Source organism: Oncorhynchus mykiss, chromosome 30, assembly GCF_057628025.1.
Source record: "Oncorhynchus mykiss isolate SJ-2025 chromosome 30, ASM5762802v1, whole genome shotgun sequence".
Lineage (NCBI taxonomy): Eukaryota > Metazoa > Chordata > Actinopteri > Salmoniformes > Salmonidae > Oncorhynchus > Oncorhynchus mykiss.
The window spans coordinates 18,232,633-18,304,721 of NC_143051.1; the positions used below are offsets into that span (position 1 = coordinate 18,232,633).

At 42.9% G+C, this 72,089-nt stretch overlaps 1 protein-coding gene across 7 annotated transcripts; it reads right to left on the reverse strand.

Annotated features, from left to right (window-relative positions):
* Positions 1–31,573: 31,573 nt before the first annotated feature.
* Positions 31,574–48,687, reverse strand: sla1a (Src like adaptor 1a). 7 transcript variants are annotated; one of them, XR_016493531.1, is made up of 9 exons: positions 48,470–48,687; positions 45,450–45,540; positions 45,065–45,164; positions 43,501–43,587; positions 43,238–43,341; positions 40,269–40,400; positions 34,179–34,311; positions 32,821–33,995; positions 31,574–32,314 (listed from the first exon to the last, which is right to left on the reverse strand). XR_016493531.1 is itself a non-coding variant. In XM_021559998.3 (8 exons), exons 2-8 carry the CDS (start codon positions 45,520–45,522, stop codon positions 33,779–33,781), a joined length of 846 nt encoding a protein of 281 aa, XP_021415673.1. In that variant the 5' UTR covers positions 45,523–45,540; positions 48,470–48,652; the 3' UTR covers positions 31,574–33,778. The 7 variants fall into 7 exon arrangements, 3 of the variants coding, with proteins under 3 accessions (XP_021415673.1, XP_090083812.1, XP_090083811.1); XR_016493532.1 differs by having other exon boundaries at positions 45,065–45,161; positions 48,470–48,685; XM_021559998.3 differs by having other exon boundaries at positions 31,574–33,995; positions 48,470–48,652.
* Between the last annotated feature and the right edge of the window lie 23,402 nt (positions 48,688–72,089).

Consider the following 72,089-nt stretch of genomic DNA (forward strand, 5'->3'; position numbering starts at 1 on the left):
CTGGGGAAGGGTACCAAAACATTTCTGCAGCATTGAAGGTCCCCAAGAACATAGTGGCCTCCATCATTCTTAAATGGAAGAAGTTTGGAACCACCAAGACTCTTCCTAGAGATGGCCACCCGGACAAACTGATCAATCAAGGGAAAGGGCCTTGGTCAGGGAGGTGACCAAGAACACGAGGGTCACTCTGACAGAGCTCTAGAGTTCCTCTGTGGACATGGTTGTCCTTCTGTAAGGTTTTCCCATCTCTGCAGCACTCCACCAATCAGGCCTTCATGGTAGAGGGGCCAGACGGAAGCCACTCCTCAGTAAAAGGCACATGAAAGCCCGCAGACCTGAGTAAACCAACATTCAACTCTTTGGCCTGAATGCCAAGAGTCACATCTGGAGGAAACCTGGCACCATCCCTACGGTGAAACATGGTGGTGTTTTTCAGCGGCAGGGACTGGGAGACTAGTTAGGATCTAAGGATAGATGAACGGAGCAAAGTACAGAGATATCCCTGATGAAAACCTGCTCCAGAGCGCTCAGGACCTCAGACTGGGGTGAAGGTTCACCTTCCAACAAGACAACAATCCTAAGCCAAGCCAATGCAGGAATGGCTTCGGGACAAGTCTCTGAATGTCCTGGAGTGGACCAGCCAGAGCCCGGACTTGAACCTGACCTAACATCTATGGAGAGACCTGAAAATGGCTATGCAGCAATGCTCCCCATCCAACCTGACCGAGCTTGAGAGGATCTGCAGGTCTGAATACTTATGTAAATGTGATATTTTAGTTTTTTATTTGTAATAAATTAGCAAAAATATATAAAAAAACCTGTTTTTGCTTTGTCATTATGGGGTATTGTCTGTAGATTAATGAGGTCAAAAAAAACAATTGCTCCCGAGTGGCGCTGCAGTCTAAGGCACTGCATCTCAGTGCTAGAGACGTCACTACCCTGACCTGTTCACTGGACGTGCTACCTTGTCCCGGACCTGCTGTTCTCGGATCTCTCTCTCTACCTATGCTATGTAAAGCCAACTGACACTTACTCATGAGGTGCTGACCTGTTGCACCCTCTACAACCACTGTGATTATTATTCTTTGACCCTGCTGGTCATCTATGAACATTTGAACATCTTGGCCATGTTCTGTAAAAATCTCAACCCAGCACAGTCAGAAGAGGACTGGCCACCCCTCAGAGCCTGGTTCCTCTCTAGGTTTCTTCCTAGGTTCCTGCCTTTCTAGGGAGTTTTTCCTAGCCACCGTGCTTAAATATCTGCATTGCTTGCTGTTTGGGGTTTTAGGCTGTGTTTCTGTACAGCACTTTGTGACATTGGCTGATGTAAAAAGGGCTTTATGAATACATTTGATTGATTGACTACAGACCCTAGTTAGATTCCAGGCTGTATCACAACAGGCCGTGATTGGGAGTCCCATAGTGCGGCGCACCATTGGCCCAGCGTCGTCCCGGGTTAGGGTTTGGCTGTGGTAGGCCGTCTTTGTAAATAACAATCTATCTTGCCTAGTTAAAAAAGGATAAACATTTCAAAAATAAATAAAGAATAAGGCTGTAACCTAACAAAATGTGGAAAAGGTAAAGTCAAAAGTTTGGACACACCTACTCATTCCAGGGTTTTTCTTTATTGTTACTATTTTCTACATTGTAGAATAATAGTGAAGACATCAAAACTATGAAATAACACATATGGAATCATGTACTGACCAAAAAAGTGTTAAACAAATCCAAATATATTTTATATTCTTCAAAGTAGCCACCCTTTGCCTGGATGGAAGCTTTGCACACTCTTGCCATTCTCTCAACCAGCTTCATGAATGCATTTCAATTAACAGATGTGCCTTGTTTAAAGTTAATTTGTGGAATTTCTTTCCCTCTTATTAATGTGTTTGAGCCAATCAGTTGAGTTGTGATAAAGTAGAGGTGGTATACAGAAGATAGGCCTATTTGGTAAAATACCATATTATGGCAAGAACAGCTCAAATAGGCATTGAGAAACGACAGTCCATCATTACTTTAAGACATAAATGTCAGTCAGTTCGTAAAATTTCACCAACTTTAAAAGTTTCTTCAAGTGCAGTCGCAAAACCATCAAGCGCTATGATGAAACTGACTCTCATGAAGACCGCCACAGGAAAGGAAGACCCAGAGTTACCTCTGCTGCAGAGGATAAGTTCATTAGAGTTACCAGCCTCAGAAATTGAAGCCCAAATAAATGCTTCACTGAGTTCAAGTAACAGACACATCTCAACATCAACTGTTCAAAGAAGACTGTGTGAATCAGGCCTTCATGGTCGATTTGCTGCAAAGAAACCACTACTAAAGGACACCAATAATAAGAAGAGACTTGCATGGGCCAAGAAACATGAGCAATGAACATTTGACCAGTGGAAATCTGTTTTGATTGATGAGTCCAAATTTTAAAAAATTGGTTCCAACCGCCACATCTTTGTGAGACGCAGAGTTGGTGAACAGATGATCTCCGCATGTGTGGTTCCCACGAGAAGCATGGAGGAAGAGGGGTTGCTTTGCTGGTGACACTGTCAGTGATTTATTTAGAATTCAAAGCACACTTAATAAGCATGGCTACCACAGCATTCTGCAGCCATACGCCATTCCATCTGGTTTACGCTTAGTGTGATTATCATTTGTTTTCAACAGGACAATGACCCAACACACCTCCAGGCTGTGTAAGGGCTATTTGACCAAGAAGGAGAGTGATGGAGTGCTGCATCAGATGACCTGGACTCCAGAATCACCTGACCTCAACCCAATTGACATGGTTTGGAATGAGTTGGACCGCAGAGTGAAGGAAAAGCAGCCAACAAGTGCTCAGCATTTGTGTGAACTCCTTCAAGACTGTTGGAAAAGCATTCCAGGTGAAGCTGGTTGAGAGAATACCAAGAGTGTGCAAAGCTGTCATTAAAGCAAAGGGTGGCTACTTTGAATAATTATATTTTGATTTTGATTTTAACACTTTTTTGGTTACTACATGATTCCATGTGTTATTTCATATTAAAAATAAAGAAAAACCCTTGAATGAGTACGTGTGTCCAAACTTTTGACTGGTACTGTAACGATTGTTTCTCTGACGAGGAGGAGTAGTAGGAAGGATCGGAGGACCAATGCGCAGCACGTGTTCATATTGCTTACTTTTAATAGAACATTGAAAAGTACAAAATAACAACGTGAACAAACGAAACAGTCCCGTGTGGCACAACCACTGACACGGAAAATAATCACCCACAACTCAAAAGTGAAACCAGGCTACCTAAGTATGGTTCTCAATCAGGGACAATGATTGACAGCTGCCTCTGATTGAGAACCATACAAGACCAAACACAGAAATCCCAAATTATAGAAAAAGGAACATAGACTGCCCACCCCAACTCACGCCCTGACCATACTAAAACAAAGATAAAACAAAGGAACTAAGGTCAAAACGTGACAGGTACTATATATATTTACACACACACCAATCACTCAAATGTGTAATCGACTGATGATAATGATGATGATGATGATGATGAGTTGACTCAAACCTCAAGCGGCTGCAGCTGCAGACTTGCAGCAGCCGGCAAGGCTTCTTCCTCCAGCTCCACGTCAGCTACTGTTGCAACATGGTTGTCTCCTTGTTTGCCTCGCTCCCTAGATGGAGTGATATTCCCTGGCTCTTCATAAGCCAGCCAGTACTCTAGTGTACATACCTCATACACCCAGCTAAACACTTGCCTGATAAGGGATCAGCAGAGCTTTATCATCAAGGGAACAGAGTACAGTTTCTGTGGTTGTCAAGTTTTAATGTAACGTGCACAAGTACAGTGAAATGCCTTTCTCGCAAGCTCTAAGTCCAACAATGTAGTAATCAATATGATGATCATAACCAGCTGGTCGCAGAGTCTTTTCACGGTCTGGTTAATTCAATAAAGCTGCTCAGTGGAAAACAATCCTTTCCTAATCTTAGTCAGTAATCATCTGAAATATGGTTTAGATCAGAAGTGTCTGAGGAGTTATTTGCGAGTAGAAGACCTGTCGCCCGGTCATCAGGCACTGATTTGATCAATGTATTATTATTGTTATTTTATTTATTTTTCTATTCTTTACCAGGAAAGGCAATTGAGAACTGCTGGAACATAAAGTCAATTGTTGGACTTCTAAGTGTTTGATATGGCCGGTCTGTTCCTACTTGTTGTACTATACATAAATAACAATCAGCATCTTGAAAGGTCAACATTCCCGAAGTTCTAGACCCCCAAACATTCTTTGAAACCTGAGAAAATAGATTTTTCGTCCTTCCAGAAGAACAACTCAGTTTTTTATTGACTTTTCTTGTTGGAAAAGAAAAGAGAGACGCCTGCATATAGACTCTATCAAAAGGACAATATAGTTACTATGCTAAGGTGTACATTCAAAGTTAAGAGACGCTTTATTCACTTGAATATTTCAGTTAAAGCTTTTGGATTATTTCATGTTGGCACCTGCACATCTCTGTGCATGTGGGAGCTTATTCCATTATGTAGAGTTATTCCATTACGTAGAGTTATTCCATTACGTAGAGTTATTCCATTATGTAGAGTTATTCCATTACGTAGAGTTATTCCATTACGTAGAGTTCTTCCATTACGTAGAGTTATTCCATTACGTAGAGTTATTCCATTACGTAGAGTTATTCCATTACGTAGAGTTATTCCATTACGTAGAGTTATTCCATTACATAGAGTTACGGGAAGACCTCATTTGATCACCAAAAGATTGTTATTCCCAGATGGGAAAATACACTATTGAGAGAATCCAGGATATTTCTTTCCTCTTTCAACAATATTTATACTATTAAATGCTCAAATTGATGTGGTGCCTGTATTATAAAATAATGCGTTAATACCGGTCTAGGCCGTTCAAGAACCACTCTCTCTTTCATGGGCCTTATTTCTGGATCCTCTCCAAAGGAACACCTGAAACAAGTTGCTACCAACCATGGTTGCCTGGGGCACCAAGAACAAGCATGGGGAATTGTCATGTTGTATTTGGGTTGATAGAAAGGAACACATTAAACATTCTCACTGCCAGCTAGAGGTTCCACTTTACATTCCACAAGTCAATATGTTATACTAAGTAGATTGATAGACCACTCATATCTCAGGAGTGGATTCAACCTCAGTTCTCACAACCTTAAGCACTTATGTGAATGATTGGGCACGTCTGTTTAGTCCAGTTCCCATGAAAACATACGGTATAAAATGAGAACGACTACAGTTGTGTGACGTCTGCTCACACAATGAAGTTGGAGATTGTCTCATATGATTGAGGTTGGTGGTTGGTTGTAGAGATGTGTCCGTGTCAATGTTGTATTGGCTCAGTGTGTGCTCAGACCATGTGGAAACATTATGGGGACATTAGGGTTCTGATCTCTGGGTTGATTATGCTCCAAACAAACCAGATCAAGAATGTCTCTCTCTGATGACATCACAGGAGGAAAGCACTACTGAAGTGTGAACAAACAAGCCACACTTCGCTCTTGTTCTGTTGTCAGTGTCACAAAAATACACTATATATACAACAGTATGTGGACACCCCTTCAAATGAGTGGATTCTTCAATTCCAGCCACAACTGTTGCTGACAGGTGTACAAAATTGAGCACACAGCCATGCAATCTCCATAGTCAAACATTGGCAGTAGAATGGCCTCACTGAAGAGCTCAGTGACTTTCAACATTGCACCTTCATGGGATGCCACCTTTCCAACAGATTTCTGCCCAGCTAGAGCTGCCCTGGTCAACTGGAAGTGCTGTTATTGTGAAGTGGAAAAGTCTAGGAGCAACAACGGCTCAGCCACGAAGTGGTAGGCCACACGAGCTCACAGAATGGCACCGCCGAGTGCTGAAGCGCAAGTTCCAAACTTCCTCCAGAAGCAACGACAGCACAATAACTTTTTGTCGGGAGCTTCTTGAAATGGGTTTCCATGGCCCGAGCAGCCGCACACAAGCCTAAGATCACCATGCGCACTGCCAAGCGTTGGCTGGAGTGATGTAAATCTCGCCGCCATTGGACTCTGGAGCAGTGGAAATGCATTCTCTGGAGTGACGAATTCCGCTTCACCATCTGGCAGTCCGACTGACAAATCTGGGTTTGGCGGATGCCAGGGAAACACTACCTGCCCCAATGCATAGTGGCAACTGTAAAGTTGGGTGGAGGAGGAATAATGGTCTGGGGCTGTTTTTCATGGTTTTGGCTAGGCCCCTTAGTTCCACTGAAGGGAAATCTTAATGCTCAAATCATGTCAAAGTTTATTTGTCACATGCGCCGCTACAGCATACAATGACATTCTAGATGATTCTGTGCTTCCAACTTTGTGGCAACAGTTTGGGGAAGGCCCTTTCCTGTTTCAGCATGGAAAAGCAAGGTCCATACAGAAATGGTTTGTTGAGATCGGTGTGGAAGAATTTGACTGGCCTGCACAGAGCCCTGACCTCAACCCCATCGAACAACTTTGGGATGAATTGGAATTCCGACTGCGAGCCAGGCCTAATCTCCAAACATCAGTGCCCGATCTCACTAATGCTCTTATGGTTGAATGGAATCAATTCCCCGCAGCAATGTTCCAACATCTAGTGGAAAGCCTTACCAGAAGAGCAGAGGCTGTCATAGCTGCAATGGGGGTGTCAGGACTTCTAGGAGTAGTGGGTGTGGAGTCAGGCGCAGAGAGCAGAGGGTTTAGGACAATCGTATTTATTCCGGCACAGAAACGGTCACGCCAAAAACACCAGGCGCAACAACTGACCGGCCCAAAAACAGGACCCAAACACTCCGGAGAAAATACGATAAAAATGCACATCCACAAAGCTAACAGAGGAACAATCCCGCACAAAAGCAGACGGGCATAACCGGCTTAAATAGCCCTAACCAAAACCCTAACAAGAAACAGGTGTAACCAATAAGACAAAACTAACAGAAAAGGAAAAGGGGATCGGTGGCAGCTAGTAGACCGGTGACGATGACCACCGAGTGCCGCCCGAACTGGAAGAGGAGCCACCTTCGGTGGGAGTCGTGACAGGGGGGACCAACTCCATATTATTGACACGATTTTGGACTGAGATGTGCAACGAGCAGGTGTCCACATACTTCTGGTCATGTAGTGTATGTTCCATTATCAAAAGTGCATTTTCCTGAAAATGACAGTGTGACTCGTTCACACATCAGACAGCAGCATGAGACAGCTGCCACATGTCTCTGATGACCAGAGCCATGTATCTAAATCTATGGCTCTGTTGATGACCTTAAAACAGATAATCACACATCTATTGTGACAGAAAAAGCCCAAAACCTAGTGCTTCTGTGTGTGATGCTACAAAAGCTCTAGTCATGTTAGTACTGATTTTAGAATCTAGAGCAGGGCTCTCCAACCCTGCATATTTTCACTCCAACCCCAATTGTAACTAACCTGATTAAGTTTATCAACCATCTATTATTAGAATCAGGAGCGCTAGATCAGGGTTGGAGCAAAAACCTACAGGACGGTTTCTTTCCAGGAACAGGATATGGGTTAACCTACAGGACGGCTTCTCTACAGAAACAGGGTTGGAGTTAACCTACAGGATGGTAGCTCTCTAGGAACAGGGTTGGAGTTAACCTACAGGATGGTAGCTCTCTAGGAACAGGGTTGGAGTTAAAACATACAGGACAGTAGCTCTCCAGGAACAGGGTGGAAAGCCCTGGTCTAAAGACTTCCTCTAAAGTTTGGTGGAAACCTGGTTACCAGTTTTTATAGAATGGGAACCCCAGTCTGATAGTTCAAGATAAACCATAAATTGTGGATTTTTCCTCTGTCCTGTTCTGTATCACCTCTATCCTCCTCTGTCCTGGTCTGTATCCCCTCTATCCTCCTCTGGTCTGTATCTCCTCTATCCTCCTTTGTCCTGGTCTGTGTCCCCTATAGCCTCCTCTGTCCTGGTCTGTATCTCCTATATCCTCCTCTGGTCTGTAGATCCTCTATCCTCCTCTGGTCTGTATCCCCTCTATCCTGCTCTGTCCTGGTCTGTATCCCCTCTATCCTCCTCTGTCCTGGTCTGTATCCCCTCTATCCTCCTCTGTCCTGGTCTGTAACCCCTCTACCCTCCTCTGTCCTGGTCTGTGTCCCCTCTATCCTCCTCTGTCCTGGTCTGTAACCCCTCTATCCTCCTCTGTCCTGGTCTGTGTCCCCTCTATCCTCCTCTGTCCTGGTCTGTAACCCCTCTATCCTCCTCTGGTCTGTATCTTCTCTATCCTCCTCTGTCCTGGACTGTGTCCCCTATATCCTCCTCTGTCCTGGACTGTGTCCCCTATATCCTCCTCTGTCCTGGTCTGTGTCCCCTATATCCTCCTCTGTCCTGGTCTGTAGATCCTCTATCCTCCTCTGGTCTGTATTCTATCTATCCTCCTCTGTCCTGGTCTGTATCCTCTCTATCCTCCTCTGGTCTGTATCCTCTCTATCCTCCTCTGGTCTGTATCCTCTCTATCCTCCTCTGGTCTGTATCCCCTCTATCCTCCTCTGTCCTGGTCTGTATCCCCTCTATCCTCCTCTGTCCTGGTCTGTATCCCCTCTATCCTCCTCTGTCCTGGTCTGTAACCCCTCTATCCTCCTCTGTCCTGGTCTGTGTCCCCTATATCCTCCTCTGTCCTGGTCTGTATCCCCTCTATCCTCCTCTGTCCTGGTCTGTATCCCCTCTATCCTCCTCTGTCCTGGTCTGTGTCCCCTCTATCCTCCTCTGTCCTGGTCTGTAACCCCTCTATCCTCCTCTGGTCTGTATCCTCTCTATCCTCCTCTGGTCTGTATCCTCTCTATCCTCCTCTGTCCTGGACTGTGTCCCCTATATCCTCCTCTGTCCTGGACTGTGTCCCCTATATCCTCCTCTGTCCTGGTCTGTGTCCCCTATATCCTCCTCTGTCCTGGTCTGTATCTCCTATATCCTCCTCTGTCCTGGTCTGTGTCCCCTAGATCCTCCTCTGTCCTGGTCTGTATCCCCTATATCCTCCTCTGTCCTGGTCTGTATCCCCTGTATCCTCCTCTGTCCTGGACTGTGTCCCCTATATCCTCCTAGGTCCTGGTCTGTGTCCCCTATATCCTCCTCTGTCCTGGTCTGTATCTCCTATATCCTCCTCTGTCCTGGTCTGTGTCCCCTAGATCCTCCTCTGTCCTGGTCTGTATCCCCTATATCCTCATCTGTCCTGGTCTGTATCCCCTGTATCCTCCTCTGTCCTGGTCTGTATCCCCTATATCCTCCTCTGTCCTTGTCTGTATCCTCTCTATCCTCCTCTAGTCTGTATCCCTCTATCCTCCTCTGGTCTGTGTCCCCTATATCCTCCTCTGTCCTGGTCTGTATCTCCTCTATCCTCCTCTGGTCTGTATCCTCTATCCTCATCTGGTCTGTATCCCCTCTCTCCTCCTCTGGTTTGTATCTCCTCTATCCTCTACTGGTCTGTATTCTCTCTATCATCTTCTAGTCTGTATCCTCTATCCTCATCTTGTCTGTATCCCCTCTATCCTCCTCTGGTTTGTATCCCCTCTATCCTCCTCTGTTCTGGTCTGTATTCTCTATATCCTCCTCTGTCCTTGCCTGTATCCTCTCTATCCTCCTCTAATCTGTATCTCCTCTATCCTCCTCTGTCCTGGTCTGTGTCCCCTATATCCTCATCTGTCATATTCTGTATCCTCTCTATGTTCCTCTGGTCTGTATCTCATCCATCCTCCTCTGGCCTGTGTCTCCTTCCTCTGACACCGCCTGGTATAGAGGTGCTGGATGGCAGGAAGCGTTGCCCCAATGATGTACTGTGCCATTTGCACTACCCTCTGTAGCTCCTTGCGGTCGGAGGCCGAGCATTTGCTATACCAGGCAGTGATGCTATACCAGTCAGGATCTCCTGAGGGGGAATAGTTTTCGTTGTGCCCTTTTCATGACTGTCTTGGTGTGCTTGGACCATGTTAGTTTGTTGGTGATGTGGACACCAAGGAATTTGAATCACTCAACCTGCTCCACTGCAGCCCTGTCGATGAGAATGGGGGAGTGCTCTGTCCTCTTTTTCCTGTAGTCCACAATCATCTCCTTTGTCTTGATAATGTTGAGGGAAAGGTTGTTGTTCTGGCTCCACACGGCCAGGTCTCTCACCTCTGTCTTGTCGTTGATCAGGCCTACCACTATTGTGTCATCGGCAAACTGTTGTTGGAGTTGTGCAGTCATGAGTGAACAGGGACTACAGGAGGGGACTGAGAACTCACCCCTGAAGGGCCCCTGTGTTGAGAATCAGTGTGGCGGGTGTGTTTTTACCTACCTTTACCACCTGGGGGCGGCCCGTCAGATAGTCCAGGATCCAGTTGCAGAGGGAGGTGTTTAGTCCCAGGGTCCTTAGCATAATGATGAGCAGTGTTGAACGCTGAGCTGTAGTCAGTGAATAGCATTATCACATAAGTGTTCCTTTTGTCCAGGTGGGAAAGGGCAGTGTAGAATGCAGTAGAGATTGCATCATCTGTGGATCTGTTGGGGCGGTATGCAAATTGGAGTGTGTCTAGGGTTTCTGGGATAATGGTGTTGATGTGAGCCATGACCAGCCTTTCAAAGCGCTATGGGTGCCACGGGTCAGTAGTCATTTAGGCAGATTACCTTAGTGCTCTTGGGCACAGGCACTATGCTGGTCTGCTTAAAATATGTTGGTGTTTGTTACGCACACCTCTTGGAGGAGGGAACGCAACACCCTGCTACACTCAACTCCCCGTGGAGTGAAAGAGGTATGTGACTGTAGGTGCAGGTAAGGATGCCAGAGGCAGATAATTTTACTGTTAACAGGGAATTTATTCCTTCACACAGTAATTTGGGGAAAGGGGGCTGGACGGAACCAAAGCAAAGAAAGTAAAAGAGCCCCTCTCCTACCTTACCTGTTCTATCCTGCGTATAACGTACATCCAGCCAGCTGTATGTTGATAGTGTTGATGTTGAGCCACGACTCCGTGAAGCATAAGATTTTACAGTTTTGAATGTCCCGTTTGTAGTTTAATCTTCCGCGTAGGTCGTCTATTTTATTGACCAAAGATTGCATGTTTGCTAGCAGAATGGAAGGAAGCGGGGGTTTATTCGATTGCCTTCGAATTCTCAGAAGGCAGCCTGCCCTCCGATACCCTTTTCTGGTACCCTTTTCTTCCTGGTCAACTGGAAGTGCTGTTATTGTGAAGTGGAAAAGTCTAGGAGCAACAACGGCTCAGCCACGAAGTGGTAGGCCACACGAGCTCACAGAATGGCACCGCCGAGTGCTGAAGCGCAAGTTCCAAACTTCCTCCAGAAGCAACGACAGCACAATAACTTTTTGTCGGGAGCTTCTTGAAATGGGTTTCCATGGCCCGAGCAGCCGCACACAAGCCTAAGATCACCATGCGCACTGCCAAGCGTTGGCTGGAGTGATGTAAATCTCGCCGCCATTGGACTCTGGAGCAGTGGAAATGCATTCTCTGGAGTGACGAATTCCGCTTCACCATCTGGCAGTCCGACTGACAAATCTGGGTTTGGCGGATGCCAGGGAAACACTACCTGCCCCAATGCATAGTGGCAACTGTAAAGTTGGGTGGAGGAGGAATAATGGTCTGGGGCTGTTTTTCATGGTTTTGGCTAGGCCCCTTAGTTCCACTGAAGGGAAATCTTAATGCTCAAATCATGTCAAAGTTTATTTGTCACATGCGCCGCTACAGCATACAATGACATTCTAGATGATTCTGTGCTTCCAACTTTGTGGCAACAGTTTGGGGAAGGCCCTTTCCTGTTTCAGCATGGAAAAGCAAGGTCCATACAGAAATGGTTTGTTGAGATCGGTGTGGAAGAATTTGACTGGCCTGCACAGAGCCCTGACCTCAACCCCATCGAACAACTTTGGGATGAATTGGAATTCCGACTGCGAGCCAGGCCTAATCTCCAAACATCAGTGCCCGATCTCACTCTGTAACCCCTCTATCCTCCTCTGGTCTGTATCCTCTCTATCCTCCTCTGTCCTGGACTGTGTCCCCTATATCCTCCTCTGTCCTGGACTGTGTCCCCTATATCCTCCTCTGTCCTGGTCTGTGTCCCCTATATCCTCCTCTGTCCTGGTCTGTAGATCCTCTATCCTCCTCTGGTCTGTATTCTATCTATCCTCCTCTGTCCTGGTCTGTATCCTCTCTATCCTCCTCTGGTCTGTATCCTCTCTATCCTCCTCTGGTCTGTATCCTCTCTATCCTCCTCTGGTCTGTATCCCCTCTATCCTCCTCTGTCCTGGTCTGTATCCCCTCTATCCTCCTCTGTCCTGGTCTGTATCCCCTCTATCCTCCTCTGTCCTGGTCTGTAACCCCTCTATCCTCCTCTGTCCTGGTCTGTGTCCCCTATATCCTCCTCTGTCCTGGTCTGTATCCCCTCTATCCTCCTCTGTCCTGGTCTGTATCCCCTCTATCCTCCTCTGTCCTGGTCTGTGTCCCCTCTATCCTCCTCTGTCCTGGTCTGTAACCCCTCTATCCTCCTCTGGTCTGTATCCTCTCTATCCTCCTCTGGTCTGTATCCTCTCTATCCTCCTCTGTCCTGGACTGTGTCCCCTATATCCTCCTCTGTCCTGGACTGTGTCCCCTATATCCTCCTCTGTCCTGGTCTTTGTCCCCTATATCCTCCTCTGTCCTGGTCTGTATCTCCTATATCCTCCTCTGTCCTGGTCTGTGTCCCCTAGATCCTCCTCTGTCCTGGTCTGTATCCCCTATATCCTCCTCTGTCCTGGTCTGTATCCCCTGTATCCTCCTCTGTCCTGGACTGTGTCCCCTATATCCTCCTAGGTCCTGGTCTGTGTCCCCTATATCCTCCTCTGTCCTGGTCTGTATCTCCTATATCCTCCTCTGTCCTGGTCTGTGTCCCCTAGATCCTCCTCTGTCCTGGTCTGTATCCCCTATATCCTCATCTGTCCTGGTCTGTATCCCCTGTATCCTCCTCTGTCCTGGTCTGTATCCCCTATATCCTCCTCTGTCCTTGTCTGTATCCTCTCTATCCTCCTCTAGTCTGTATCCCTCTATCCTCCTCTGGTCTGTGTCCCCTATATCCTCCTCTGTCCTGGTCTGTATCTCCTCTATCCTCCTCTGGTCTGTATCCTCTATCCTCATCTGGTCTGTATCCCCTCTCTCCTCCTCTGGTTTGTATCTCCTCTATCCTCTACTGGTCTGTATTCTCTCTATCATCTTCTAGTCTGTATCCTCTATCCTCATCTTGTCTGTATCCCCTCTATCCTCCTCTGGTTTGTATCCCCTCTATCCTCCTCTGTTCTGGTCTGTATTCTCTATATCCTCCTCTGTCCTTGCCTGTATCCTCTCTATCCTCCTCTAATCTGTATCTCCTCTATCCTCCTCTGTCCTGGTCTGTGTCCCCTATATCCTCATCTGTCATATTCTGTATCCTCTCTATGTTCCTCTGGTCTGTATCTCATCCATCCTCCTCTGGCCTGTGTCTCCTTCCTCTGACACCGCCTGGTATAGAGGTGCTGGATGGCAGGAAGCGTTGCCCCAATGATGTACTGTGCCATTTGCACTACCCTCTGTAGCTCCTTGCGGTCGGAGGCCGAGCATTTGCTATACCAGGCAGTGATGCTATACCAGTCAGGATCTCCTGAGGGGGAATAGTTTTCGTTGTGCCCTTTTCATGACTGTCTTGGTGTGCTTGGACCATGTTAGTTTGTTGGTGATGTGGACACCAAGGAATTTGAATCACTCAACCTGCTCCACTGCAGCCCTGTCGATGAGAATGGGGGAGTGCTCTGTCCTCTTTTTCCTGTAGTCCACAATCATCTCCTTTGTCTTGATAATGTTGAGGGAAAGGTTGTTGTTCTGGCTCCACACGGCCAGGTCTCTCACCTCTGTCTTGTCGTTGATCAGGCCTACCACTATTGTGTCATCGGCAAACTGTTGTTGGAGTTGTGCAGTCATGAGTGAACAGGGACTACAGGAGGGGACTGAGAACTCACCCCTGAAGGGCCCCTGTGTTGAGAATCAGTGTGGCGGGTGTGTTTTTACCTACCTTTACCACCTGGGGGCGGCCCGTCAGATAGTCCAGGATCCAGTTGCAGAGGGAGGTGTTTAGTCCCAGGGTCCTTAGCATAATGATGAGCAGTGTTGAACGCTGAGCTGTAGTCAGTGAATAGCATTATCACATAAGTGTTCCTTTTGTCCAGGTGGGAAAGGGCAGTGTAGAATGCAGTAGAGATTGCATCATCTGTGGATCTGTTGGGGCGGTATGCAAATTGGAGTGTGTCTAGGGTTTCTGGGATAATGGTGTTGATGTGAGCCATGACCAGCCTTTCAAAGCGCTATGGGTGCCACGGGTCAGTAGTCATTTAGGCAGATTACCTTAGTGCTCTTGGGCACAGGCACTATGCTGGTCTGCTTAAAATATGTTGGTGTTTGTTACGCACACCTCTTGGAGGAGGGAACGCAACACCCTGCTACACTCAACTCCCCGTGGAGTGAAAGAGGTATGTGACTGTAGGTGCAGGTAAGGATGCCAGAGGCAGATAATTTTACTGTTAACAGGGAATTTATTCCTTCACACAGTAATTTGGGGAAAGGGGGCTGGACGGAACCAAAGCAAAGAAAGTAAAAGAGCCCCTCTCCTACCTTACCTGTTCTATCCTGCGTATAACGTATATCCAGCCAGCTGTATGTTGATAGTGTTGATGTTGAGCCACGACTCCGTGAAGCATAAGATTTTACAGTTTTGAATGTCCCGTTTGTAGTTTAATCTTCCGCGTAGGTCGTCTATTTTATTGACCAAAGATTGCATGTTTGCTAGCAGAATGGAAGGAAGCGGGGGTTTATTCGATTGCCTTCGAATTCTCAGAAGGCAGCCTGCCCTCCGATACCCTTTTCTCTGCCTCCTCTTCATTCAAATCACAGGGATCTGGGCCAGTTGGCGGGAAAGCAGCATATCGTTCGCGTCGGGCTCGTCAGACTCGTTAAAGGAAGAAAAATATTCAGCAGCGGCAACATTATGTACAAAATAAGTAAAAAAATAAGTTACAAACAACGCAAATAAGCAAACAAAAAAACAATTGGTTGGGGGCACGTAAAACGTCTGCCTTCTTCTCCGGGGCCATTTTATTCCGCTTCACACCTGGTTTTCATCAAGAAGAAAGATCTGTTTGTCAGTCAATGTGCTTATCTGTCGCTGGTGGGACACACACACACAGACACCACACACTAACCCCAGCGCCTAAGATTTGGATGCGGATGCATGAATTCTCAGATTCGATAACAGGTGGCATCCTATGACGATACCTTCACTGATTTTCACCCAACCTGATCTGAGGTAGGCTCACTGCTTTGACGCTCCATCCGTTCTTTGCCTTATCTGAAAAGCTTCAAGTCAATCCTATCTTTCTGCCGTATTTTGTGAAGATAAATGGGATGTGGGCTATGAAAAATAGCAGTATGTACCAGGTACCATAAGGCACAAACTGCTGGGATCATCATGTACACACTTAGAAAAATTTGCTATCTAGAACCGTAAAAGGTTATTCGGCTGTCCCCATAGGAGAATCCTTTGAAAAAACCTTTTTGGTTGTAGGTAGAAGCCTTTTGGTAAAGCTACCTGGAACCTAAAAAGGTTATTCTATGGGGACAGCCAAATAACTATTTTGCAACCATTTTCTCTAAGAGTGTATCTACAAACACAAACCTACTGTAGCATCTGATCCTTGAGTATGCTTTATATAAACTATAAAAAATTATGCTTAGTACAGAATGTTCAGTATGTGTGTATTCATATACAGTAGGTACAAGCTAAACAATGAATTAGCTGGCCACATGTTCTGCTCATGTTCATTCATCTCTTTCTTCATTTGCAACCCATCTGGAGCACAGCTGTTTATGTACTCTTTATGGAAAGAGTGAGTGTCTCCAGGAGACTCAATCTTCTTGATAACCTGTAGTCTGCGTGCTGTCTGGGATGTTACAGGTCATAACTCTAGTGCCGTTTGAATGACGGTACCACGTACTATCCGACCCAGACAGGTCATTCTGGTTCGTTGGAACCTAAAACATCCTCCCTTAATCAGCCCATCTCAGATATTCTTAGAAAACTGCATATGTCTTGAGTTTCCCTGTGGAAACGTAATCCATGTTTAAATGGTCTCTTTTTGACATGGTCTCTCTTTTGTCTTTTAGTTGAATTATTTTCTTCCATGTTGAATGCACTTAGCTAGCTACAAACAGTCGAATAGGCCTTCTATATTTTGAACTGTTGTGACCAAACATATGGTGGGTGATGTCATGGTCATACAATTAAAGCACATTTAAATAGTTTATTTCTCTCAGTAAGGAACAATTAAAACAATTAAAGGAATGACTCATTGTTTGTCCCCTTTGAGTTTATTTTTAAGTGGTGTTTGTAGTTCTTGGTAGTTATCGTGGTTTATTTTCTTACATAAGTGGAACTTGAAAGCAGAACCTGCAAGGAATTTCATTCCGTATGCTGCAACATTTAAACCACACCGTAGAGCAGACAGGATCATTTGCATATAATTTCCTTCTCTCTCTGAGTGTGAACTGAGCCGTTTACAGGAAACCTTATTGACATTCTCTCCAGTGAAGAGCGTTGGCGTATTCCTTTAGGTACAAACCTGTATTCTTAATAGTGCTTCTACATCTGCATTGTTCATTTTGGGGGGTTTTAGGCTGGGTTTCTGTATAAGCACTTTGTGACATCTGCTGATGTAAAAAGGGCTTTATAAATACATTTGATTGATTTGATTATTTATTTGATTATTTTCTTTCGGACAGTGTGATATCACTGTTTTGTAGATGGCTGGGGTGTAAATGCATTCACTGTCTTGTCAATTGTGTGTGTGTGTATTCAGCACTACAGAACGGGCCTGTTTTTGAGACATCTCAGGCTACACTACAAAGGGCCATAGAAACCCAATAAGAGACAGCAGGCTGACTTCCACTGACCACGTTGAGCTGATGGCTATTAGTTCTCTGTGTAGAGCTAAAGGTGTTCTCACTACATAAGTAACAGTCACATGAATAGAAACTGAACTTTTACATATGTAGCCTACGCTTCAGGGTGATCCTTACATGTTTAATGGAATGAGAAAAGACACCCAGGGGTTTCGTTTAGAACTCCCCAAACTCTGTTGAGGTTCTGGAATTACAACGGCTCTTCTGGTGTCTGGAATTTTTTTGTTAGTTTTCCTCTGACTCTCTTGACAGAGTTGGACATGGTTGTATGTGTTGGCTAAAGCTTTTTGTTTGATTTGAAAATACAGCTTGTCATGTGTTGCTGAAAGAGTTTAAAATGTTGTACATTGCAGGAAAGTCATCCTGCAACAGGTTGATCGAATTAAGATCCTACATCTGTATTGGGCAATGATTGAACAATGAACTATATTTGAACTCACTAGCAGCTGCAAGTTCCAAATACATACTGTTGATGAATGTTGTAGATTATTCTAAGGTTGCTATGTACAGTATATATCTTAGGTCAGCTAACAGTCAATAGCCTTCCACACTGAGAGTTTATTCTGTTTGTTTGTCAATATTATTCATTTCAATGTCAAGAGTAGAGGAGAGGACAATGTATGTTGGCTTCCAATTAGCCCTACTTACTGGACATAGACGCCATTTCAACTTCTAGTTTTGATTTACATTTGTTTGAGTTATCAACAAATGTCAATTCAACGTGAAATCATGTCATTGCATGAAAACAATACGAAATTCCCTTACACTGACTTTGACTCAACATCATCACATATCATTTTTGTTGTTGAAATTATTCGAAAACAATGTTGATTCAACCAGTTCAGCAGAGAGGAAGTGGTGAGGTTTAAATTAAGATCGGAAAATAACACTTAATGCTTATTTAGCTAGTGAGGCTATAGCTATAGGGTTCTGGTATATATATATATATGGTACTGTATATATGGTACTGTATATATGCTAATTAATTACTTAAAGATCATACAATGTGATTTTCTGGATTTTTGTTTTAGATTCCGTCTCTCACAGTTGAAGTGTACCTATGATAAAAATGACAGGCCTCTACATGCTTTGTAAGTAGGAAAACCTGCAAAATCGGCAGTGAATCAAATACTTGTTCTCCCCACTGTATATATAACCAGTACCAGTCAAAACTTTGGACACACCTCCTCATTCCAGGCTTTTTCTTTTTTTTTTTACTATTTTCTACATTGTAGAATAATAGTGAAGACATCAAAACAATGAAATAACACATATGGAATCATATAGTAACCAAAAAAGGTACATTTTATATTCTTCAAAGTAGCCACCAACTCCAAATAGGCCTTGGTGACAGCTTTGCACACTCTTGGCATTGTCTCAACCAGCTTCACCTGGAATGCTTTTCCAATGGTCTTGAAGGAGTTCCCACAAATGCTGAGCACTTGGCTGCTTTTCCTTCACTCTGCGGTCCAATTCATCTCAAACCATCTCAGTTGGGTTGGGGTCGGGTGATTGTAAAGACCAGTTCATCTGATGCAGCACTCCATCACTCTCCTTCTTGATCAAATAGCCCTTACACAGCCTGGAGGTGTGTTGGGTTATTGTCCTGTTGAAAAACAAATGATAGTCCCACTAAGCGTAAACCAGATGGGATGGCGATTGTTGCAGAATGCTGTGGTAGCAATGCTGGTTAAGTGTGCCTTGAATTCTATATAAATCACCAACAGTGTCACCAGCAAAGCACCATCACACCTCCTCCTCCATGCTTCACGGTGGGAACCACACATGCAGAGATCATCCGTTCACCAACTCTGCGTCTCACAAAGATACGGCGGTTGGAACCAAAAATCTCAAATTTGGACTTCTCATGGTCTAATGTCCATTTTTCGTGTTTCCTGGCCCAAGCAAGTCTCTTCTTGTTATTGGTGTCCTTTAGTAGTGGTTTCTTTGCAGCAATTCGACCACGAAGGCCTGATTCATGCAGTCTCCTCTGAACAGTTGATGTTGAGATGTGTCTGTACTTGAACTATGTGAAGCATTTATTTGGGCTTCAATTTCTGAGGCGGGTAATTCCAATGAACTTTTCCTCTGCAGCAGAGGTAACTCTGGGTCTTCCTTTCCTGTGGCGGTCCTCATGAGAGATAGTTTCATCATAGCGCTTGATTGTTTTTGCAACTGCACATGAAGAAACTTTCAAAGTTCTTGACATTTTCTGGATTGACTGACCTTCATGTCTTAAAGTAATGATGGACTGTCGTTTCTCTTTGCTTATTTGAGATGTTCTTGCAATAATATGGACTTGGTCTTTTTCAAACCAAGCTGCTTACCTATTGCAGATTCAGTCTTCCCAGCCTGGTGCAGGTCTACAATTTTGTTTCTGGTGTCCTTTGACAGCTCGTTGGTCTTGGCCATAGTGGAGTTTGGAGTGTGACTGTTTGAGGTTGTGGACAGGTGTCTTTTATACTGATAACAAGTTCAAACAGGTGCCATTAATACAGGTAACGAGTGGAGGACAGAGGAGCCTCTTAAAGAAGAAGTTACAGGTCTGTGAGAGCCAGAAATCTTGCTTGTTTGCAAATAAATTAATAAAAAATCCTACAATGTGATTTTCTGGATTTTTTTTTCTCATTTTGTCTGTCAAAGTTTAAGTGTACCTATGATGAAAATTACAGGCCTCTCTCATCTTTTTAAGTGGGAGAACTGGCACAATTGGTGGCTGACTAAATACTTTTTTGCCCCACTGCATGTATATATATATATCATTGTTTTGTACATGCAGGACTTCAGCTGAGATTGTTCTTTACAGAGTCAAGTATATTTGTCCAGGCCTCAATTGTTCCTTGACCAGCACCATTAATTCTCTCTGTCGCTACATCTAATGGTATAACTTCTAATAGTAACTGCATCTACTGGTCAAATGGGAGAGAGTTAATAGCAGTGCTGTCTGCCAGCAGTAATCTTCTCTGATTGATTGAGAGATTCAAGGGGCTGTTATTGTTATGTAACAAAATAGATGAAAAGCATTGAATATTTAGATGAATTTTGTAACTTTGCCCCAGAAGCATTTAACTGCAGTGCACTCCCACATAATATGAAGGAATGTGTCTGACTGATTTAGGCACAGTGAACCGTTTGGAGTTGGGGCCAATTTAATCGTAAAACGTTTCCTTTGTCTTAAATACAATCTGTGAACAAACTTCAAATGTATAAATTGTTGGTTCGGGATGCCAAGGTCATATTTTTCCATATTCTGTTCCAGTTAAAGCAAGGTTCAGATTCAATTATATCTGTGGACCACACTTTTTTAATGGCTAGTTCAAAATATGAGTTTTCCGAAAGAGGTTTATATGTTATAGTGATCAGTGTTTTAGGAGCCCAGATAGTTTATTTATAAATCTCATCATTGGATGTTTCAGTAATTGGGTGTCCCAGGGGACTCCATAGACCAGCATAGCTGTTCTAAATTGTAAATATAGAAAAAAGGAGTTGCCTGGTAATGTGTTTGCATCTTTAGATTTTGGAATGTTCTCAAACCATTTTATTTTTTTTATTTATTTCACCTTTATTTAACCAGGTAGGCTAGTTGAGAACAAGTTCTCATTTGCAACTGCGACCTGGCCAAGATAAGGCATAGCAGTGTGAACAGACAACACAGAGTTACACATGGAGTAAACAATTAACAAGTCAATAACACAGTAGAAAAAAGGGGAGTCTATATATACATTGTGTGCAAAAGGCATGAGAAGGTAGGCAAATAATTACAATTATGCAGATTAACACTGGAGTGATAAATGATCAGATGGTTATGTACAGGTAGAGATTGGTGTGCAAAAGAGCAGAAAAATAAAAATAAATAAATAAAAACAGTATGGGGATGAGGTAGGTGAAAATGGGTGGGCTATTTACCAATAGACTATGTACAGCTGCAGCGATCGGTTAGCTGCTCGGATAGCAGATGTTTGAAGTTGGTGAGGGAGATAAAAGTCTCCAACTTCAGCGATTTTTGCAATTCGTTCCAGTCACAGGCAGCAGAGAACTGGAACGAAAGGCGGCCAAATGAGGTGTTGGCTTTAGGGATGATCAGTGAGATACACCTGCTGGAGCGCGTGCTACGGATGGGTGTTGCCATCGTAACCAGTGAACTGAGATAAGGCGGAGCTTTACCTAGCATGGACTTGTAGATGACCTGGAGCCAGTGGGTCTGGCGACGAATATGTAGCGAGGGCCAGCCGACTAGAGCATACAAGTCGCAGTGGTGGGTGGTATAAGGTGCTTTGGTGACAAAACGGATGGCACTGTGATAAACTGCATCCAGTTTGCTGAGTAGAGTGTTGGAAGCAATTTTGTAGATGACGTCGCCGAAGTCGAGGATCGGTAGGATAGTCAGTTTTACTAGGGTAAGTTTGGCGGCGTGAGTGAAGGAGGCTTTGTTGCGGAATAGAAAGCCGACTCTTGATTTGATTTTCGATTGGAGATGTTTGATATGGGTCTGGAAGGAGAGTTTAGAGTCTAGCCAGACACCTAGGTACTTATAGATGTCCACATATTCAAGGTCGGAACCATCCAGGGTGGTGATGCTGGTCAGGCGTGCGGGTGCAGGCAGCGAACGGTTGAAAAGCATGCATTTGGTTTTACTAGCGTTTAAGAGCAGTTGGAGGCCACGGAAGGAGTGCTGTATGGCATTGAAGCTCGTTTGGAGGTTAGATAGCACAGTGTCCAAGGACGGGCCGGAAGTATATAGAATGGTGTCGTCTGCGTAGAGGTGGATCAGGGAATCGCCCGCAGCATGAGAAACATCATTGATATATACAGAGAAAAGAGTCGGCCCGAGAATTGAACCCTGTGGCACCCCCATAGAGACTGCCAGAGGACCGGACAGCATGCCCTCCGATTTGACACACTGAACTCTGTCTGCAAAGTAATTGGTGAACCAGGCAAGGCAGTCATCCGAAAAACCGAGGCTACTGAGTCTGCCGATAAGAATACGGTGATTGACAGAGTCGAAAGCCTTGGCAAGGTCTATGAAGACGGCTGCACAGTACTGTCTTTTATCGATGGCGGTTATGATATCGTTTAGTACCTTGAGCGTGGCTGAGGTACACCCGTGACCGGCTCGGAAACCAGATTGCACAGCGGAGAAGGTACGGTGGGATTCAAGATGGTCAGTGACCTGTTTGTTGACTTGGCTTTCGAAGACCTTAGATAGGCAGGGCAGGATGGATATAGGTCTGTAACAGTTTGGGTCCAGGGTGTCGCCCCCTTTGAAGAGGGGGATGACTGCGGCAGCTTTCCAATCCTTGGGGATCTCAGACGATATGAAAGAGAGGTTGAACAGGCTGGTAATAGGGGTTGCGACAATGGCGGCGGATAGTTTCAGGAATAGAGGGTCCAGATTGTCCAGCCCAGCTGATTTGTACGGGTCCAGGTTTTGCAGCTCTTTCAGGACATCTGCTATCTGGATTTGGGTAAAGGAGAACCTGGAGAGGCTTGGGCGAGTAGCTGCGGGGGGGGGGGAGCTGTTGTCCGAGGTTGGAGTAGCCAGGCGGAAGGCATGGCCAGCCGTTGAGAAATGCTTGTTGAAGTTTTCGATAATCATGGATTTATCGGTGGTGACCATGTTACCTAGTCTCAGTGCAGTGGGCAGCTGGGAGGAGGTGCTCTTGTTCTCCATGGACTTCACAGTGTCCCAGAACTTTTTGGAGTTGGAGCTACAGGATGCAAACTTCTGCCTGAAGAAGTTGGCTTTAGCTTTCCTGACTGACTGTGTGTATTGGTTCCTGACTTCCCTGAACAGTTGCATATCGCGGGGACTATTCGATGTTAGCGCAGTCCGCCACAGGATGTTTTTATGCTGGTCGAGGGCAGTCAGGTCTGGAGTGAACCAGGGGCTATATCTGTTCTTAGTTCTGCATTTTTTGAACGGAGCATGCTTATCTAAAATGGTGAGGAAGTTACTTTTAAAGAAAGACCAGGCATCCTCAACTGACGGGATGAGGTCAATGTCCTTCCAGGATACCCGGGCCAGGTCGATTAGAAAGGCCTGCTCACAGAAGTGTTTTAGGGAGCGTTTGACAGTGATGAGGGGTGGTCGTTTGACTGCGGCTCCGTAGCGGATACAGGCAATGAGGCAGTGATCGCTGAGATCCTGGTTGTAGACAGCGGAGGTGTATTTGGAGGGCCAGTTGGTCAGGATGACGTCAATGAGGGTGCCCTTGTTTACAGAGTTAGGGTTGTACCTGGTGGGTTCCTTGATGATTTGAGTGAGATTGAGGGCATCTAGCTTAGATTGTAGGACTGCCGGGGTGTTAAGCATATCCCAGTTTAGGTCACCTAACAGAACAAACTCTGAAGCTAGATGGGGGGCGATCAATTCACAAATGGTGTCCAGGGCACAGCTGGGAGCTGAGGGGGGTCGGTAGCAGGCGGCAACAGTGAGAGACTTATTTCTGGAGAGAGTAATTTTCAAAATTAGTAGTTCGAACTGTTTGGGTATGGACCTGGAGAGTATGACATTACTTTGCAGGCTATCTCTGCAGTAGACTGCAACTCCTCCCCCTTTGGCAGTTCTATCTTGACGGAAGATGTTATAGTTGGGTATGGAAATCTCAGAATTTTTGGTGGCCTTCCTGAGCCAGGATTCAGACACGGCAAGGACATCAGGGTTAGCAGAGTGTGCTAGAGCAGTGAGTAAGACACACTTAGGGAGGAGGCTTCTGATGTTGACATGCATGAAACCAAGGCTTTTTCGATCACAGAAGTCAACAAATGAGGGTGCCTGGGGACATGCAGGGCCTGGGTTTACCTCCACATCACCCGCGGAACAGAGAAGGAGTAGTATGAGGGTGCGGCTGAAGGCTATCAAAACTGGTCGCCTAGGGCGTTGGGGACAGAGAATAAGAGGAGCAGGTTTCTGGGCATGGTAGAATATATTCAGGGCATAATGCGCAAACAGGGGTATGGTGGGGTGCGGGTACAGCGGAGGTAAGCCCAGGCACTGGGTGATGATGAGAGAGGTTGTATCTCTGGACATGCTGGTTGTAATGGGTGAGGTCACCGCATGTGTGGGGGGTGGGACAAAGGAGGTATCAGGGGTATAAAGAGTGGAACTAGGGGCTCCATTGTAAACTAAAACAATGATAACTAACCTGCACAACAGTATACAAGGCATATTGACATTTGAGAGAGACATACAGCAAGGCATACAGTAATCACAGGTGTTGAATTGGGAGAGCTAGCTAAAACAGTAGGTGAGACAACAACAGCTAATCAGCTAGCACAACAACAGCAGGTAGAATGGCGATAGATTAGGCAGAGAGGGTCGGATTAACTACACACAGAGCCTAAGTGCGGCTGGGGCCGACAGATAAAACATAAACAAGCAGAATGGATTACCGTGAATTAATGGACAGTCCAGCCTGCATCAGCTATGTAGCCAAGTGATCAGTGTCCAAGGGGCAGCGGTGGATGGGGCAGGGAAGCTGGACTGGCGAGTGTTATCCAGGTTAGAAAACTAACAATGACTAAATAGCTTGTAGCCAGTTAGCTGGTTAGCTTCTGAAGGTTCTTGAGTGTGTTCTAAAAATGTAAAGATAATAGCGGTTCCGTATCACATTGGGTGAGGCAGGTTACCGGAAGGTATAAACAAATTAAAAATCGAAAAGGGATAGAAAGTAAATATGGGTTCAGTGAGTGTTTGGGACGCGGCGATTCAGATGGTTAGCAGGCCTGTGCTAACAAGCTAACAGTTAGTAGACGGTGCTAAACACGGTAGCAGTTAGCGGACCGGGCTAAACAAGCTAGCAGTTAGCAGGCCGAATTTGCAAGCAAGGAGATAGCAAGGGCTAGAGAGTTAGCCTTTGGGGACGTCGCGATGGGGGGAGTCTGTTTATTCCTCTTCATGCGGTGACATCAATGGACCGGTCGTGGGTCTGGATATTGTAGCCCAGGAGCTCAAAATGTTCCGTTTGCGATGGGAATCCGGGGGTGAAAAATAAAATAAAAGATAGGTCCGTTATGCTCTGGTTAGAGTCGCGTTGTTCGAACTGGCGAGAGCTTTCCGAGCTAAAGGTTAGCTGATGACCGGTTAGCTGACCGGTTAGCTGAAGACCGCTAGCAATGTTTTGCTGAAGCTGGTAGTTAGTTGGCTAGTTGGCTAGCTTCAGTTGAGGGGTTCCAGATCCGAAGTAAATATAAATACTTTAGGAAAAAAAGCTACGTTGGGTGAGGCGGGTTGCAGGAGAGTATTTAGAAGAAGTTGAGGTTCAGCAAAAAGTTTTAAAGATATGTGAAGAAAAAAACGAAAACGAAACGAAAACAAACGATATATACAAGGAACACGACAACACGTCCTACTGCTACGCCATCTTGGAACGAGGATATGCTGTCCAGGATATCGGTAAGGGTACGGATTCCACATCTGGAGCATTGGGGTGATGCAAAAGGCCGCCTTCCAGATCGCAAGGCATTATTGTGAAATATTGGAGTATGGGCGTGCCATTTTTATTCCCAGTTACATTGTTTTTCAATTTTGCGGCAAATTGAAATTGTTTAAGGGACATGTCAGTGAAGACCACCTCTTCCAGGGCAATAGCAGCCACCACCTTTCTGTATATACTCAGCCAGGGTATGGCTAAACCAATTTGTTGCGTACCCTTCTCATGTGAAAAGGAAAAGTGAAGAAATAGGGCTTCGTCCCAAATGGCACCCTATCTTTTAACCATGGCCCACACATTAGGGCTTCGGTCAAAGTAGTGCATGTAGGGTACAGGGTGCCATTTGTGTCACAGTATAGGACCTGATGTAATTAAGAAAAGAGGAAACACAGCGCCCTTCTTCATGATTGAGGAAAGCAAACATTTATCCGGATTTTGTCAAGGGACGTCAGGGTTGAGCATCCAGAGCCTGATGTTGTCAGACGTTTGGACAGCTGGCTCTGCTCTGGCTCTGCTCTGGCTCTGCTCTGCTCTGGGGCTTTTGAGCTGATGATGTGGCTAGATTAGAAAGGTCTGATTATATAACAATAACTGTTGCAAGCTCAACACAGCTCTCACTGCCTCTGGAAGAGAGAGGGTCTAAAGAGATGAGAAAGAGGGGGGGGGGGGGGGGGGTAAAGATGGAGATTTATGGTGTGACACTGGCTCCATCAGCACTATTTTGTTTTCCTTCTCATTCAGGGAAAATCCGTCATGTATTGTTCCACCATGTTTTCCTTGGTGCCTTAGATCCAGTGTAACATAAAACAGACCTCAGGAATGGAACGGTGGAATCAGAACTGTAAGACAGAAGAGAGTGTAGTTTGTTATGTCTCCACAGCCTTTCTAGTCACATCTGAAACAGGGTCGACCTTGAGGTTTTTCCGGGATAGAAGAGAACGTGTTCTCCTGTGAGGGTGTCCAGTTCTTCAGTTTGTTAATGTTGAACTGATTCTCTTCCGCTCTCTTCCCCGTTGTGTGCCTTTGTTTTGGTTGACACATTCTCAAGGCCGTGTGATCGTTGGCAGAGTAGCGAGGTATTCCTTTACAAATCTGCATTTGTTAAACACTTCAACACTTCCGTGATTTCTGGGAAATGCAGTCATTTCTTGTTAGATGTTTGCTTGTGAAAATGTGAAATCCATGGGAAAGGGCTTGGCCTATTTGCACATTACAAGGACATTTGTTTCTAAATAACTCCAAGTATAAATGTAATAAATATAAGTCTATTTACTCTGGGTGCTGCCACACCTATAAACTCATATTGGAAGTTTATATGAAATCAAGCCTGTATTTCAAGGTTCAGAGATCAGCTTGAGTCTGCATCACGAGGCAGACGATGCTTTAGCAATGACGCTAGCTAATGCATTGTGTTTTATGCCTCGCTCATAATGCAAAGTACAGCCGCTGATGGACACACACACACACACACACACAGACACACACACACACACACACACACACACACACACAAAATAAGCTGAATTTGTTTGCCTTGCAGATGTTTAATGGGGATATTAAAAGCAGAGAAAACAAATATTTGATCCTGTTATGAATTCAATAATGAAAATGTGTTTAGTTTGTCTCAAGGAGTCAGAGTTCCTACAGGTGACTAAAACATCTCATGAAATGTAATTAATCATATGGGCCATGTTGCTGACTTTGTAACACCAACGTGCTCCAGAAACAACATTTGCAGCCTGCCAAGCTTTTGGTCTTTTCTGGCTTTCACTGGTGATTGTCTTGAGGAAAGTGGAAAAACGAACAGTCATAAGGTTGCTGGTAAACTTTTTAACAATGTCTAAAATATCAACTATTTTGGGTTATACTGGAAAAGTTCACTGTACAAACTTTATTTAGTCATTTTTAGCAATCTGATCAGCATGGATAAGGTTCCTTAGAGAATTACATGACTACACAGTTTGCATTGTCAGACATGGTTATCATTGCTGTCTTCTATAGTTACACACAGAGATAGAGCCATACAGGAAGTACTTAAAGGGATATTGCGAGATTTTGAGATGCCCGTTTTTTTTCAGATACCATTTTGATGTCTCTGCGTGCAGTTTGGAGATGATTGAAGTTAGCATATATCGTAAATCTATTGTAATTGCTGGTTGTCTCCCAGTACAATAGCCAGCTCCCCCTTCAAAATCAGGGAAATAGACCTTCTAACTACTTGAAAGCTGAGTGGATGGTCATTTATAGTTTTACAAAGCTATACATAGTAATCAATCCTTATACATTTGTTAATTTGACTGATAATCATAAGAATCAAGATTCAATCCACTTCCTCGTTCTGTCCAGTTGTCGAGATCGCACCGTTGTATCTGTGAGTGAGTGCACGGGCAGTGCCATTGAGACAGATACAATGTTGTGATCTCTATACATTTCTATGTAAGATAATTGCATCAGAGAATTGATTAGATAACATCTTCAGATATCAGACAGCACCCACTGGGCACAACTGGTTGAAACAACATTGTTTCAATGTAATTTGTCAACATATTGTGACATAGAATCTATTTGGAAAATATATTGCTTTTTTTTTTTAAAGTAATCAACGTAAACTGTTGTTTTGAGCTAGAAATTTCAACCAGAGGATTATGTCATCATGGTAACCAAATGTCAACATAGACAAGCCAACATCCGGCTTTTTTATATCCACTATCAGATATAAAAAAAAACTGTTTTCTGTGCAGGACCTTCAGCTAGAGAATTGATCTATGTACAGCTACCCTTTGGTCTCCCAATTCAAGGTTTTAACCAAACCCAGCCCTGATTAACTATGATATTTAGGCCTATATAACATTTGCAACGTTATCAACAGCAATTGTTAGAATTCAAACCAGAATTCAACTAAATAATAGACAATACAATAGACCTAGGATTTGAAGCTATGGTTGATTTGAAATGTAATGATATTAAGTGATATTGAATTGTGTTTGGTTGTCAACGCAACCAAATATCAACATTTGAAGGAGATGTATCTTCTGCTTGGATAGTTCCATCTGTGCCACTGACTTAGTCTGGCTTGAATTCCAGTTTGTCTACAAATTAAAAATGTGTATGTTGGATTCACGTTTCCATCTCCACCAAAAATCTAAGTTAAAGAATTGGGCAAATTCAAGTCAAACTTTATTTAAAGTGCATCAACGTCTCCAACTCAACCAAAAATAAAAGTTAAATTATGGGATTAAGCCAGTGGCTCAAATGTAACTATCCAAGCAGTAGATAAATCTCCTTTAAATGTTGATGTTTGGGTGAGTAACACATCCACGGCCACATTTGGAGGTTACTATGACTATACATTTCTTCTTGCGTAACCATAAAAAGCGTGCATCTTCACGATAGCATGCAGAGGTCATCGCAGATCTGTGGAGATCTTCACAATTGCTGTAAAAATCTGCGCAGAATCTCGAACGGCATTGATCACTTGCAGCATGCACTTTTAATGTAATCTCTACTGCAATCAAGGACAAGTGGTTCTGCTATTACTGTGGATGAAGTACAGTGATATCACAGTAATCTGTTGTATAAATAAACAAAATATCTGACATTGTATTCCCATTTGAATTTTGCTGTGATTTTAAATGGTTGAATGTGAAACTAAACCAAAAATCAGATGTTGTTTTTCCATTGGAATTTGGTTGTGCTTTTAGATGGTGGAAATCAGAGTGATAACACATTGGAAATTCAACTAACCTTTGGTTGTCTTTTTAAGTGGGTGAATATAGGTTGTAATCTCATTGATCAACGTCTCTACCAAATTATTATCCAATTATCCACGTTGAAAATATGTAGTGTACCCAGTGGGCAGCTTTCACAGTCACAATGAACCTATCAGCCTCGCATATGGCCGCCATGAGGCATTGGCGAGACAACAACAGCACATGACACAATACACTGAGACTCATGAGGTAGACCAGAGTATTTTCACTGTGCTGTTTTCCCCAATGTTTGCTAGGATTCAGGAATGCTATGTTGATTCCTATTCATTTTGGTGCATACTTGAAGCCCTGGGATACATTCAAGAGGACAAATTATTCTCAGCAGTCATCTTCTAACGTGATGTTTTATCAACTTATTATGGCTTCTCTGGACATAACTCTCCATATCCCTTCCAGAATGAACCTTATGTTATGGCTAGTCTCTCGTGACAGACGAGATGGCCCGACCAGCGCCCGACCAGCGCCCACACAATATTTGGTTCTGGGTGCCGAGATTATATGATAGTTAACTTTTATTTATATGAGCAACTTGTACACTCAACTGAAATCAGTTTGCAAGGGTTAGGCTAAAGGTTCTGAAACTGCAATAATTGACATTGACATGCTGACAGACACACACATCCACAAATTACACATTAACACACAGTAAACATCCATAACATAGCATTCAAGTCTTACATCGATCAACTGTCATGGCGCTAACATGTTTTGTACTCTGGCATGACACTCGGTCAGGGCTCTGGATTCCAGACGGACTTCAAATTCACTGTTGATTTACCCCACGGGAAATTCCTTCTCAGATCAATCCCAAAGGCTCAGATAAGGACAAATGTGTGCTTTGGAGGAAAAAATAGTATCTCGTAACAGATGATGAGAACCAATGTGGGCTTTGGAGGAAAAATAGTATCTCGTAACAGATGTTAATATCCTAAATAGAGTAGCTGGCCACTAAGTCTCTTAGTCCTTCTTTTAAACATATTTGTTGTGTGCTTTATGTTATTTAGATAGGACAGTGAAGAGGAGACAGGAAAGATAGCAATAGTTCAGAAGGGCAGTGGTTCAGATTCAAACTCATGCCAGCACTTCTCAAATCTCTCCTCTGGGACCCCCAGATGTTTCACAATTTAGTTGTAGCCCTGAACTAACTCACATGATTCACCTAGTCAAGGGCATGTTGATAAGTTAAAACGTTTAATCAGGTGTGCTAGCTCTATGTCGTGACGTTGTATTAGTTCATGTGACGACTGTTGCTCATCGAATTATTGCAAGTTTCTAATTGCGTGATTAACTGAATCAAGCAATTATTAACTCATTAACCTGGGGCACCATGGGAAAACTAGTTTTTATTGAGTTTCTATTTCCCAAATTAACTCAAAGAATATCAGAATATCGATTTTACAACAGCCGCTAATTAACCAGTTACCTCTTACAATCTCGTTCTGAATGTCGTATAGCCCGTGAATCTGCACGGACCCGAGTCTCACCAATGAGTTCGTACCACACCAATCTTAGTTTAATATTTATTTACTAAAAAGCTAAAATGATGATAAAAGATACACATAGACAAAACACATTATAGGCTATTGATTAGAACTTAGTATAACGGGCCAACACACTATGGCGCGTGTTTCAAAGAGAGAGAAAAAGAGAAAGTACACGAGAGAAATATACATTTGGGTGAATTTGTCAGCTATGCTTATTCTAACCTTAGCCTTGCCCCAAACTGCCACTCTTATGGGTCAGAATATAATGATGTAATTACGTGGGGTAGATCTCCGAGGATTCTCTGCGTGGACCGTTCAGGGGACCGTTCAGCTGCTCGATGACGCACTTCTCCTGCGCACCTCTCTGATCGTCCTCCCGATGTCAGTGTCCTTTTGGCTTAGGAGTCTGTTCCCTCACCCTGGAAGGCGTCTTCTGAGGACAGACAGCTCTGCAGCTCAGAGCTCACAGCATAGAAATGAAACCCTTTAGGTACCATGATTAGCTGGGATTGGATGCTAAGGGGGTCCGGCTTGAATTCACCCACTTAGACACAGCTACTCATCCGTAGCTTGGGTAGAAAAGGATTTCTTTGTCTTCAAACTTGTGTTGCGTTCTGGGTTTGTTGACGTTTTAGACCTTGGCTGCAGCTTGGGTCACATAGTCTCCCGTAAATTCTAAACTCACAGGTTTTATACCCTTGGGTCAGAAGTGGGCGTAACCGCCTTTAGGGCAATTCTCTGGGCGTACCAAGTTAATGAGGCAAGGTCTAGATTTTACTTAAACACAATTTTAGACAACTAACTTCACAGTTCATCTTCCCCAAAACATTCTCTTTGATTTTGATATTTTCCATACAACGTACAATGTATAAACATCAAACATATACTAGGAAAAGTCTTCACGTTACAATGTTTTCGTAATAACGTAATTTATTAACCTTTAATAACAAAACAAAAATGACATACATTTTCATATTCCATCTATCGTCATGACCACCATTGTGCCTGACGGAAACCATTGTTCCAAAGTCCCTTTATTTCATGTTTAATGAGGCTGGTTCTCCATAGTAACAGGACAAAGGAATTTGTCTGTGACCTGAGATTTACCAGGGGTGTGAGGGTCATAAAACTCCCCCATCTTCAGACCTCTAGATCTCTCCTCCTCTGTTGGGGTTGAGAGATAATCTGTAGGGTTGTGGTCTCCTGTAACCTGACCTGATCAGGACAGTCATGACATCTAGAATAGATCAAATACATGGAAAGTCTGGGGGTCCCTGAGGAGAAGTTTGAGAGTGTAACGTTATGACTATAACTACTGTTCCCTGAAGGAGGGAAACAAGGTACAACATACAAGGGGGAGTCTCACTCTCTCGACATTGGTTGACGTATAGACAATTGCACCGGACAAGGCCAATGAAATCTGCACCTCGCTGGAAGACCCGCTTAGTGACTTTCCCCTGTCCCAGCTGTAAGCACCCTGTGGGCTACACTGGGAGAAGTGACATCCAAGTGATAAAACCTTACAAAAGTGTGTGGTGATGCCCAACTCGCCGCAGCACAAATATCTCCTATAGTCAACCCTTTAAACAACGGCCAAAATGCTGCCAGCCCCCTGGTGGAGTGGGTGCATACTCCACTAGGTAACCCTTGTCCCTTGCTGTTTTATGGCAGGAGATAGCCTCCACAATCCAGTGGGAGAGACACTGCTCAAAGTGCCCTGAAACTGAGCTGGATTAGCAAAACAGACAAAAAGCTGGTCACACAACCGGAAAACCCAGGTTGTTCAATGTATGTGCGTAGAGCTTGCACCAGACACAGGGCATGTAACCTCTGTTGCTCTTCAGAAGCAAATGGAGGAGGCAAAAAGGGAAACAACTCAAAAGCTAAGGACTTGTAGGGCATGGCCATTACTTTTGGGGCAAAGGCCACATTTGGACACAAAGTCACCTTAGAGTCGCCCGGGGCGAACTGAGTACAGGAAGGGTGTACACCTTTCAGTAACTGCAACACCAGTGGGTGAGCCCCTGGAGGCTCAGTCAATTCCCACATGCTGAGATAGCGTCCACATATAATTTTAAAGTGGAGAATGCTTTTAGAGCTCCTGTAGAAACAAGTATTTCCCAGAGCACTGAAAATGAACCAGCCCTTTATCTTGGCACCAGAGCTCAAACACTTGCCACTTATACTCATACAGCCTCTCATGAAGGGAGCACTTGCTGACTGAATGGTAGCAATAACATTCAGAGGTAAACTTCTAGCCATCAGATCAGCCCTCTCAGTGGCCAGGATCTAAGACCACTGGTGTGCCAGAGCGCCCGTTTCCAACAGGTCACTCGGATCCCTCATCATTTTCTCGTGATGCTTAAAGATCTATGTCGGCCCTGCCGAACATTTCCCATATTAGGGAGACCACCCAGGGGTGTACCCTCCACTCCTGAGAGAGAGGGCCCCACCTGGATAAAAGATCTGCACCTCTACTAGACACCTCATAGGGACTAGTGAGCTTCAGGCAGGAATCAGCAATGCATCTCGGTAATGAGGGGAGGGGCACCCCCTTGTGGACAGAGACTTAGCTTAAGCCAAGTTAGCTAGCCTCTTTGGTAGCAGCGAGTCCATTTAGAATCACCAAGCAACTTAACAGTATATATACTATACAATAGAGAGCTACCCCAGCAACTCCATCGTGGGGAGGCAGGAATAGCTAGTAATAGCTAGCTCGTCTCGGCTTGGGGTGTAATAATATTTCCCCATAGTATGTTGACTGACTGAAAGAAAATGTAACATTATGACTATAACTACTGTTCCCTGAAGGAGGGAAATGAGGTACAACACCTGTTTGGCCCCGCACCGCCTGTTCCTGGGCTCGGTGAAGAATGGTATTGAATTGAAGGAATGAATCTGAGCCTCACGTTTATCACCTGTGGAAGATGGGACTTCCAGTGAGGTGTGGATTTCATTGGCCTTGTCAGGCGTGATTGTACATCCTTCAGCCGAAGAAGCGAGAGTGCAACTCCCCTGTAATATGTTGTACCGAAGACTGACTGAAAGGGAACCACTAGCCTAGGCTATATATGTGTACTGGGGTTCGCAGAACTAAGTGTTGCACCATCCAGGCTACTACATATCATAGTCCTCATCCAAGTCCATATGGCTGAAGCTGTGGTCTGTCACACAGACAGATTTGCTCTTCTTCTTGCGGTTCTTCTTCTGCTGTCCTGGGTCATGATCCCCGACCAGAGAGAGGTAAGAGGCCATGCTGTTTCTGACACCGTAGCTCACCATGGCATTCCTGTTCTCCTGGCCCTGGGCAGCCCCTGCACTGATCAGATCTTTCCTGTTGATTGGTTCATATATATAGAGAGAGGGGTGATTAGAACATGTTTGAGCCAATCATGCAGAGTCACATCTTCCCAGTTTTCCAACAAGCCATGTTTTCCATTGGCCAAAAAGCAGGACTACAATTTGATTGCAGAGATATGAGAGCTGCAACGAATGATACTAAACTATGGGTCTGTACCTGTCTATTTTTTTCCAGTCAAAGTTGTTGTGTCGCATCCTTACAGGGGGTGGCTGAGAGGTGATGTCTATGGGGCTGATAGTCCCAGACAGACACGGGCCAGTGAGAACACAACACAGACCATCTGCAGAGTCTTGGAGACCAGAGATGGACTGGGTTAGAAACAAGACACATGCACATACACTGTATGTAATCAAAAACAAACACATACTGTATTTTCACAAGCGCTCATGACATTAATTTTACCTTACAAGCACAAACACACACATACACACAAACCTCTGCCTTCTAAAACATTCATATGGTGTAGTTAGGAGGTGCATGCGCATACCAATAAGAAGCATTGGGTGTGAGTCGTTCCGTTTTGTACTGACAAAACTGTGGTTATAGGTAAAAGCCAGACAATTAAACCTTTAAAATCCATATATCAATATATCCCAAAGTAACTGGGAGAGAGTGAGCGGTCAGTTATGTACAACAACAAACCAATCAGTTTTTTATTTTCGCCTAACCCTACGACCCCTCCCCTAATTGGAGTAAAATAATGGACAACAACACTTGGGCTTCTACTTCCAGCTTATACATACAATATACATTTTACGGACACAGTATATTGTACATTAGTTATCTTTTGTTTGTTTTTAGTCCTATCCTTCAGCTACCCTCAACCCCTTCATAATTTCCTCCCCTTTATATGTCACTGTCTTATGTTCACTCATCAGTTGGTATTGTTCTTGTTTAACGGCATGTTGCCTCATAGAATTATCTTGTTCCTGTTTTTGTTGTTTTATTCAACTTTTCTGCTTCCCGACTCAGCTCTGTTATTACAGAATACCAACTCAAACTATGGAAGCAGCAGGTAAATCGGATATCTTTTAGATGGTCATCGAGCAAGGGTACCTTCTACGTCAACACCATCACCAGCTGGCTCAACTGGGGATGGCCATGGAAGAGGTTCTCCAAAGTTTGCAGCGTCTCGAGCCAGCAAAACGGCCCATTCAGCAACCCGCTCAGGACAGCGAAGCTCGTCTTTCCCTCCCAGAGAAATACGACGGTACACCATCCAAATGCCGTGGCTTCCTCTTTCAGTGCTCCCTCAATTTTTCACACCAGTTGGGAGCCCCCACCACCAAGAGGTCTAAGGTTGCCATGATTATATCTCTGCTGACCGGGCTGGCATTGGAATGTGTTACATCCGTCTGGGAGAGAGGATAGGAGAGGAGGAGCTATATTCTTATGATGGTTTCATGGCTCTGTTTAAATGCATTTTTGATCATCCCGCGGAGGGCAGAGAGGAAGTTGAGTGTCTGCTTCAGCTACAGCAGGGGAATCAGACGGCTGCTGAGTATCCGCTCACCTTCTTGACAGTAGCAGCTTCCAGTGGATGGAATGAGCCGGCGCTTCGCACGCTATTTAGGAGAGGTTGCGAGAAGGTCCAGACGGAATTGACCTGTCGGGATGACAACCTTATCCTGGACGCACTCATTGCGATGGCCATCCGACTGGATAACCTTCTATAGGAGCGTTTGCATTCTTCATCTCTCTTTCCTTCTGCAAGTACTCAATCAAATTTCAATCAATCAAATTTATTTTATATAGCCCTTCGTACATCAGCTGATATCTCAAAGTGCTGTACAGAAACCCAGCCTAAAACCCCAAACAGCAAGCAATGCAGGTGAAGAAGCACGGTGGCTAGGAAAAACTCCCTAGAAAGGCCAAAACCTAGGAAGAAACCTAGAGAGGAACCAGGCTATGTGGGGTGGCCAGTCCTCTTCTGGCTGTGCCGGGTGGAGATTATAACAAAACATGGTCAAGATGTTCAAATGTTCATAAATGACCAGCATGGTCGAATAATAATAAGGCAGAATAGTTGAAACTGGAGCAGCAGCACAGTCAGGTGGACTGGGGACAGCAAGGAGTCATGTCAGGTATTCCTGGGGCATGGTCCTAGGGCTCAGGTCCTCAGAGAGAGAGAAAGAAAGAGAGAATTAGAGAGAGCATATGTGGGATGGCCAGTCCTCTTCTGGCTGTGCCGGGTGGAGATAACAGAACATGGCCAAGATGTTCAAATGTTCATAAATGATCAGCATGGTCGAATAATAATAAGGCAGAACAGTTGAAACTGGAGCAGCAGCACAGCCAGGTGGACTGGGGACAGCAAGGAGTCATCATGTCAGGTAGTCCTGGGGCATGGTCCTAGGGCTCAGGTCCTCCGAGAGAGAGAAAGAGAGAAGGAGAGAATTAGAGAACGCACACTTAGATTCACACAGGACACCGAATAGGACAGGAGAAGTACTCCAGATATAACAAACTGACCCTAGCCCCCCGACACATAAACTACTGCAGCATAAATACTGGAGGCTGAGACAGGAGGGGTCAGGAGACACTGTGGCCCACTCCGAGGACACCCCCGGACAGGGCCAAACAGGAAGGATATAACCCCACCCACTTTACTCGGGATCAGAGCCTGAACCCATGGAGGTAGGAGTCACACGCCATTTCACGGCAGAACGACACAGATGGATACAGCTGGGGCTATGTCTCTACTGTGGGCAAGGAGGGCACAAGCTCTGCTCCCTTGCTAAAACACCCAGATCCCATGCTACCTTTTGTGGTTGAGTTAGACGCATCTGAGATGGGCGTGGGGACAGTTTTGTCACAAAGACAGGGTAACCCATTGAAATGGTATCCTTGTGCTTTTTCCTCCAAGAAACTGTCCTCCGCAGAGGAATTACGACATCGGCAATTGAGAGCTCCTGGCAGTGAAGTTAGCATTAGAGGAGTGGAGACATTAGCTGGAGGGCGCAGAGGAACCATTCGTCATCCTCACCGACCATTGGAACCTAGAGTACATACGGACAGTGAGGAGACCAGTGGTTTGGGACGTCGACGTGGACATCCGACAGGCTCTGGAGAGGGAGCCTGCACCCCGGAATTGTCCTCCCGAGCGCATATACATTCCCACAGGGATAAGGGATAGGCTGTTGACCTGGGCACGTATGTGCTCAAACCAAGTCCCCCCGGAATGCTCCAGCAGGGAAGCTCCTCCGACCGTAGCCCCCAATTCACATCACGAGTTTGGAGGGCCTTCTTGGAGAAGCTTGGGGTCAGCCTCACGGTCAGCCTCACTTCTGGGTATCGGCCTCAGTCCAACGGGTAGGTGGAGAGGATGAACCAGGAGCTGGGGATGTTCCTGAGGAGTCACTGTCAGGACCGGTAGGGTGAGTGGGCACAATTCCTTCCCTGGGCAGAGTACGCCCAGAACTCCCTACTTCACTCCTCCACTGAGTTGATCCCCTTCCAGTGTGTTTTAGGTTTCCAGCTGGCCCTGGACCCCGGGCCAGATCGCAGCTCCTGCGGTAGATGAGTGGTTCCGGTGTGCTGAGGAGGTGTGGAGTGACACGCACGTGAGACTCCAGGGCGCCGTCCATCGTCAGAAGGAACAGGCAGACCGCCACTGCAGTGAGACCCCTGTGTTCCATTCTGAGGACTGCGTCTGGCTCTCTACCAGGAACCTCCCACTCCACAAGCCCTGCAAGAATCTGAATCCCCTTGTTTGTGGGGCCATTCAAGGTTCTCCGGAGGGTCAACGAGGTGACGTACAGGTTACAACTACCCAGTTACTATCATATCTCACCCTCTTTTCACGTCTCCCTTCTCAGGCCAGTGGTTCCAGGTCCCCTAGCTGATACTGTCCCCCATGACACACCTCCACCCCCCCTGGACATCGAGGGGGGTGGAGGTCCTGGGATTCATCATTATGCACACCTGTTAATCATTATAATTCACACCTGGGCTTCATTACCTTCATCATTTCCTCCCCTTTATGTCACTCTCTTATCTTCACTCACCAGTTGGTATTGTTCTTGTTTAACTTGTTATGGCTGCAATCCCGATATCGGGATAAGTGTCATCAACAACCGCTGAATAGCATAGTGCTACATTCAATAAATATTACTATAAATATTTTTATTCATGAAATCACAAGTGCAATGTAGGAAAACACAGTTTAGCCTTTTGTTAATCCACCTGTCGTGTCAGATTTTGAAATTATGCTTTACAGCGAAAGCAATCCAAGCGTTTGTGTAAATTTATCGATCGCACGATAAAACATTAAGTACACTTAGCATCAGGTAGCTCAGTCACGAAAATCAGAAAAGCAATCAAATTAATCGTTTACCTTTGATGATCTTCAGATGTTTTCACTCACGAGACTTCCAGTTACACAACAAATGTTCCCTTTGTTCCATAAAGATTATTTTTTAGATCCAAAATACCTCCGTTTGTTTATCGCATTATGTTCAGGAAAGAGCGGTCACGACAACGTAGACAAATTCCAAATAGTTTCCATAATGTCCACAGAAACATGTCAAACGTTTTTTATAATCAATCCTCGATAATATATCAACCGCAAATGTCTTTCACAGTAGGAGAGTGAAAAGCAATACCTATCCAAACTCTGTTGTGCAAGCAAAACTCATGTGACCACCTAATGCGATGTTATCGTTCTGGACCATTTTTCAAAATAAAAGCCTGAAACTATGTCTGAAGACTGTTGACACCTTGAGGAAGCGATAGGAAAAGGAATCTGGTTCATATCCCTTTAAATGGAGCAAAGGGAGGCTATGGAACATGGAGTTTTCAAAATAGAAGCCACTTCCTGCTCTGATTTTCCTCAGGGTTTCGCCTGCAATATCAGTTCTGTTATACTCACAGACAATATTTTGACAGATTTGGAAACTTTAGAGTGTTTTCTATCCAATACTAATAATAATATGCATATATTAGCAACTGAGACTGAAGAGCTGGCCATTTACAATGGGCACCTTTTCATCCAAGCTACTCAATACTGCCCCTGCAGCCATAAAAAGTTAACAGCGTGTTGCATCATGAAATTATCTCGTTTTTGTTGTTTTATTGAACTTTTCACTTGCACCTGCTTCCTGACTCACAGCTCCATTATTACAAAAATATATTTCAGATCCTTCACTCTTTGCCTTGATGACAGATTTGCACATTCTTGGCACTGTCTCCAATATTGAAAACTCAAATATATGTAACTGAAAAGTTTGTCTTTTGGACATCCGAGCAATGTTGAGGGAGTCCTATTTGAATCAGAAAAGGAAACTTATATGATAGGTAATATATACAAAACCATGGAGAAAGCCTATCTAACTGACAATCTCTTAGAAAAAAATATTAACTATTGCAATCAAGACTTAAAAGTAACTGATAGACACAAGATGGAGGGAGTGTTGGAACATAACTAACGGAATTACAGGTAACAAATGTATGCTTAATCCAGTATAAACTAATGTCTAGAATTTATTATACAAAATAAAACATTCTACAGCACAATGGCAGAGTCATGTCTTAAGTGTATAACTAATGACTCAAATCCATGCTTTCTTGGAATGCTATGAAGTCTGGAAGTTGTTGGCGGAGTTGGAAAGTTGGCTGTCAGAAGTATTCCAATGTAAACTTACTTTTAAACAATCTATCTGCATATTTCAAGACATGACACATGGGGGTGTAGTGAGAGAACAAATGGGGTGGACCATACTTTAATCGTCAATTATTTTGAAAAAAATCTCTTCTCAAAAACTGGAAATCAAATGATCCTTCATCACTACGACAGTGGATGACTCCAATGTATTATTATTTATTATTATTATTTATTATTATTTAAATATTGAATATTGAGTGTGGGCTACATAAAAAAAAAGAACGATGCAATTTGAGGCCATATGGCATAGAGTGCTACAAGCACTGGAAAGTTCCAGGGGATGAAGGATGAGAGGGAGTGGGATTGTGAGAAATGTGTGTGTGTTTGTTTGTCTTTTGTATGGTTATTGTTTGAGAAAATAAACAAAAGTAAAACAGTGTGACAGTCAATATGAAAGTCATAGTCTCAGCACAAATATGTTAAAATGGACAACAATAATTACTTCCTGTTTTGTTCTCAGTGTGTGTACTCTCAGAGCTGGGCCAACACACAGTGGAAAGATGGTTAGCATCTGATAAGAACAAAGCTATTTAAAAATGCTTGAGGTTATTTTCAGTGTGTGTGTGTGTCTGTCTTGGACTCACCAGAGTAGTGGTTTACCATCTCTTCCAAGCACTGGAAAGTCAGACGAGGAGAGATATAATACCAGCTGTTCTCCAGGCGAAATATTTTATAGTGCTGGATGGATCTGTGCTTTACAGACATGGAGTAGACACCTGCAAATATAATATAACATAAAAGGCATTAGGTATAGGCCTAGATGGATCTTAATAGATACCCATCTCCTATCATCCTACTGACGTCCAGTTTAATAACCCCCTTGAGTTGATGTCTGCACCCAGAAAATCTAGTTAGCATAATACATTTAAAAAAAGACATTGACATTTTGTTGTGTTACAGTGTGAATTTAAAATGTATTACATTTATATTAGTGTCACTGGCCTACACACAATACCCCATAATGTCAAAGTGGAATTATGTTTTTATAATTTTAAAAGGCTAATTGATCATTAGAAAACTCTTTTGCAATTATGTTAGCACAGCTGAAAACTGTTGTCCTATTTAAAGAAGCAATAAAACTGACCTTCTCTAGACTAGTTGAGTATCTGGAGCATCAGCATTTGGGGGTTCGATTACAGGCTCAAAATGGCCAGAAATAATGTAATGTCTTATGAAACTTGTCAGTCTATTCTTGTTCTGAGAAATGAAGGCTATTCCATGCGAGAAATTGCCAAGAAACCGAAGATCTTGCACAACGCTGTGTACTACTCCCTTCACAGAACAGTGCAAACTGTCTCTAACCAGAATATAAAGAAGAGTGGGAGGCCCCGGTGCACAACTGAGCAAGAGGACAAGTACATTAGAGTGTCTAGTTTGAGAAATAGACGCCTCACAAGTCCTCAACTGGCAGCTTCATTAAATAGTACCCGCAAAACACCCGTCTCAACGTCAACAGTGAAGAGGCGGCTCAGGGATGTTGGCCTACTAGGCAGAGTTCCTCTGTCCAGTGTCTGTCTTCTTTTGCCTAACTTAATATTTTATTTTTATTGTTCAGTCTGAGATATGGATTTTTCTTTGCAACTCTGCCCAGAAGGAGTGATGGTTGCTGATAATGGGCCTTTGTATTCCTATGTAGATATTCCATTAAAAAATCAGCCATTTCCAGCTACAATAGTCATTTACAACATTAACAATGTCTACACTGTATTTGATGTTATTTTAATGGACCAAAATATTTGCTTTTCTTTCAAAAACAAGGAAATTCCTAAGTGACCCCATACTTTTGAACGGTAGCGGATATTTAGATATATACAGTTGAAAACGGAAGTTTACATACACTTAGGTTGGAGTCATTAAAACTCATTTTTCAACGACTCCACAAATTTCTTGTTAAAAAACGATAGTTTTGGCAAGTCGGTTAGGACATCTACTTTGTGCATGACAATACGTTTTTCCAATGATTGTTTACAGACATATTTTTTCACATATAATTCACTGTAATTCCAGTGTGTCAGAAGTTTACATATACTACATTGACTGTGCCTTTAACCAGCTTTGAAAATTCCAGAAAATTATGTCATGGCTTTTGAAGCTTCTGATTATCTAATTGATATAATTTGAGTCAATTGGAGGTGTACCTGTGGATGTATTTCAAGGCCTACCTTCAATCTCAGTGCCTCTTTGCTTGACATCATGGGAAAATCAAACGAAATCATCCAAGACCTCAGAAAACAATTGTAGACCTTCCCAAGTCTGGTTCATCCTTGGGAGCAATTTAAAAATGCCTGAAGGTGCCATGTTCATCTGTACAAACAATAGTACGCAAGTTTAAACACCATGGGACCACGCAGCCGTCATACCGCTCAGCCGTCATACCGCTAACCGCACTATTGGTTAGAGCCTGTAAGTAAGCATTTCACTGTTGTATTCGGCGCACGTGACAAATAAACTTTGATTTGATTTGAAGGACACGCATTCCCTAGAGATGAACGTACTTTGGTGTGAAAAGTGCAAATCAATCCCAGAACAACACCAAAGGACCCTGTGAAGATGCTGGAGGAAACAGGTACAAAAGTATATACAAAGAAGAAGCCACTGCTCCAAAACCGCCATATAAAAGCCAGACTATGGTTTGCAACTGCACATGAGGACAAAGATCATACTTTTTGGAGAAATATTCTCTGGTCTGATGAAGCAGAAATAGAACTGTTTGGCCATAACGACCATTGTTGTGTTTGGAGGAGAAAGGGGGAGGCTTGCAAGCCGAAGAACACCATCCCAACCGTGAAGCACGGAGGTGGCAGCATCATGTTCTGGGGGTGCTTAGCTGCAGTAGGGACTGGTGCACTTCACAAAATAGATGGCAAAGTTGTGGCAAAATGGCTTAAGGACAACAAAGTCAAGGTATTAGAGTCGCCATCACAAAGTCCTGACCTCAATCCTATATAAAAATTTGTGGACAGAACTGAAAAAGCATGAGCGAACACGGAGGCCTACAAACCTGACTCAGTAACACCAGCACTGTCAGGAGGAATGGGCCACAATTCACACAACAATTTAAAGGCAATGCTACCAAATACTAATTGAGTGTATGTAAACTTCTGACCAACTGGGAACGTGATGAAAGAAATAAAATCTGAAATAAATCATTCTCTCTACTATTATTCAGACATTTCACATTCTTAAAATAAAGTGGTAATCCTAACTGACCTAAAACAGAGAATATTTATCTAGTATTAAATGTCAGCAATTGTGAAAAACTGAGTTTAAACGTATTTGGCTAAGGTGTATGTAAACTTCCGATTTTTTTTTTTTTTTCAGATTTTAAAACAATCTTCCTTTTGATAAAATATTTTTCTATCTGCTTTTCCGTGTATGAATCTGGTATTTAACACGTTTCTATGGGCTAATAGTAGTAAGGCCAAATTCAATGTTTCATCCAATAATTTGTATATATATATTTGTTTTATACTTAGAGGCATCAAAAAAATACCCACCCGGCTTAGACTCTTAAGGAATAACTTGGTAGGGCATTAAATGTTCATGGACTCACCTCTCTGCTGGGTGCTCTCTCTGATCATGAAGGAACCCACTCTGTTTTCAGGGAGACTAAGTAGTTCCTCTGCCTTCTGCCTCACTACTCCCTCAAACAGCCATCTTAAAACAACACACACACACACACACACACACACACACACACACACACACACACACACACACACACACACACACGGTATACATTATATCACTGTACAGAATCAAGTCAACACAGCCTTTATTTATGACAATACAGAACATAATTATAACATTGCTTACCCATGGTAGACTTTGGCAATATGGTTGTTAGGGATGTAGTTTTCACTTCCTGATTGGACAGACCGAACTCTCCACCAGTTGCCTTCCCTGAAGAACACAGATTAAAGGAGAACTTCAATAGGCTACACTGTAACGGAAACAAAATCTGAAATTGTAGTTCTCCCCTATTTGTATAAATGTTAAGTGTTATGCATCAGATTTCCCCCAATGTGTTCATTCTTTGTTGTGTGCAACATGTTATTGATTGTGTACTGTTGTTTTGTATTATTGCATGCTTAGTAGTTATACTTGTATGCAGAGTGTTCCATTTTGTTTTGGAAAGGACTGTATCTGTCCTCTTTTGTTGTCTCGGTATCTATATCTGTAACTGCATCTATCAATTTCTGCCCTAGGAAGCTTTTAGTACAGAGTAGGGTTGCAAAACTACCGGTAATTTACCAAAGTTACTGTAATCTATGGTAATTTTTACTCAAATAACTTTACAAAAAATATATGCATACTATATTGCTTTTTTATATATGTGTCCATGAGTTTCTAGTGGATAGATAGGCCATATGGTTTAAATATCATAATTAATGAGGAAAGCATCTAATCAACAATTGTAACGCTTGTCTTCGTCCTCCTCTGACGAGGAGTAAGAAATAGGTGTCCATGGGTGTCCATATTGTAGGTGTCCATATTGTAGGTGTCCATATTGTAGGTGTCCATATTGTATTTAATACGAATACTGAACACTTCAACAAAAACAATAAAACGACAAAAACGAACAGTCCTGAACGGTGAAGCAAAACACAGAACAGAAAAGAATCACCCACAACTCAAGGGTGAAAACAGGCTACCTAAGTAAAAAAGAACATAGACTGCCCACCCCAACTCACGCCCTGACCATACTAAAACAAAGACAAAACAAAGGAACTAAGGTCAGAACGTGACAACAATGACATTTGTAAAATAAACTCTGCAGCTTTTTTCACAATTGCCCTCAGTTTGGTGGCAAAACTTTTACAAGAAAGACATATTGACATCAAAAAATAAATAAAGGATATTTCATGCTGAAACCTTCATATTAAAACACCAATGGTATTCACTAAGTTGTATGGTTTATATTTCGGGTAATGTTTTCCAGGTTTGTCATTCTATTTTGTGTTTCAAAATCATCTTATTTGATCATTTTATACATGTTACATGTGATAAGGGCACACAGAGGGCCATATATAATTACAGACACCTGGGATAATCTGAATTACCCAAAAAGGCTACTAGAGGTCATGTGATAAAATTCTTCAAAGACCTTGAAAGTTACAGAAATTCTGGTATAACTTTGAAAGTTATAATATATATATATATAATAATATAATATATATATATATATATATATATATATATATATATATATATATATATATATATATATATATATATATATATATATATATATATATATATATACACACATATATATATATATATATATCATTCCCTCTAATATACCCTCCCTTTGCAATCCTAGTGCAGAGACTGGGTTTATAATTGTTCTGACAGACAAAGTACTGACTCTACTTACTGAGACAAGACCCTCAGCTTCTCTCCCATCCTAAAGATCGGCTCACTGATGTCTGGAGAAGGATAGTCATGGAGAACGACAAGCGTCTCGTCTTCTCCTGCTGAGGAACCGCCAATGTTACACAATTAGATAGACGTTAACACAGAGACACAATTTGCCAGAAATATAGGAAATAATTGTCTCATTGTAACTTCTAATTCCAATGAATTATATGAAACACTTGGACAAATGGGTAAACAGTATGTCATCTAAAAAGTCCTGAGTCATCTTTCAAAGCTGTGTGAACATCATATATTTTGTAAAGCCGAAACAGTGTCAAAAACTGCAGTATCACAAAGAAACTGCAAATTACTGCTCAATATCTCAAAAAAGATTGAAGTCTTACCCTTTAATGCACTCTCATGGCAGTTTGAATTTGTTTTGTTCCCAGCTCCCTGTCCCCACATCACATTCCCCATAGCGGCACTCTAATGGGTCTGAGGACAGACGAACATACGGTATAGCTGGTCCTCAAACTAGTCATCAACACAAACTTCCGATAGTAGACAAAGAGTAATCTGGCTGGCCAGTGAAGGCCCCATCCAGCACCTGCGTCCCTGTCATGCATGTGCATGTGTGCATGTTGTAACTTCTCTATTAACAGCCAGAGTGCTATCTCGACCAGGACACGCAGTAGACTGCAAAACCTGAGAGGTGGCTCTGTAAATAATGAAAATACTGTATAACTCATGTTGCAAAATGTGTTAACTAATTGGAAGGTCCATTTGTGTGTACAGCAGTTGGCTATATTGTGTAGCCTATGTTTTTACCTCAACAGTGAAAACTCCTGGTTTTCCAAATGTTTTGTCGAATCCTGATTAAATTCAGCATTTCCCGGTTTCTATCTAGTTTTCACTATATTCACATTATAGAGTAGTAAACTGAAGTAGATGCTACATTAAAACTGTAGTGTCCAATTGTCACTCTGCTGAACTAATAAGAGAACACAGGAAACAGTGACACAGTGGAAACAATCAGAAGATAATATCGTGGTTAATTTGCATAATATGTCGGCAAATATTTATCATGCTGTGTGTCAATGCTATTTATAGTCAGAGTAAAAATGTTGATTTGACCAAATCACCAGCAAATCAAATCAAATGTTATGTCACATGCGCCGAATACATGTGTAGACCTTACTGTGAAATGCTTACTTAACCAACAGCACAGTTCAAGAAAATATTTACTAAATAAACTAAAGTAAAAAAATTATCAAAAGTAACACAATAAAATAACAATAACGAGGATATATACAGGGGATACCTGTACCGAGTCAATGTGCAGGGTTACAGGTTAGTCTAAGTCATTTGTGCATGTAGGTCGGGGTGAAGTGAAAATGCATAGATAATATACAGCGTAGCAACAGTGTACAAAAACAAATGGAGGGTGGGGGGGGGTTCAATGTAAATAGTCAGGTGGCCATTTGATGAATTGTTCAGCAGTCTTATGGCTTGGGGGGAGAAGCTATTAAGGAGACTTTTGGTCCTAGACTTGGCACTCCGGTACCGCATTCTGTGCGGTCGTAGTGAAAACAGTCTATGACTTAGGTGACTGGGGTCTTTGACTATTTTTTGGGCTTTCCTCTGACACCACCTGTTAAATAGGTCCTGGATTGCAGGAAGCTTGGCCCCAGTGATGTACTGGGCCGTACACACTACCCTCTGCAGCACCTTACGGTCAGATGCCAAGTAGCTGCCATACCAGACGGTGATGCAATCGGTCAAGATGCTCTCAATGGTGCAGCTGTAGAACTTTCTGAGGATCTGTGGACCCATGCCAAATCTTTTCAGTCTTCTGAGGCGGAAAAGGTGTTGTCGTGCCCTCTTCACGACTGTCTTGCTGTGTTCGGACCATGATAGTTCGCTGGTGATGTGGACACCAAGGAACTTGAAATTCTGGACTCGCCCAACTACAGCCCCGTTGATGTTAATAGGGGCCTGATCGGGCCGCCTTTCCCTATAGTCCACGATCAGCTCCTTTGTCTTGTTCACATTGAGGAAGAAGTTGTTGTCCTGGCACCACACTGCCAGGTCTCGGACTTCCTCAGGCTGTCTCATCGTGGTCGGTGATCAGGTGAACACTGTTGTGTCGTCAGCAAACTTAATGATGGTGTTAGAGTCATGTTTGGCAACGCAGTTGTGGGTGAACAGGGAGTACAGGAGGGGACTGAGCACACACCCCTGAGGGGCACCTGTGTTGCCTACCCGTACCAGCTGGGGGCGGCCCATCAGAAAGTCTAGGATCAAATTGCAGAGGGAGGTGTTTATTCCCAGGGTCCTTAGCTTAGTGATGAGCTTTGTGGGTACTATGGTGTTGAACACTGAGCTGTAGTTAATGAACAGCATTCTCACATAGGTGTTCCTTTTGTCCAGGTGGGAAAGGGCAATGTGGAGTGTGATTGAGATTGCGTCATCTGTGGATCTGTTGGGGCGGTATGCGAATTGGAGTGAGTCTAGGGTTTCCGGGTGGATGCTGTTGATGTCATGACCAGCCTTTCAAAGCACTTCATGGGTACTGATGTGAGTGCTACGGGGTGGTAGTCGTTTGGGCAGGTTACCTTTGCTTCCTTGGGCACAGGGACTATGGTAGTCTGCTTGAAACATGTAGATATTACAGACTCGGTCAGGGAGAGGTTGAAAATGTCAGTGAAGACACTTACCAATTGGTCAGCGCATGCTTTGAGTACACGTCCTAGTAGTTCGTCTGGGCCCGTGGCTTTGTGAATGTTGACTTGTTTAAAGGTCTTGCTCACATCGGCTACCAAGAGCGTTATCACACAGTCATCCAGAACAGCTGGTGCTCTCATTCACGCTTCAGTGTTGCTAGCCTCAAATCGAGCATGAAAGGCTTTTAGCTCGTCTGGTAGGCTTGCATCACTGGGCAGCTCGCATCTGAGTTTCCCTTTGTTGTCCGTAATAGTTTTCAAGCCCTGCCACATCCGACGAGTGTCAGAATCGGTGTAGTGGGACTCAATCTTAATCCTGTATTGGCACTTTGCTTGTTTGATGGTTTGTCTGATGGCATAGCGGGATTTCTTATAAGTGTCCGGATTAGTGTCCCGCTCCTTGAAAGTGGGTGCTGAGGAGTATTTATGTCTGCAATAAAGCCCTTGTTATGTCTCTAATAAAACTCATTCTGATTGACTGGGCCTATGCCCTCCCAGGCCCACCCATGTCTGCTCTCCTGCCCAGTCGTGAAATCCATAGATTAGGGCCTAATTAATTTATTTCAATTGACTGATTTCATTCTAAGAACTGTAACTCGGTAAAATCTTTGAAATTGTTGCATTTTGCATTTATATATAGGCTTATTGCACTTTTACCAGACACATACTGCAATAAATGTATGACAGCCTCGAAAACTCACCTAGCTGCTGAGTCGTGTGGAGTCGTCAGGCTTGGAAGGCCAGTAGCAGGGGATTCTAGTTGAGTGTGGTGTTTGGCTCTGTGTGTTGAAGATCAGCCAGAGGAAGCATGTCAGCTACACTATTACTAATGACCGTAAGAGTTCCACAGTTCACACCCTCAACTGATGCATGCATAGTGAGGCGAGAGCACTTCCTCTGGCCAAACATTTGCACACACGCGCGCGCACACACACACACACACACACACACACACACACACACACACACACACACACACACACACACACACACACACACACACACACACACACACACACACACACACACACACACACACACACACACACACACACACTTCCTATGAAGAAATGAGGAAGGGGAAGAGAACCAGAACAAGAGACCAATGAGAATGCTAAAAGTACATACTGGTTTTAGCTTTCAGAAATGACACAAAAGAGCAAGGTTATTTCCATGCGAATATGTATGCTGTACGCATCACATACATAGATTAAATTTGAACTACATAGATAGTAATTTCCTTACTAAAATTGATCAGTTACAGTTTTTTATGTGGTGAATGTTCGAAACAATTGTAACACAGCCAGTCATTTTGTTTGTAGTCATTTTTTACCACACAAACATTGTTCCAAAATATATGTTTACTGTACAATACAATGAATACATTGGTTTAATCACCAAAACAAATTACAATTACATCTTCTCAATTTAGTTATTTTAACTACCAGTTAATCGAATAGCAGAAAATGTAAGATACAATACATGTTTCAACATTGCCCTTTGAATGTAATATGGTATAGTACTGTAAATACACTGTTTTCACATTAGGCAACACACTTGCACTACCCATAAAAATTTACTTTTGACTGCGTGGCCTCTCACAACTCCAACACCATCATTAAATTTGCTGACGTCACGACGGTGGTAGGGCTGATCACCGACCACGATGAGACAGCTTATAGGGAGGAGGTCAGAGACCTGTCAGTGTGGTGCCAAAACAACAACCTCTTCCTCAATGTCAGTAAGTCAATGGAGCTGATCGTGGACTACAGGAAACAGAGGGCCGAGCACGGCCCATTCACATTTACGGGGTTGTGGTGGAGTGGGTTGAGATCTTCACATTCCTCGGTGTAGACATCACTAAGGACCTATCATGGTCCATTCACACCAACACAGGTGTGAAGAGGGCACGACAACACCTCTTCCCCCTCAGGAGACTGAAAATATTTGGCATGGGCCCTCAGATCCTCTAAAAGTTCTACAGCTGCACCATCAAGAGCATCTTGACTGGCTGCATAACCGATTGGTATGGTAACTGCTTGGCAGCCGACCGCAAGGCGCTACAAAGGGTAGTGAGTACGGCCCAGTACATGAATGTGGCCGAGCTCCCTGCCATCCATGACCTCTATACCAGGCGGTGTCAGAGGAAGGCCCAAAATATTGTCAAAGACTCCGGCCACCCAAGCCACAGACTGTTCTCTCTGTTACCGCACGGCATGCGGTACCAATGCATCAAGTCTGGAACCAACGGGACCATTAACAGCTTCTACCCCCAAGCCAACAGACTCCTACAAGATTGATAAATAGTTAATAAAATGGCTACCCGGTCTTCCTGCATCGGCCCTTTTTTGCACTAACTCTCTTGCACTGACTATGGACACACACTGAACTCTACCCACACACCAGTGGCGGTCGGAGACATTTAAGATGAGGGAGGACGATTATTTTTGAGCATGGCCTTATTTCTATTACAGCATATTCGATGACAGTCATTCATATTCCATTCACCCAGCTCAATGTAACATCGCCAGGTTTAGGCTACTATATGATACTAGAATTTTCCCTACACCTACAACCTAGCCTATGAAAGAAAGTTTACAATGTAGGTGCACAGGTCGAGAGAGATATTAGACTAATCAAGAGGTGCATTTGTAAATTCACTCTGGCTATCTACTTAGATTTCAGAGCACTCATCTGTGTGCCTTGAGTGCAGAATAACTGATGAATTTATGAATGTGCAACACCCGTTGAATTTAACTGGTGTCAGTAAACGTTGGCAAAAAATATATAATTACATTGTTGCTAGCTGCACAGTTAGAGTCACTAACACTCTAGATAACATGATAACAGCCTAACCAGCTCTGTTAGGGCGAGTAAAAAGGTCAGAGTGAGGTTTGTGTCTGGAAGTAGCTAGCCAACTTTAGCCCGTTAGCTTTGGTGCTTGACTGTAGTTTATGAGGTCCAAATGCTCGGATCAACCCTACTGAACGCTCCCGAAAGCGACACGCTCTGAATTTATGAACAGACAATCTGACAACGCTCAGATTTACGAAACCTTCATATCATGACCACTAAGAGCTACACATCATTGTCACATAACAGTCATTCACCATAGCTCTACTATAACTAACGCGTTAGTAAACCCGCTACAATCATGCAGTACAGTGTACAGTCAGCAGCAAGTAGTTTAGCAGATACATTGGCGCGCCCCGGTGGCAGTACATTTATAAATCCAAAAGCTTACCTTGACTTGGAAGAGTTCAAGTGTTTGATAGCCATAGTCAGCTAGCTTCTTGGCGCACCCATCCCGTTAGCGAGATCATTTGTCAATATTTAATATTTAAAATATTTAATTTTCATGAAATCACAAGTGCAATATAGCAAAACACAGCTTAGCTTGTTGTTAATCCACCTGGCATGTCAGATTTCAAAAAAGGATGACAGCAAAAGCTATCCAAGCGTTTATGTTAGGACATCTCTCTCAGCAGACAAAACAGCTAGCAGCAAAGTAGATTGGTCACGAAAGTCAAAAAAGCAATAAAATGAATCGCTTACCTTGGATGATCTTCGGATGTTTGCACTCACGAGACTCCCAGTTACACAATAAATGTTCCATTTGTTCGATAAAGATTATTTTTATATTCAAAAACCTCCATTTGGTTGGCGCGTTTTGTTCAGAAATCCACAGGCTCGTGCAGGTCATGACGGGCAGACCAAAATTCCAAATAGTATCCGTAAAGTTTGTAGAAACATGTCAAACGTTTTTTATTATCAATCGTCAGGTTGTTTCTACAATAAATAATCAATAATATTTCAACCGGACCGTAGCTTTTTCAATAGGAGAGAGAGAGAAAATGCCTGCTCCAAGCTGTTGCGCATGCAAAACTCTGCTCTCACCCAGCCATCCACTGACGCGATGTGATAATTCTCGCTCATTTTTCAGAATAAAAGCCTGAAACTATGTCTAAAGACTGTTCACACCATGTGGAAGCCATAGAGAAATGAATCTGGTTGATATCCCTTTAAATGAAGGGAGGGCGATTTGTTTCTCTTAGGCACTTCCTTGTTGCATTTTCCTCAGGTTTTCGCCTGCAATATCAGTTCTGTTATACTCACAGACAATATTTGGACAGTTTTGGAAACTTTAGAGTGTTTCCTATCCTAATCTGACAATTATACGCATATTCTAGATTCTGGGCCTGAGAAATAGGCAGTTTCATTTGGGTACGTTTTTCATCCAAACATCAAAATACTGCCCCCTACACTCAACAGGCTAGCTAACATAGCATCCCTCTCTGTTTGAGCCTGGTGTTTGAGTGGGCTAAACTAGCTAGCTGCATTTGATGCTAGCTAAGTAAGTGAAAGTAAAAGTAAAAAAATATATACTACGAAATAAAGCTAGCTCTCTCTCTTTTGCTTCTCCTTAATTTTGGAAGAAATACATTTGTTCAAAACTGTTAAACTATTGTCTTTCTCTCTCTTTGAGTCAACTACTCACAACATTTTATGCACTGCTGTGCTAGCTAGGGCTGGAAGGGGGTGAGAACCATGAGCCTCCTAGGTGTTGTATTTAAGTTAATATAAGCATTGGACAGAAGCTAGCTCCAGCTACACCATGGTGCTACCCTACAGAGTGCTGCTGAGGCTACTGTGTGTTTTAAGAAATTATTTGGTGACATGAATATATTTAGTATAGTTCTATGTAAAAAATTATGTTTTTATTTTTAAGAAATTCACTGAGGATGGTCCTCTCCTTCCTCCTTTGAGGAGCCTCCACTGCCACACACTCAAATATACAGTACTTGCACTGACACCCCAACACACACACACACTCACTCTACGTAAGCCCACACAAACATAACATGCACACACATGCATACTGACGCATTTACCACACACGCTGCTGCTACTGTCTATTATCTATCCTGTTGCCAAGTCACTTGACCCCTACATTTATGTACAGTGCATATGTAACGGATGTGAAACGGCTAGCTTAGTTAGCGGTGCGCGCTAAATAGCGTTTCAATCGGTGACGTCACTTGCTTTGAGACCTTGAAGTAGTGGTTCCCCCCCGTGGCCTTTGTGGAGCAATGGGTAACGATGCTTCGTGGGTGACTGTTGTTGATGTGTGCAGAGGGTCCCTGGTTCGTGCCCGGGTATGGGCGAGGGGACGGTCTAAAGTTATACTGTTACACATAGCTATCTCAATTACCTCAAACTCAGTTCTGGTACTCCCTATATATATAGCCATGTTATTTTTATTAATTATTCACTGTTTTTATTTTTGGTTTTTATTTATTTAACTCTGCATTATTGAAAATGGACCCATAAGTAAGCATTTCACTGTTAGTGTATTTGACTCATGTGACAAATACAATTGGATTAGATTTATTTTGGCACTGTCGTGTCTTCCTTTTTAGCTATTTTATGTTAGACCCTGCTTTCATATGTTCTCTCTCTCTCTCTCTCTATTCTCTCTCTCTCCTTATCACGACTCAGGATATGACCCAGATGCAGAAACGGGAGGAGGATAGTACAGTTCTCAGATGATTTTGTTCGTGAAAGGTTTGTGATCAGGTCAGAGTCAGGCAGGTACAGGGCGGCAGGCAGGCTCAGTGTCAGGGCAGGCAGAATGGTCAGAACCGGGAAAAACTAGGAAAAAGGAAGGCGGGAAAGAAAGCTGTTAAGACAAGACGAGACGAACTGGCAACAGACAAACAGAGAACACAGGCATAAATACACAGGGGAAGATGGGCAACACCTGGAGGGGAGTGGAGACAAGCACAAAGACTGGTGAAAGAGATCAGGGTGTAACACTCCTACTGTCTCGCTCTCAGACACATATACTGCAGGCCCTATGGAGATGAGCTATTCTTGCGTTAGCAATGTGGTTAATTGGCTTGCTGCATCATCGGCCTCTGCCATCACTACCAGCAAGACATGTCAAATAGAGAGGGTTTATGTAGCATTATTTTTGTATTGCTGTTTGTATCCAAGCCTTCAGCTATGATGACGTTGTCGTGAAATTGCTATCGTTAATGTGATGACATGCTATTTATTGAATAATTATGAATTATTATTATTATTATTATGTGATTATCAGGCTCATTCTGAACGTAACATAATTCGTAAATGTGCACAAACCCGGGTCTCACTAATAATTTCGTACCACACAAATTGAGTTGATTATTTATTTCCTAACAAGCCAAATGATAACATAAGATACACATATACAAACAATCTAGGTTATTGGTTAGACAGGTCCCTAGCGGACCACCACAATATGACACGTGTTACACAAGATGGAGATTTAACCTCTAGTGACACCCCATCCCGGATCCGGGAGCGTAATCATCGACTGACACTAATTAGCATAACGCAACGGACATAAATACTACTAGAAAATATTCCTATTCATGAAAATCACAAGTGAAATATATTGAGACACAGCTTAGCCTTTTGTTAATCACCCTGTCATCTCAGATTTTCAAAATATGCTTTACAGCCAAAGCAAGACAAGCATTTGTGTAAGTTTATCGATAGCCTAGCATAGCATTATGTCCAGCTAGCAGCAGGTAACTTGGTCACGAAAATCAGAAAAGCAATCAAATTAAATAGTTTACCTTTGATGAGCTTCGGATATTTTCACTCACGAGACTCCCAGTTACATAGCCAATGTTCCTTTTTTCCAAAAATATTGTTTTTGTAGGCGAAATAGCTCCGTTTGTTCTTCACATTTGGCTGAGAAATCGACCGGAAATCACTCTGTATTTTACGCGAGAATCACTCTGAGAGCCATCAGGTGACCACTTACACAATGTAGCCACTTACGGGTATTCTTCAACATAAAGGTGTAAAACTACGTCACAATGCTGTAGACACCTTGGGGAATACGTAGAAAAAATTATCTGGTCGATAGCCCATTCACTGCTCAATAGGGGCGCATTGGAACGCAGAGCTTTCAAAACATGAGGCACTTCCGGATAGGATTTTTCTCAGGCTTTCACCTGCAATATCAGTTCTGTTATACTCACAGACAATATTTGTACAGTTTTGGAAACTTTAGAGTGTTTTCTATCCTAAGCTGTCAATTATATGCATATTCTAGCATCTTGTCCTGAGAAAATATCCTGTTTACTTTGGGAACGTTATTTTTCCAAAAATGAAAATACTGCCCCCTAGTCACAAGAGGTTTTTAAAGAGAGAGAGAGAGCGAGAGAGAGAGAGAGAGAGGAGAGAGAGAGGGAAGAGCAAGAGAGAAAAGCAACACCTGGATCATTTGTAAACTATGGTTAGTTTTAGTACTAACACCTTGCCCTGAACTGCCACTCTTATGGGTAAAAATTGTGATGCCTGTATTTACATGTTGAAGGTCTTCGTTGAGTATAGTTTGTGTGCCAAGTTCTGCTTACTGGCATAGGTTAGGCCGACACACCTTGTTCTTTCGATGGCCGTTTCCTTCTTTATCGGGTGTAAGTCTATGATTGTCTACAAGATGTCACAATGTGCTTTTTCTAAGTTGTATGTTTCCTTGCACTCATTCTGTGAGAGTAGGCTTCTGAGGAGGCTACTCAGCCATGTCGACGCTCCAAGCGTGGGAAGGAGGGCCGTGTAGACAACCGGTGACATGAAAAGAATAACCGGGTGGTCCTGCTTGAATTCACCTTCTTAGATACAGTACTGAACTGTAGCATTGATTGTTAAGACGTTTCCTTTGTCTTCAACAACCTCGTGTTGTGTTTCGGGGTCATGACTAGTCGTAGACCTCAGCTGCAGCTCATGGTCAACTTAGTCTAGTATGTAAATTCTAAACTCACATGTTTATACCCTAGGGTAGAAAGGAGCTTTTCTATCTTTATGACACACTCTCTGGGTACCCTGGGGCATAGCTAGTTATGAGGCAAGGTATCAGGATGTACTATGAACTCGTTTAGACAACTAAAATCACAGTCTTATCGTCAACCTGGTAGGATTTATGCAAGCTGCCAACCACCACCTGAATGGACAGGGGAGGTCCCGGCTGTGGCTCGCAGTTCCAGAACCGTTGTCCGGTTGTCCAGGCTAGTAGTTCTAGGCAGTAACTTAGGCAGACGTTAATAAATGAACAAGACTCAGGCAAAACATCCTTACATTTCTTTCCCAAATGAGCGGTGTCGTGGCACTAACTGGTAGCTGTATGGAGAACTGGTTTGTGGCATTATCATTTCCTAATTATCAAAGTGAATTAATTAAAAATGAATAAAAAGACAAACAAAGATGGTCAAAATATAGTTACCACACCTTAATCATCTAATTTTAACTACAGTTGAAGTCGGAAGTTTACATACACCTTAGCCAAATACACTTAAACTCAGTTTTTCATAATTCCTGACATTTAATCCTAGTAAAAAGTCTCTGTCTTAGGTCAGTTAGGATCACCACTTTATTTTAAGAATGTGAAATGTCAGAATAATAGTAGAGAGAATGATTTATTTCAGATTTGTATTTCTTTCATCACATTCCCAGTGGGTCAGATGTTTACATACACTCAATTAGTATTTGGTAGAGTTGCCTTTAAATTTACATACAAAAATTGTCAGTTTTGTAGGCCTCCTTGCTCGCATACGCTTTTTCAGTTCTGCCCACAGATATTCTATAGGATTGAGGTCAGGGCTTTGTGATGGCCACTCTAATGCATTGACTTTGTTGTCCTTAAGCCATTTTGCCACAACTTTGGAAGTATGCTTGGGGTCATTGTCCATTTGGAAGACCCATTTGCGACCAAGTTTCAACTTCCTGACTGATGTCTTGAGATGTTGCTTCAATATATCCACATAATTTTCCTCCTCATGGTGCCATCTATTTTGTGAAGTGCACCTGTCCCTCCTGCAGCAAAGCACCCCCACAACATGATGATGCCACCTCCGTGCTTCACGGTTGGGATGGTGTTCTTCAGCTTGCAAGCATCCCCCTTTTTCCTCCAAACATAACAATGGTCATTATGGCCAAACAGTCCTATTTTTCTATCTTCAGACCAGAGGACATTCCTCCAAAAAGTACGATCTTTGATACCCATGTGCAGTTGCAAACCGTAGTCTGGCTTTTTTATGGCGGTTGCTGAGCGACCTTTCAGGTTATGTCGATATAGGACTCGTTTTACTGTGGATATAGATACTTTTGTACCTGTTTCCTCCAGCATCTTTACAAGGTCCTTTGCTGTTATTCTGGGATTTATTTGCACTTTTCGCACCAAAGTACGTTCATCTCTAGGAGACGAGAGGTATGACAGATGTGTGGTCCCATGGTGTTTATACTTGCGTACTATTGTTTGTACAGATGAATGATGAATACCTTCAGGCATTTGTAAATTGCTCCCAAGGATGAACCAGACTTGTGGAGGTCTACAATTATTTTTCTTTTAGGTCTTGGCTGATTTCTTTTAATTTTCCCATGATGTCAAGCATAGAGGCACTGAGTTTGAAGGTAGGCCTTGAAATAAATCCACAGGTACACCTCCAATTGACTCAAATGATGTCAATTAGCTTATCAGAAGCTTCTAAAGCCATGACATCATTTTCTGGAATTTTCCAAGCAGTTTGAAGGCACAGTCAACTTAGTGTATGTAAACTTCTGACCCACTGGAATTGTGATACAGTGAATTATAAGTGAAATAATCTGTCTGTAAACAATTGTTGGAAAGATGGCTTGCGTCATGCAGAAAGTAGATGTTCTGACCTACACCTGTTGTTTTCACAGCATGTGGCAAATAACATTTGATTTGATATATAGATCATTTTAAATATGATGATTACTTTTTGGATCGGTTTGTCTTTCTTGGTTTGATGTTGTATTGTATTGTAGCTCAACATCCTCTCAGTAGATTGAGGTGTTATTTCACAGAAACTGAAACTGTCACTGTGTCCACAAAATGACACAGGATGACGCAGTAATAACAGATGCAAAACTGCTTGCCTAAAAATGAGTTGAGTCATTATCTTTGAGAAACAAATGGCATAAACAACAGGGACTTTTGGTTTGGAGCGAACCCATAGTCCCTTCCTTTTTACTAGGAATATGTCTAAATAAAAACACACTACAACCGTCCTTTCTCCATGATTTCTTTGTGTCAGAAGTTGAAATGATTTGAACTTTTATGAATGTCGGATGATTAATTGATGTATAGACAGGAAGACGGATGCATAGTGCATTCTTGCATTTCAGTCGTGTCCGTGTGACCAGGGTCTAATTTGGAAAAGAGGACCATGCAGTTGTATAGATAAATGTGGGATAATAAATTAAGTCTATAAAAATAACATACACTACATCAGGAGACAAAATAAGGAGATGCTAATTAACTACAGTAAATTCTTATAAAGCAGTAGGTCTAGCAGATCTTAAAGTAATAGTAAACCTGACATGATCATAGTAAATTTCCTTCTGTAAATCAATTAAGGATTCCAGGGTGTATGTCCTACATTGAAATTATTCATTGATGTTACAAAATAGGTGGGTAATGTCTGGTGAACTTTAAAGAAGGTACAGTGCCTTGCGAAAGTATTCGGTCCCCTTGAACTTTGCGACCTTTTGCCACATTTCAGGCTTCAAACATAAAGATATAAAACTGTATTTTTGTGTGAAGAATCAACAACAAGTGGGACACAATCATGAAGTGGAACGACATGCATTGGATATTTCAAACTTTTTTAACAAATCAAAAACTGAAAAATTGGGCGTGCAAAATTATTCAGCCCCTTTACTTTCAGTGCAGCATCTCTGAATGATCCAATGTTGACCTAAATGACTAATGATGATAAATACAATCCACCTGTGTGTAATCAAGTCTCCGTATAAATGCACCTGCACTGTGATAGTCTCAGAGGTCCGTCAAAAGCGCAGAGAGCATCATGAAGAACAAGGAACACACCAGGCAGGTCCGAGATACTGTTGTGAAGAAGTTTAAAGCCGGATTTGGATACAAAAAGATTTCCCAAGCTTTAAACATCCCAAGGAGCACTGTGCAAGCGATAATATTGAAATGGAAGGAGTATCAGACCACTGCAAATCTACCAAGACCTGGCCGTCCCTCTAAACTTTCAGCTCATACAAGGAGAAGACTGATCAGAGATGCAGCCAAGAGGCCCATGATCACTCTGGATGAACTGCAGAGATCTACAGCTGAGGTGGGAGACTCTGTCCATAGGACAACAATCAGTCGTATATTGCACAAATCTGGCCTTTATGGAAGAGTGGCAAGAAGAAAGCCATTTCTTAAAGATATCCATAAAAAGTGTTGTTTAAAGTTTGCCACAAGCCACCTGGGAGACACACCAAACATGTGGAAGAAGGTGCTCTGGTCAGATGAAACCAAAATAGAACTTTTTGGCAACAATGCAAAATGTTATGTTTGGCGTAAAAGCAACACAGCTGAACACACCATCCCCACTGTCAAACATGGTGGTGGCAGCATCATGGTTTGGGCCTGCTTTTCTTCAGCAGGGACAGGGAAGATGGTTAAAATTGATGGGAAGATGGATGGAGCCAAATACAGGACCATTCTGGAAGAAAACCTGATGGAGTCTGCAAAAGACCTGAGACTGGGACGGAGATTTGTCTTCCAACAAGACAATGATCCAAAACATAAAGCAAAATCTACAATGGAATGGTTCAAAAATAAACATATCCAGGTGTTAGAATGGCCAAGTCAAAGTCCAGACCTGAATCCAATCGAGAATCTGTGGAAAGAACTGAAAACTGCTGTTCACAAATGCTCTCCATCCAACCTCACTGAGTTCGAGCTGTTTTGCAAGGAGGAATGGGAAAAAATGTCAGTCTCTCGATGTGCAAAACTGATAGAGACATACCCCAAGCGACTTACAGCTGTAATCGCAGCAAAAGGTGGCGCTACAAAGTATTAACTTAAGGGGGCTGTATAATTTTGCACTCCCAATTTTTCAGTTTTTGATTTGTTAAAAAAGTTTGAAATATCCAATAAATGTCGTTCCACTTCAAGATTGTGTCCCACTACAGTTTTATACAGTTTTATATCTTTATGTTTGAAGCCTGAAATGTGGCAAAAGGTCGCAAAGTTCAAGGGGGCCGAATACTTTCGCAAGGCACGTAGATGATTTGTAGGAATACAGATGACATCAGCCTTGTGGTCAGTGTTGGCTAGAAAGATTTGTTACCTTTACTGTGTTGTTGGACTCATTAACACACAGACGTCCGTCTTCATAGTCAAACCAACACCAGCACAGGAATAAACAAAAACAGGGAACGTGTCGGTTGGAATGCCATTTCAATTTCCCCTTAAACACCTTCAAAAAGTTCCAAGTCCACCACAATTCCATATGATTGTTTACCATAATCTATGTGGTTACTTGCATTTAGGTCACTCTGCGGCACCAAGGCTATACGCCATGATGCCATAACGTCTGCTTTTTACAAACAGGAGCCCTCAAGCATCTCGTCAAATGTCTTATCCACTGCATTCCTATACAATGTTGGCACTCCCGCTGGCAGAGCGCAATCCAAAGACTCCCCAGTAGCCTCCCAAATGGCACCCTATCCCCTATGTAGGTCACTACTTTTAACCAGGACCTATAAGGTCCAGGACCATAAGGTGCACTATATATGGAATAGGCTGCCATGAGGGACTCCATCTGTAGAAGTCATCAAATCATTATCTCTTGCTGATCCTTCCTCACATTCATATTCCTCAAAGCTTTTCAAATATGTCAGCTGGATAAACCCTAAATAATGATTTTTGGCACACGCATAATGTCTATTGCTTTCTTAGTGATTTCAACATTCATAATAATGGGAACATTTAGATCCTTGACCAAGTTCAATGGCGTAATTGTGGTGAGAGAGTTAAGAGAGCACAGCTATTTACTGTGCAATTAACTTCTGTAACGGGACCATGGGATTCTCATACTACAATAACCTTTAGTCACTGGTCTGGTCTGCCTGGTGTAGGATGAAATACACTGTAGATGCTGTTCTTCGGTCAGTTTAGTATTTACCCCACTAAACGCTTAAGGTTAGTATTTGGGGTGGGGAAGCTGATCCTAGATCTGTACCTAGGGAAAACTTCACCCCAGGGCCCTGGTAGAGCAGGGAGGTGGTGCTGTTCAGTTAATCAAAGACTTTATAACAGTATTATACCTGGCCCAAGATCTATCCTGACTTGGTTGCTTTACTCTCTGATCCAGGAAGTGTACTGTATGTTATATAGTCCTGATCCAGGAAGTGTACTGTATGTTATATAGTCCTGATCCAGGAAGTGTACTGTATGTTATATAGTCCTGATCCAGGAAGTGTACTGTATGTTATATGGTCCTGATCCAGGAATTCTATCTTGCATGGTTCTTATCCAATTCAACATTTTTCGAAATCGACTCAATTATCAAGTTTACATATTCTACTTTGATTTGATCCTTCACAGCTCAAGACTATATTTTGGGTGGTTCTGATCTTTGCTTTTATACTATGGTACTGATCCAGTCACAGGCCTATGTATATTCTCTAATCTCTGTGCTTTATAAATCAAATCTAGTCACACGTTCTCCATGGTTTTGATCTTGTGTTGATGCTCTTCCAGAGTGAAGGGACGCTACAGTGAGTACTGAGTCAAATTAGACCTGAGTGCAAATAGTATTCAAAATATTTTCTGAGGTCTTGGCTGATTTATTTGGATTTTCCCATGATGTCAAGCAAAGAGGCACTGAGTTTGAAGGTAGGCCTTGAAATAAATCCACAGGTACACCTCCAATTGACTCAAATGATGTCAATTAGCCTATCAGAAGCTTCTAAAGTCATGACATAATTTTCTTGAATTTTCCAAGCTGTTTAAAGGCACAGTCAACTTAGATGTAAACTTCTGACCAGCGGGAATTGTGATACAGTGAATTATAAGTGAAATAATCTGTTTGTAAACAATTGTTGGAAACATGTACTGTGTCATACACAAAGTAGATGTCCTAATTGACATGCCAAAACTATAGTTTGTTAACAAGACATTTGTGGAGTGGTTGAAAATGAGTTTTAATGACTCCAACCTAAGTGTATGTAAACTTCCGACTTCAACTGTATATTCTAAGGTCAAATGTCGTTCTGTCATGGCCTGGTGTGGTCTAGTGATTAGGGTTTCTGCCTTCAGTGCTCACACATAGGCCTACCATATTGGTGTGGGTTTGATTCTGGCCTGTGCCCTTCTGATAAAATGACTCAATCCCTGATGGACTAGATTTACACGTTTCAAATATGGAAATAATAAATCATGTAATACTTTTTTTCTGCTCGTCAAATAGAGAAAGTTTGCAAGTTCAATAATGGTTGCAATTAAGCACGTATCGATGGTTTAACGAGACATCAGATAATCTAATGCCATCGAAGATTGCAATAGGCCCCTTTTTATTTGATTATATTCCAATAGGCTACATTCTGTCGGCTACACATGAGCCTAAACACATCATGAAATGTGTGAAAAACGATAATAGGCTACTGTTTGTTTCTCTGGCTGAGATGATGAGCTGACTTGGGCCATCAGTTGATTGACAGATGTAGGCCTACTATAGAACAATAAACTTTCCTCCAGTGTGGATGCTCGTACACATTTTAGCCTATATATAATTTGTCGATATAGTCTTTGGTGTGGATTGAAAGCTTGTATTGTGTGGCTTTAATATTTCATTTCGTTAATGCAAATGAGCCTATCCAAAGACGATTTCGTTGAGCTGACACAATTTTCCTTGATGTTTAAATTATCAGACTATTCTTTTTACTACTTGAAAACATGGAAGTAAATTACATTTCCTTGTGGGCCTAATGTAGGCTCAAGTACTACTAGACGCAAACTCATGAGGCTCGGAGACTGAAGTACAATGCTTAGACCACTGCACTACGGCAGTTCACAATGCTTGAGAAAGAACTAAGAATACTATGAATACTGATGATACATAGATACATGTTGTTTTAAATCATTTTATTTGAAGCATTCCCCAAACCATAGTCCTAGTCCTAACCTTAACCACTCAGAATTAATGCCTAAACCGTTAACCTTTGAGTTTGTTTTTTTACCTTGTAACCACACAGAACTAACCCTGTTACTATACTATTAATGCATCAAAATTAGACGTTCATCCATGAGTCAAATGGCCGGATTCAAACTCGACCCTTGGTTATGTGTGGCTGTAAACGCGGGACCCCACAGGCATTGAGAAAACCTTAACATTTAATAAAACAGTTGATCTAAAACAACAGATTTTCCCTAACGAAAAATGCATCTACCCCCTACAAATATGTACATTTATTATAATCCACATAAAAATTCACTCTGTAGCCTACATTAGGTACAATGTAGGTACAGTGAACATTGTATATACAGCTGACCCCTGGCGGCGATTCAAAATATTTATTCAGATATTAAAATCCTCCAGCTGCAGGATTATATTCTTCCTGCGACGAAAGGGGTCAAATTAAGATCCGACATATGTATCTAAATCAAATCAAATCAAATCAAATGTTATTTGTCACATACACATGGTTAGCAGATGTTAATGCGAGTGTAGCGAAATGCTTGTGCTTCTAGTTCCGACAATGCAGTAATAACCAACAAGTAATCTAACTAACAATTCCAAAACTACTGTCTTGTACACAGTGTAAGGGGATAAAGAATATGTACATAAGGATATATGAATGAGTGATGGTACAGAGCAGCATAGGCAAGATACAGTAGATGGTATCGAGTACAGTATATACATATGAGATGAGTATGTAAACAAAGTGGCATAGTTAAAGTGGCTAGTGATACATGTATTACATAAGGATACAGTCGATGATATAGAGTACAGTATATACGTATGCATATGAGATGAATAATGTAGGGTAAGTAACATTATATAAGGTAGCATTGTTTAAAGTGGCTAGTGATATATTTACATCATTTCCCATCAATTCCCATTATTAAAGTGGCTGGAGTTGAGTCAGTGTCAGTGTGTTGGCAGCAGCCACTCAATGTTAGTGGTGGCTGTTTAACAGTCTGATGGCCTTGAGATAGAAGCTGTTTTTCAGTCTCTCGGTCCCAGCTTTGATGCACCTGTACTGACCTCGCCTTCTGGATGATAGCGGGGTGAACAGGCAGTGGCTCGGGTGGTTGATGTCCTTGATGATCTTTATGGCCTTCCTGTGACATCGGGTGGTGTAGGTGTCCTGGAGGGCAGGTAGTTTGCCCCCGGTGATGCGTTGTGCAGACCTCACCACCCTCTGGAGAGCCTTACGGTTGAGGGCGGAGCAGTTGCCGTACCAGGCGGTGATACAGCCCGCCAGGATGCTCTCGATTGTGCATCTGTAGAAGTTTGTGAGTGCTTTTGGTGACAAGCCGAATTTCTTCAGCCTCCTGAGGTTGAAGAGGCGCTGCTGCGCCTTCTTCACAATGCTGTCTGTGTGAGTGGACCAATTCAGTTTGTCTGTGATGTGTATGCCGAGGAACTTAAAACTTGCTACCCTCTCCACTACTGTTCCATCGATGTGGATAGGGGGGTGTTCCCTCTGCTGTTTCCTGAAGTCCACAATCATCTCCTTAGTTTTGTTGACGTTGAGTGTGAGGTTATTTTCCTGACACCACACTCCGAGGGCCCTCACCTCCTCCCTGTAGGCCGTCTCGTCGTTGTTGGTAATCAAGCCTACCTATCTATGAGCCTGAGAGGTGCAGCCAGTCAGGCAGTCCAGCTGGTGACAGACACCCAGTAATGGGTGTCTGTCTGTAATTAGAACTAGTGATTACAGCATATGGCAAGACACCTGCGTAAGCGGGCACACACAAACATAAACACACATGCAGCGGCTCCTAATGGCACAGTGGATATAATGCCAGCTTTTATATCCAGGAGAGTACTGTAACTACGGGTTGCCAGTCCCAGACCATTATAAGCAGCGTTGCCAGCCTGAGCCAGCTCATTCTCTTAAATGGCACAGATGCGATCTCTTATCGCCACGGCAACACCCATTACCTGGTCATTAAAGGGCTGTTTCTACGGTCGATTTTTATGCTGTTTGTTTTTACTGAGCCCCTGTGAAAGTAGATCCGCCTCCCTGGTTTAGTGCATGTAAAAACACAGCCCTCAGGCAGCTGTATCTGATACAGACTCAGTGTAATGGTGTACAGCCCTGTAATCATGATGTTTTTACACCGTAAATTGTGTGTAATAGCACTGTAAATTAGATATCAAGTGGAAAGATTGTAGATTTATGTTTTAGTATCCATAAAAAGTACATATTCATTGTGCATACAATATAGACCACATAGTGTCTTTATACAAATGTGATTAGTTATGTACTAACAGATTGGGCAAAACTTGGGATTTAGCAAAATTGCAAAAGGTTTGAAATCTCATTTGCATTTCTCTAAGAAATGACTAACAACCAGTGTAGCTCTTAAGGCCTACAGAGGACAGGAAAATGTCTTAGTTTCCACTGGCTACCTTCAAGAATTATTCAACTGCAAACATTCCAGGAAGATCATTGCTTTATTGCTTTTCTGAGAAATGGACCAAAGCAGCAATAACTTTTCTTCCCTATTCAACTTTGAATTTAGAATGCATACATTCTGGTAGCCATGGATACATGTCTGTACTCGCCAGGTTCAGAGATAGATGGATACTTATCTGAAATGGCGTCTTAGCTAAAATACTACACTCTGGTTCACTGCAAGTGCATTTCAATGCAGACTGTGTACTTGGTCCATACAATTTGTGACATGCCAATGAGTGACACAGAGTTGACATGATAGCACAAGCAGACTGTCAACTGTATTTCTCATTTTCTCTGAAATTTACTTTCCACCCATGTGTGGACCTAAACCGAGCGTGACCTGACAGCAAAGTGGAGGTGTATCTGAGGATTTAATGCCCCTGTCTGAGAGGGACCAAAGAAGCGAGACCAATCAGTTTTAGGTCAGTGTCATGGCTCCAGCAGGCAGGAGAAAGCAGGGCATTGTGGGGGAGATTAATGTGGAGGTTCTCTCCTCCTCTGTGGATTATTCCTTCTTCTGACATTTGACCCTCTGTACTGCCATCATGCATATTAAAACATTAGAGTTTAACATCCAACAGAGACATAGGGGAATGGATGGAAAATATATTTATTAGGCTAAATGTACAGTCAAATACTGGCAAATGGTTGGCAGTCTAAGCTTTTGTGTGGAAAATATTACATCCACATCTCTCTCCACTCCAAGAGCAAGAAAAAAATGCTATTCCACTGACGCAATCTACGCAGAGTGATTCTCTCACATTCCTCAAATTCCAGACCGATGTCTTAAACTTTGAATTTCACCCTTTCATCTAGGTCCAATGAGGTCAGAGTCAGTGGCTCACCAGCCACCCCCCTTTTCACCTCAGAACTATCAGCCTAGATCCCTGTGTCCCAATTCTCTGTTCTTTCTTCCCAATTAAGCGCACACTTATTCTCTTCCTTTCATGATTTAACAGGAACTGACTGGTTTAAGAAATCTGCTGGAAACTCTTTTCCTTTTTCTTCACAAATCCATTGCTTTAAAAAAAAACAGTTATAAACGGGGCTCCTGTCTCACTCACACTACCGCTCTCCCTCGCTCTCCCACTCTGGAGAGACGTGCACCAGCGCACACTCTTCGTATGGGGAAAAGAAAGGCCAGATCATTTGGACGCAGAAGCTTTGGCCGTGACCAGGACAATTTGTATTTGGCACACTAAGCTATAAGTCAGCCTGTCAGCAGCCAGATGTGTTTTGGCGCTGGAATCTAAATAGATCTGACCCGAGGTCAGTTGAAGCTCCTTTAGCTCTGACCAAGGGTTGTCATTATACACAGTCTTGGACCGCTTGCTCATCTCCGCTGACCTCCCCTGTACTTGATAGTCTGTAGTAGTTGATCCCAGATGCAGAGAGAGTGGGGGAGAGAGGTAGTGTGAGTGAGACAGGTGCCCCGTTTATAACTGGTTCTAACATGCGTCCTTTGTCCTGATCTTGTCCACATTCTGATTGTGCCAAACATTTTAGATGGGTGTAGACGATTAAAAGACGCATTGTGATCTGATTGTGATCAGGTCTTCCTGACCACCTCCTGAGGTAGTCAGGCACGCAATTGTGTCTGTATATCTTACAAGTGTTGATGGATCTAGACTGTGAAAACATTTAAATCATCATTATGTCAGCCACTAAAATCATTGACAGTTATCACCATTGACTTATGGCGTCAAAATGTGTCTTAAATACATATTATTTTGAAAGAATATATCTGTCAAATAATTTGCATACAGGGAGGGATCAGGAAATCTGGTCACAATGAGGACACAGTAGACGGATACGAGACACAGTTAATACCATGTGTACACATATTTCTGAAAATGTTGGATGCATGTTAGCGCCAGGTATAAACGAGGCTAGAGAGGGAAGAGAGCGAGATGGAGAGAGAGAGAGAGAGAGAGAGAGAGAGAGAGAGAGAGAGAGATGGTCGGCCATAGTGGACTGCCTGCATGTTATTGCGTCAGACAAACTGTTTTGTTTGAAATGTGGTTTTGGCTCCCACATGTTCACGAGGGAAAGAGCTCAACTCTTAAATTCTGTTTAGGAGCTCACTTTGAGAAAATCCCAGTCAGCCACGATGGCTTAGAGATTCCCTCCTCTGATTTTAGCATTAAAAGACTCCAAAAAACTGCCAATAATTTCAGATCTACTACCATCGTTGGGCCACGGGTGTAAAAGATTCAGCAGACTGCTGGCATTACACATCTGGCTAAAAGACTTCTGCTGGAGTCACTTTTATTGATAACTTTGACACCTTCTGGAAACAGAAGATACTTTACAGGAATGACAGAGTCCATCCAAATCATCTTGGCTCCTGGACTCTGTCCGCACATTTCAAGGCTGCGTTGAAACAACGACTGGTAAAGGACCCAAGACCAGCTCAGTTAATCCCTACCATTGTGACAATGACTCGTCATAATGCTGCATCAAATGTACATGATCTTAGGGGCATTGGCAAACACAATGGAAGTAATTTAATTTATGTACCCCTAATTGCACCGAATGTGTCTGTTTATCCTACAGCTATTGTGAGCAGTATTCATGAGCCTATAAACCAGAGTCACACTGTTAGCACTGAGGCGGTGTGAAAGAGTAAGACCACATTATGCAGCTCACCCTGCACTATCAGCTCCCATGTAAATTACATGAGTAAGTACACCTCTGATAAGCTTCCCAGTAAAGCATTGCAAACAATCAAGCAGCCCAGAAAAGTGCTAAAAAATAGCCCATACTAAAATATGTAGACTGAGAAACAAAGTCCATGAAGTCAATAACTTGCTTGTAACAGATGACATTCATATTCTGACTATCTCTGAAACTCTTAGATAATACCTTTGATGATACAGTGTTAGCAATACATGGTTATAACATCTAGCGAAAAGACAGAAATGCCAATGGAGGCGGTGTTGCTGTCTATATTCAGAACCACATTCCTGTAATACTCAGAGACAATCTAATGTTAAATACTGTTGAAGTAATATGGCTACAGGTTCATCTGCCTCACATAAAGCCCATTCTTGTGGGAAGCTGCTATAGACCACCAAGTGCTAACCTCAAATCAAATCAAATTTTATTGGTCACATACACATGGTTAGCAGATGTTAATGCGAGTGTAGCGAAATGTGCTTGTGCTTCTAGTTCCGACCGTGCAGTAATATTTAACAAGTAATCTAACAATTTCACAACAACTACCTTATACACACAAGTGTAAAGGAATGATTAAGAATATGTACATGTAAATAAATGGATGAGCGATGGCCGAACGGTATAGGCAAGAGGCATTAGAAGGTATAGAGTGCAGTATATACATATGAGATGAGTAATGTAGGGTATGTAAACATTACATAAAGTGGTACTGTTTAAGTGACTAGTGATACATTTATTACATCCAATTATTAATTATTAAAGTGGCTAGAGATTGAGTCTGTATGTTGGCAGCAGCCACTCGGTGTTAATGTTGGCTGTTTAACAGTCTGATGGCCTGTAAAAACTGTTAAATCCCCTCGGATTGATGAGGAATTGAAAACGTGTATGGTTGAGAGGGATGAGGCAAAAAGTAATTAAGTCTGGCAGCCCAACTGATTGGCAAACGCACTGCAAATTAAGAAATCATGTGACTAAACTAAATAAAAATAATAATAAACTACACTATGAAACAAAGATAAATTATATAAAGAATGATAGTAAAAAGCTTTGGGGCACAAATTGACAAAATAATTCCAGGATGCTTAAAGGGAAGGACACTCAACAAGCACAGCATTTACACAAATGACTGATTATTGGCTGAGAGAAATTGATGATAAAATGATTGTGGGGGCTGTCTTGTTAGACTTCAGACATTATCTATCATAATCTGCTGCTGGAAAAACATATGTGTATTGGCTTTACACCCCCTGCTATAATGTGAATAAATAGTTGCTTGTCTAACAGAACACAGAGGGTGTTCTTGAATGGAAGCCTCTCAAATATAATCCAGTTAGAATCAGGAATTCCCCAGGGTAGCTGTTTAGGCCACTTGCTATTTTCAATTTTTACTAACGACATGCCACTGACTTTGAGTAAAACCGGAGTGACTATGTATTGCGGATAACTCAACACTATACACGTCAGCTACTACAGCGACTGAAATGACTGCAACACTCAACAAAGAGCTGCAGTTAGTTTCAGAGTGGGTGGCAAGGAATAAGTTAGCCCTAAATATTTCTACAACTAAAAGCATTGTATTTGGAACAAAACACTCACTACACCCTTAACCTCAACCAAATCTTGTATTAAATAATGTGGAAATTGAGCAAGTGGAGATGACTAAACTGCTTGGAGTAACCTTAAATTGTAAACTGTCATGGTCAAAACATATGGATGCAGTAGTAGCTAAGATGGGGAGAAGTCTGTCTATAATAAAGCAATGCTCTGCCTTAACAGCACTATCAACAAGGCAGGTCCTACAGGCCCTAGTTTTGTCGCACCTTGACTACTGTTCAGTCGTGCGGTCAGGTGCCACAAAGAGGAGACTTTGCAATTGCACTTGACTCAGAACAGGGCAGCACATCTGGCCCTTGGATGTAGAAAGAGAGCTAATATTAATAATATCCATGTCAATCTCTCCTGGCTGAAAGTGGAGGAGAGGTTGACTTCATCAGTACTTTTATTTATGAGAGGTATTGACATGTTGAATGCACCGAGCTGTCTGTCTAAGCTACTGGCACACAGCTCGGACACCCATGCATACCCCACAAGACATGCCACAAGGGGTCTCTTCACAGTCCCCAAGTCCAGACAGACTATGGCAGGCACATAGTACTAAATAGAGCGACGACTACATGGAACTCCATTCCACATCAAGTAACTGACACAAGCAGTAAAATTAGATTTAAAAAACAGATTAAAAAAACACCTTATGGAACAGCTGGGAATGTGAAGCAATACAAACATTGGCACACACACACACACACACACACACGGATTTAGTACTGTAGGTATGTGGTAGTGGTCGAGTAGGGGCCTGAGGGCACACAGTGTGTTGTGAAATCTGTGAATCTATTGTAATATTTAAAAAATTCTATAAACTGACTTAATTTTGCTGGCTCCCAGGAAAAGTAGCTGCTGCTTTGGCAGGAACTAATGGGGATCCATCATAAACCCCAGGAAGAGTAGCTGCTGCTTTGGCAGGAACTAATGGGGATCCATCATAAACCCCAGGAAGAGTAGCTGCTGCTTTGGCAGGAACTAATGGGGATCCATCATAAACCCCAGGAAGAGTAGCTGCTGCTTTGGCAGGAACTAATGGGGATCCATCATAAACCCCAGGAAGAGTAGCTGCTGCTTTGGCAGGAACTAATGGGGATCCATCATAAACCCCAGGAAGAGTAGCTGCTGCTTTGGCAGGAACTAATGGGGATCCATCATAAACCCCAGGAAGAGTAGCTGCTGCTTTGGCAGGAACTAATGGGGATCCATCATAAACCCCAGGAAGAGTAGCTGCTGCTTTGGCAGGAACTAATGGGGATCCATCATAAACCCCAGGAAGAGTAGCTGCTGCTTTGGCAGGAACTAATGGGGATCCATAATAAACCCCAGGAAGAGTAGCTGCTGCTTTGGCAGGAACTAATGGGGATCCATAATAAACCCCAGGAAGAGTAGCTGCTGCTTTGGCAGGAACTAATGGGGATCCATCATAAACCCCAGGAAGAGTAGCTGCTGCTTTGGCAGGAACTAATGGGGATCCATAATAAACCCCAGGAAGAGTAGCTGCTGCTTTGGCAGGAACTAATGGGGATCCATAATAAACCCCAGGAAGAGTAGCTGCTGCTTTGGCAGGAACTAATGGGGATCCATAATAAACCCCAGGAAGAGTAGCTGCTGCTTTGGCAGGAACTAATGGGGATCCATCATAAACCCCAGGAAGAGTAGCTGCTGCTTTGGCAGGAACTAATGGGGATCCATCATAAACCCCAGGAAGAGTAGCTGCTGCTTTGGCAGGAACTAATGGGGATCCCTAATAAACCCCAGGAAGAGTAGCTGCTGCTTTGGCAGGAACTAATGGGGATCCATAATAAACCCCAGGAAGAGTAGCTGCTGCTTTGGCAGGAACTAATGGGGATCCCTAATAAACCCCAGGAAGAGTAGCTGCTGCTTTGGCAGGAACTAATGGGGATCCATAATAAATACAAATACATCAACTGCTGGCATTTGTTAAAACAGAGCCAGGAGATAGGAAAAGATCTGACCGTATCACACACACATCTCGATTGAATCTACTCTGCCTTCATCCCATATGGAAGGTATGCATATGGCACAAAAATTCTAAAGAACAACCCAGAAAAAAAACACTGTGGCTGTTACTTAATAGATGCATTGTTAAAATTAAGCACCCAACTTTCCACAGACCATTAATACTCGGAAATGTATAATTTCCTAATTACAACAGTTTTCCAGATGACATCCTCCTTTCACAATGCGGGAAGAAAAGTAGCCCGTGTGAAATAACCATTGTGTTGGTGTAAAAAGGCCAAATCTCCACCATCAACACCATAAATTAATCCTCCATGCATCCGAGGAATGAAAGGAAGGCGATTGAATTGAACTGTTGCCTGACAGCCATTTAAATACCTGTAGGCTCTCTGAGTGATTGTGATAAATAGCTGCTGTAAGCGTTGACAATTCCTCAACCTCTGTATAATCAGTCTTATGTGCCCATCAGTTACTGCTGCCAAACATTGACTAATTGGGTTTTTAATGGGAACTCCTTAAACGCACACGCGCGCACACACACACACACAC

What these genes read in the sequence shown, in the direction of transcription:
- sla1a (XM_021559998.3), bottom strand. Translation starts at nt 45,522, where the DNA reads ATGGGGAATGTGATGTGGGGACAGGGAGCTGGGAACAAAACAAATTCA. An exon ending in AAGCTGAGGGTCTTGTCTCA is followed by an intron (nt 43,588 to 45,064) that starts GTAAGTAGAGTC and finishes TGTGTTCTTCAG; the next exon opens with GGAAGGCAACTGGTGGAGAG. An exon ending in ATTGCCAAAGTCTACCATGG is followed by an intron (nt 43,342 to 43,500) that starts GTAAGCAATGTT and finishes TGTTGTTTTAAG; the next exon opens with ATGGCTGTTTGAGGGAGTAG.